General features: G+C 39.2%; 4 protein-coding genes across 8 annotated transcripts; 1 reads left to right on the forward strand and 3 right to left on the reverse strand.

The window, feature by feature from the left end:
- Positions 1–40555: 40555 nt before the first annotated feature.
- LOC133791549 (protein LIFEGUARD 2) lies at positions 40556–42423 on the forward strand. The gene is made up of 4 exons (XM_062229472.1): positions 40556–40977; positions 41089–41202; positions 41804–41961; positions 42059–42423. Exons 1-4 carry the CDS (start codon positions 40728–40730, stop codon positions 42263–42265), a joined length of 729 nt encoding a protein of 242 aa, XP_062085456.1. The 5' UTR covers positions 40556–40727; the 3' UTR covers positions 42266–42423.
- Positions 42424–42692: 269 nt separating this feature from the next.
- On the reverse strand, positions 42693–45696 carry LOC133791545 (VAN3-binding protein). Its single transcript, XM_062229469.1, has 7 exons — positions 45248–45696; positions 44859–44981; positions 43894–44329; positions 43576–43806; positions 43437–43486; positions 43304–43361; positions 42693–43218 (listed from the first exon to the last, which is right to left on the reverse strand). Exons 1-7 carry the CDS (start codon positions 45593–45595, stop codon positions 43010–43012), a joined length of 1455 nt encoding a protein of 484 aa, XP_062085453.1. The 5' UTR covers positions 45596–45696; the 3' UTR covers positions 42693–43009.
- Positions 45697–48297: 2601 nt separating this feature from the next.
- LOC133791575 (uncharacterized) lies at positions 48298–49856 on the reverse strand. Its single transcript, XM_062229500.1, has 2 exons — positions 49444–49856; positions 48298–49365 (listed from the first exon to the last, which is right to left on the reverse strand). Exons 1-2 carry the CDS (start codon positions 49714–49716, stop codon positions 48367–48369), a joined length of 1272 nt encoding a protein of 423 aa, XP_062085484.1. The 5' UTR covers positions 49717–49856; the 3' UTR covers positions 48298–48366.
- A 100-nt stretch (positions 49857–49956) lies between these two features.
- Positions 49957–56632, reverse strand: LOC133791554 (serine/threonine-protein kinase Nek2). 5 transcript variants are annotated; one of them, XM_062229479.1, is made up of 16 exons: positions 56315–56632; positions 55810–55852; positions 55261–55373; positions 55096–55162; positions 54539–54604; positions 53290–53336; positions 53138–53183; positions 52956–53036; positions 52829–52871; positions 52615–52664; positions 52452–52533; positions 52289–52338; positions 51990–52063; positions 51709–51760; positions 51123–51593; positions 49957–50863 (listed from the first exon to the last, which is right to left on the reverse strand). In XM_062229479.1, exons 3-16 carry the CDS (start codon positions 55344–55346, stop codon positions 50228–50230), a joined length of 1851 nt encoding a protein of 616 aa, XP_062085463.1. In that variant the 5' UTR covers positions 55347–55373; positions 55810–55852; positions 56315–56632; the 3' UTR covers positions 49957–50227. The 5 variants fall into 5 exon arrangements, with proteins under 5 accessions (XP_062085463.1, XP_062085473.1, XP_062085470.1 ...); XM_062229489.1 differs by lacking the exon at positions 56315–56632 and adding an exon at positions 56190–56306; XM_062229486.1 differs by lacking the exon at positions 55810–55852.
- Between the last annotated feature and the right edge of the window lie 15457 nt (positions 56633–72089).

The following is a 72089-nucleotide window of genomic DNA, read 5'->3' on the forward strand; positions in this document are numbered from 1 at the left end:
TCTTCTCAGCCTCGAAGAAAGCATCGGTCGCCACCTCGAGCTCCCGCTCCACGGTTGGCTCGAAAATGGGGACTGGGGAGTCTGTCATCACCTTATTTCCTCTAGATTGTTGGGAGGATGAGCTGCCTGCGGTCTTCTTAGGGGCGTTCTTCTTGGGTCCCATCTGGTCGCCTAGCAAACAAAAGAAGAAATTTTAGAAGGGGCGACCTAAGCATAAGAAAGAATATGAGGAGAAGTGTTTCCTTTGCACGGGCTGAGGTAATCTCAGCCCGTGGAGAGTAAGACCACGCGGTTCTAAGAACACACGCCTGTGCTCCCAACGAATCCTCGATTACTCGGAATTCATGTGTCAGGAGGGTCAGGATAAAAGTTTTCCTTGGAAGGAAAGTTTCAGTAGGCAAGAAGTGCAAAACCGCCTGTGAAGCGTGTCCCCTAAGCTACCTGGTTTTGCACCCAAAAGGCTGGATATTTTAAACAAGCATACCAAAAATCCTACCCAGGAGATTTCCCTAGAAAACGTACCCTATGAGCCATGCTCTTAAATGGTTTTCTTCTACAATCGATGCCCTAAAATAAAAACCTACACCCTTCATACCCACAAAAAACCAACAGAATGTTGCATGCAATTACAGGAACTATTTACCTAGGCTACAGTGAAAAGAAAATTTAAAGCATGCACAGTCAGAAAACTTATGGAGTGTTTTGCTGTGGAGGGCATGAAGGGGCCGTCTGGGTGGGAACCTCGTCGGAGTATCTGGTACCCAAGCTTTAAAAGAGCCCTTGCACCTGAACTTCTGGAATGCTGGGAACGGTAACCGGGAGAAAAAGAGGGTTTGTTGAGGATGAGAAGAGAGAAGAATATGGGAAATATAGAAAATTTTCAAATAAACAGGTGGCCCATGCGTAAGGTGGCCACCCCTTTTATATATGTGAAAGGCCATATGAGGATGGCCGTTGGATTGCCCTGATGTGGGATCCGAGGCTCTCTACTCGAAAGGCGAAACGACGGCCGAGTATAGGCTAGGCCATTTAATGTGATTCTCGGAAGACGTACCATCACCAACCACGATGCTCTATGTATTTGGCGCCTGTGTAATGGGTGGAATATGGAGAGTCCATGGAGAAGCCTAAAAGCCCCCACTGTGGCCCCAGATGACGTCATGTGCCACGAGCAGAGGCTTGGGGGGCAAATGTACACCCTAATTTTCCACGGGCTATTAGCGAGCTGAGATATGGCATAGTTATATCAGCCACGTGGATACCACGTGGCCGGAGCTGCTGTTGTTAGGTCCTACCTCTTTAGCTCGAGGTAGCCAAAGGTTTATCAAGATTATTCAAGGGCCGAATCAGAAATATGAAGACCGCGGGTCAAGAAGGCATCCAGCTCGAGGCACGAGCTGGAGTTGGAAGCTATGACCCTTTATAAAGTCAACCACGCAATGTAAACATGCATATATCAGACATCACGTGTCTGATATATCCCTGAATTCTCGGACACGCAGCATGAACGTGCGTGTTCAGGCACCCACGACTGGATTGGGTCATGCGGCCCATTATCCCCCTTACCTATTGATTAGACCACACTTCATTTGTCAGGTTTTAGGAATTAATCATGAATGTCACAGAAGTGACATGATGGGTAAGGAGGTCACGGGATGACCCCCCCCCCCCCTTACCAACTCCCAGGTGCCCTCTCCTATAAATATGGAGACCCTGGGAGTTGCAAGGGGTTGGATTCTATTGTGTAACGAAATACCCTGTAAAGAATACCAGAAATATACCAATAATATTGGCTGGTGGAGTAGAAGGATTTTAACCTTTGAACCACCTAAAAACGTATTCGCGTCATCAGTTCATTTTAAGATCATTCATCTGTTTCGGTTCATTACTCAGCATTAATCCCTTTCTCTTATTTTCTTAATTACCTGTTGGCGAAGAACCGCGTCAACACTTACCTTAAAGAAGAATCATGACCTTTATGTTGTTCCACCTCAACCCTAGCTTCAATTCTCTAATCTTTGTTCCTCAAGGATCACAAAATCTTCAAGTCCCCACGAAGAGTGAGAGAGAGCTGCAGGAGAGAGAAAGAGAGAGAGCTTTTCCCTTGTGCTTTCTAAGTGTTCCTCTGCTTTCCACAACCTTCCAAACGAGCTGAGTCAAGCCAAGGTTTATCCAAAAGACTTAAATACCCTTAACCCAAATTTTCCTCTCCAATGCTCACAAGAGCAAATCCGTTATTTGCCACTTTTCCCTGTTAATCATAATTAAGGTCTCCTAAATTCCTGTTATCTCCAATATCCTCAAATGATCATTAAATAATTTCCCCATTACCCGATAAATCTCGATAATGTGCTAAATTACTAAAATACCCCTAGGCTCACCCCGATCCAGGTATTTTCCCCCGTTATGACTAAACCGCTAACTTGTTCCCTAGGATTGCCTCGTGCCAGATAACCCAAATATATCCACATAATAATGTGGTATCAATCATAAAACATGCATATATTCAAATATGCCATCAACATGTCAAAATTACAAAAATGCCCTTCTAATAAGAAATTGGCCCACATGCATGCTTAGTACACCTAAACATGCCAATGTAGTCATATTATAATATAACTCACATAATTCATATAATAACATGCTCACAACACATAAGCACTCAATTAATTCAATTATTGTCTTCCAGCCCCCTAATCCAAGCACTAAGCCATATTAGGTAATTTGGGGCGTCACACTCCTCAGCACTCTCTGAGGAAATTAATTCCTCGACTGTCCTCTCTGTGGCATGGAGGAGTAAGCTCAAGTCTAAGCTCACATTAGTGTTATACTCATCAAGTCCTTGAGCACGTATTGACATGACTTGATCGACCGCTGTGGTGCCTGCAACGTCCCCAGGCTGGTGGTAATGAACTATTTCATTGACCCGATTGAGATAGTTAGAATATTGCTCCCCAACCAATGGCGGTCGGTGTACCCCTAACATTGTAAAATATGAAAAAATGAAGTATGCCCCGGACTGTGACCCTCATCAACAATCTGGGGAACCAAGATAGAAATCTCCTCACCTTGGTTTTTCGCCTCGTGTTTCCTCAGGATACACAGACAGCGAGTAACATGTTAGGCACGAACGACCTCGAACGTCTCATCAATCTCATCCTCCAACTCAATCTGGATCTCAGGTGCATTCCCCTCAGGCTCCCGAGAGTCGAGAACCACCATTCCAATATTGAAAGCCTCCTCATTGGCAGTCATCAAGGGAAACTGCCGAAAAGTCTTGGCGGCCTCATTGTTCTCCTCCTCCAAAGCCCCCAGGCCTGGTTCCTCCATCACTAGAGGCTCATCTACCATGATCACAGGAAAGACTCACCTCTCCCTCCAGTGTGAGTTATGATCTGCGTCATGTCAAGGAAGTCTACCCTTTACCCGGCTTCCTACAGCCGAGCAGTGGTGGTCAACGGTAAGATGTCCATGTCTTCGTGAGAAATGGCGTGGATAGTCTAGGCCCTACCCAAGTACTCATCCTTCTGGTTGGGCCTCAAATAATTCCGTGATAATTAGAGGACATGAAGCACTAAATGAATAAAGGTCAACTAAGCAAAATAGCAAATGGAGACATGAGGAGATAGACGCTTACTGACTCTGTTAAAGGCCAGGCAGAGTCGGTGAATGTTGCGCCTATCGAAGCCCGTGGTGAAGAATAAATTGTTTTTGGATTCGCGAGGCTTGTTCTTGTTGTGATGGATGGTTCGGTAGGGCGAGGCCCACTTGGTTAGTTGATAGAACCCGTCCTCCTCCCGACCCCCTTTCTTGGGAGTTGCCTTTAGTTGAAAATGGTAGTGGAGCTCTTCGGGGCTCGGGAAGACCCAGTTCCTCTCCTTCCAGAAGAAAAAGAAAGTTACCGGTAGTCGGTAGCCATTCGGCATCAGTTTGAAGGGTGAAATTCTCATCCACACCAGAAATTCGATGAAATATTGGTGGAGTGGAAAGGTCGCTCCTGCCTCGAGATGGGCCAGGATCCATGCCGAGAACCCATTGAAAGAATAGCAAGCTTCTCCATTGTAGTGTCCCTCGATTCCCTCAAGCACATTTAGTGATTCTAGGTTGGAGATGATGCCCTCATATTCGAAGTGAGTGGCCCGTGGGGGAGACTTGCGAGGGTCTAGCACGGATCCCACAGGCAGTGAGGTGCCCGAGGGACCTGCTCAGGGTGCTAGTACCTGATTCATTGGGCCTGGTATCGCTAGAGTTACTCCTACTGATGATGAAGGAGGTACTCGAGTACCATCTGACGGTTCCTTGGAGAAAGTACAATCTCGAGACGCCCGTCTAGTTGACAGCCTATTACTCAGGACAGACTAGCAAGGGAAGTCGTAGAGTCCCGACCAGTCAGAAGACAACATGTGTCTTCAGCATTTAATTCGCTCGTAGAGGTCCGACTATTAAGTGAGCGCCACATGTCCAAGCATTAAATGTAGTCACAACTTTTGAGGTGACCCCCATGGCCGACATGTGTCCCATCGAGCCCAAAGGATTGTCAATCGTGGGAATAGATAATCTCTGCCATATGTCGGGTACTGTGAAGTCTCCACCATACACACTAAACCAGAGACTTGGGGGGCAAATGTTTCGGGCTATTCTCGACTTATGGGCCACGTCAGCATATGACGACAGGTGGCAGGAAGTAGGACAGGTTTCCCAAAGAGTCCTCAAAGTGATGATCTATCGACGTCATACTTATGAGCCCCGTCTCCTCAGTTCCCAAGGAGAGGTCTCACGAACTCCCACAAACCCTCGATGAATGGCTTCTCAGGAGGGTCCGAAGTTAGGCATCTTTATAGTGATTCCTCGGGGCGTCGAGAACGCCCCATAATGGTTTTGCGAGATTCTTGGAGATTTGGGGAACTACCTTCTTCGTAGGCGGTCCCCAGTGCCTTTTCCGTTGGAGATTTTAGGACCACCTACTTTTTAGGCTAGATTATCGCCCCTATGGGCCTGTGATAGAGTATCACGTGTAATGTATCTTTTTACATTATGAATATTCCCCAAAGAATAAGGGAGGATTTGCATTGTAAATAAGGCTAACAGTCTATCACTCACCCCTGAGTCCAACTATAAATAGGACATGAGGGGGTCATTTGTGAGGATCTGAAATCTTATTTTCTGGACTCCTATTTACCTCGGAGCAAGACTATCATCTGCCGAAGTTGTAGCCCTAAAGAAGCTTGTTATTCTGGCAAGATTCTACAATACAACTGACTCGTGGACTAGGCCTCGTTAACGGCTGAACCACGTAAAAATCTCATAGCTCATTATTTCTTTTCTATCATTTTTCGTTATTGTTTATTAAGTTGACGGGAATTCTGGTCAACAATTATTATTTACAAAATGAAATGATTTATTTGTAATTGTTTGAAATTGATGGTCTAAACTAGTATAAAAATAAAATAAAAAGGTAAAAATGATATAAACCCTACATATTATTATAGGTTGCTTTTATATATACCTTTTTTTTTCTTTCTATATTCATTTCTAAATAAATTATCATAAATTCTTAAAATTTCTCCACACACCATCTAAAACTTTTTGTAGAACAAATTACCCATTAGTTAATAATTTCTTTTTTCAATCTTTATAATTTATTATTTTGAAAAAATTAATGCATCTTGGGCACTTTCAATTAAAAATAATGATTTTTTAATAATAAAAAACTTAAATCACAATTTTTATTTTTAGCTCACAATAACAACCACATAAACATAAAAGTTAGAAATTAGAAAGAAAAAAATGATGAACTAGTTAATATAAAAGATATATTATTTGTTTGGAGTATTGATAAAAAAAAACGAACTAATATTATTTTTTTAATATTTAAAAAGGATATTTATGTTAATGTAGTAAAATTATATATTTTGGTAATAATTAATTAGGTTAAAGTTGTGTATAAAGAAAAATATGGGGTGTTCATAAAATTATAAAATTTTCACCTAAGATGTGTTTATATTTTTTAAAGTCTATGCATGCTCATTAAAAAAGAAATCTAGATTAGTTAAAGCTAATGGTACTACTTCAGTCGACAAAAAATCCTCCCGCTTCAGTCGTCTACCAAAACCTGCAAAAAAATAAAGCATAGCAACAAACAAACAATAAGGTAATTTTATTCATTATCATTTCAAATCCAAAATACGATCAATGTTTTAGTTTATTCTTGTTAATCACAAACTAGATGAACAAAAATACTAGACTAATTCAATTTTAAGGTTTACTCTGATAAACAAAAAATAGTACTATTTTGTTGCCTATAATTAAAAAAATAGGGGACGATTAAATTTTTTTTCCAAATTGGAAAATTTAGAAACTTTTTCATAAAAAAAGGTACTATTTGGTTACATATCACAAAGAAAACGGAAAAAATGTAGCAACTTTTGCAAATAAAGATTACTGTTTGGTTTCCTACCATAAAATTGGACAATTTAGTAACTTTTTCATAAAAATAGTACTATTTGGTTGCCTATCACAAAGAAAACGTGAAAAATGTAGCAAATTTTGAAAATAAAGATTACTGTTTGGTTTCCTACCATCAAATTGGACAATTTAGTAACTTTTTCATAAAAATAGTACTATTTGGTTGCTTGTCACAAAAACAAAAGGAAAATGTAGCAACTATTGCAAATAAATAGAGTACTTTTTTGTTTCCTACATCAAAATTGACACTTTAGTGACTTTTTCATAAAAATAATACCTTTTGGTTGCCTATCATAAAGAAAATGAGACAATGTATCAACTTTTGCAAATACAATGGTATTGTTTGCTTGCCTTCCATCAAAATGGACTATTCAGTAACTCTTTCATAAAAATAGTATTATTTGGTTGCCTTTCATAAAATATGGGGAAAATGTAGCAACTTTTGTAAATAAGTGGTACTTTTGGTTTTTTATCATCGAAATGTACAATTTAGTAACTTTTTAATAAAAATAATACTATTTGGTTGCCTATCATAAAGAAAATGGGACAATGTATCAAATTTTGCAAATAAAATGGTAATGTTTGGTTGCCTACCATCAAATTGGACTATTCAGTAACTTTTTCATAAAAATAGTATAGTTTGGTTGTCTTTCATAAAAAAAATAGGGGCAAATGTAGCAACATTTGTAAGTAAATAGTATTGTTGGGTTGCCTATCATTGAAATGTACAATTTAGTAACTTTTGCATAAATAATAGTACTATTTGGCTACTGTTATACCCATTTTTGGAGTGTCACTACCCCTCGGCCCAGATCATGCCTAAGGCCCAGTCACTTGTTACTTTGTCTAATTATCGGACCAAGCCCAATGACTTAAGCTCACTCAAATGTAACCCTAACTCCTCTATATAAATAAGAGGAGTAGGGACCAAGATGGGGGGGGGGGGGGGGGGGAAGGGTGGCAGCTTTTTACACAGAGAGCTATCCATCTTCAATGGAGCCAAATAGCTAAAAGCTAAATACAAATGTAATCCAAGGCTTGCAAGATCAATGACAGTGACTAAGTGGATGTAGGCCATCTTTTTGGGGCTGAACCACTATAAAACTCTCTCTCTCTCTCCATAATTTCTGGGCACTAAAAACATCTCATATTCTTAATTTAGCTCTCACAAATCTTCTCAATATTATTCTTTGGGTGTTGGACAAGTTAACGAAAAAACGAGACAACATTTTGGTGCTTTTGTTGAGAGCTTAACACAAGTAAAGAGACATTGGAGTCACTGAAATTCCCCCAGCGACTAGCTTTCCTAAGCCATCTTTGTTGGGCGATATCTCAGACATATCACTACAATAGCTAGCATATCGGCTCATCAGCTTCCCCACATTGGCGAATAACCTCAATCACGCACATCTGAGGCTAGTCGGATATGGGGACCCATCTCCGAAGACGTGCTTAGATACTGGAACCGGACAAATGCAAAAGATCACTCCCATAAGATATCGCATGTCTAGGGTCGCTTGGTATTGGTTAAAGGGCCCTTGAGCAATCGTCTTTGCTCAGTTCCTAGAGGTCCTCAGAACCTTGAGCAATCATTCTTGCTCGGTTCCTATAGAACCTCGAAACTTGGAGCATTCATCTTTCTCGGTTCCTCGAGAACCTCAAAACCTTGAGCATTCATCTTGCTTGGTTCCTAGAGGTCTTTGAAACCTTGAGAATTTTCCTTGCTCGGTTCTTGGAGAACCTCAGAACTTGGGGCATTCATCTTGCTTGGTTCCTAGAGGTCCTCAGATCCTTCAGCATTCCTCTTGCTAGGTTCCTGGAGAACCTCGAAACCTTGAGCACTCATCTTGCTTGGTTCCAGAGGTCCCCGTAAACCTTGAGCATTCCTCTTGCTCGGTACCTGAAGATCCTCAGATCCTTGAGCATTTTCCTTGCTCGATTCCTGGAGAACCTCGAAACCTAAAGAATTCATCTTGATTGGTTCCTAGAGGTCCTCGGAACCTGGAGCATTCATTTTTCTTGGTTCCTTGAGGTCTTCGAAACCTTTGAGCATTTGTCTTGCGCAGTTCCTAGAGGTCCTCAGAACTTTGAGCATTCATTTTACTCGGTTCCTATTGGTCCTTGAAACTTTGTCCATTCATTTTGCTCGATTCCTTGAGGTCCTCAAAAATTGGAACATTCATTTTGCTTTGTTCCTTGAGGTCCTCGAAACTTGGAGCATTCATTTTTCTTGGTTCCTCGAGGTCCTTGTAACCTAGAGCATTCATCATGCTTGGTTCCTAAAGGTCCTCAGAACCTAGATCATTCATGTTTTTGGTTCCTAGCAATCCTCAGAACCTTTGAGCATTCATCTTGCTCGGATCCTATAGAACCTTGGAACTTGGAGCATTCATCTTGTCAGTTTCTAGAGAACCTTGAAACCTTGAGAATTCATCTTGCTTGGTTCCTAGAGGTCCTCGGAACCTTGAGCATTTTCCTTGCTCAATCCCTGGAGAACCTCGGAACCTGGAGCATTCATCTTGCTTGGTTCCTAGAGGTGCTCAGAACCTTGAGGATTCCTCTTGGTCAGTTTTTGGAGAACCTTGGAACCTTGAGCATTCATCTTGCTTGGTTCCTAGAGGTCACTGGAACCTTGAGCATTTGCCTTGCTTCCTAGAGATCCTCGAAACCTTGAGCATTTGCCTTGCTCGGTACCTAGAGGTGCTCAGAACTTGGAGCATTCATTTTTCTTGGTTCCCAGAGTTCCTCGGTACCTAGAGCATTCATCTTGCTTGGTTCCTAGAGGTCCTCGGAACCTTGAGCATTCATCTTGCTTGTAGAGGTCTCTAAACCTTGAGCATTCCTCTTGCTCGGTTCTTGGAGATCCTCAAAACCTTGAGCATTAGCTTTGCTTGATTCCTAGAGAACCTTGGAACCTAAAGCATTCATCTTGCTTGGGTCCTAGAGGTCGTCGGAACCTTTGAGCATTCGTCTTGCTCGGTTCCTTGAGGTCCTCAAAACTTGGAGCATTCATTTTGCTTAGTTCCTAGAGGTCCTCGAAACCTAGATCATTCATCTTGTTTGGTTCCTATAGGTCCTTGGAACCTGGAGCATTCATTTTTTTTGCTCCTAGAGGTCCGAGGTACCTTCGAGAATTCATCTTGCTCAGTTCGTATAGAATCTCAGAACCTGGAGCATTCGTCTTGCTCGGTTCCTAGAGAACCTCGAAACCTTGAGCATTCATCTTGCTTGGTTCCTAGAGGTCCTCGGAACCTTGAGCATTTTCCTTGCTCAGTTCCAAGAGAACCTCGGAACCTGGAGTTTCATCTTGCTTGGTTCCTAGAGGTGCTCAGAACCCTGAGCATTCCTCTTGGTCGGTTTCTGGAGAACCTCGGAACCTTGAGCATTCATCTTGCTTGGTTCCTAGAGGCCACTGGAACCTTGAGCATTTTCCTTACTTGGTTCCTGAAAATCCTCGGAACCTTGAGCATTCGCCTTGCTCGGTACCTAGAGGTGCTCGGAACCTAGAGCATTCATTTTTCTTGGTTCCTAGATGTAACGCCCTGGATAGCCAAGACCGTTACACTGTGTGTTTATAAAAGTGCTAGACTTTCTAATCAAGTCATTTAATTAAAAACGTGTTACTGAAACTAAAATGAAGCTAGGGTTAAAAGATTTTGGTTGCAAAAACTCTATTTCTTACAAATAAACATTTTCTGTTTACACGGGACCCCAAAAATAATAAAATTAAACCATTTACAAAGATTCAATATTTAAATGCAGTAATTAGCTATTCTAAGGCAAAACAGACTGTTAGGCATTCCTTGTCCTGATCCACTCCTCGGCCATGGCAACCGAACAGTTGACTATGTACATTCAGCCTCGCAGCTCTCCATCTCAGGATTGGTCCAACTTTCCTTTGCCTTTACCTGCACCACGTAGCACCCGTGAGCCAAGGCCCAGCAAGAAAACACAATAACAGAGCATAAACAATCAACAGACAATCCAATATTTCATATCACATAAACATGTTCTCAACAGTTAAGCATCCATGATAACCAAGTATTCGGCATACCAAACATATCATCTCATATCAACAATTAGTTCACAAATGATAACTAGGGTTAGCGCCCTTAGGCCGCACCCTCTGTTTATCCCACTGACTCCAACCCGCTTAAACCAAGCTCAGTGAATATTAAGCTGTCCTCGGCTACCAGTGGCCAAGCCGCGCCCTGTGCGAAAATATTGTATACGGCACCCTTAGGCCATTTATCACATGTCCCATGGCATAATACCATCTTTGACATTATACAGATATCGGGAGCTCTTATTCCCATCACAAACACAAAACCGGGTGCAGTTTTCTTACCTTTAAATTTGCTAGCTTCGTTCACTTTGATCCTTGAGCACGATCCCTCTTGAGCCCTAGCGCACACCTAGTCACAACCTTAGGTCAGAATCATCACCAAACCTCAAGTCCAAAACCTAGCCTCGGGACCAATCCCGAGCCCTCGAGAAGCCCCAATTCCACCAAACGGGGTGGTAGAATCGAACCCCGAAATCCCAGGCAAAAACCTTTGAAAATAACTCAAAAACCCCTTTTTGGAAACAGGGTAGCGTTACAACGCTCTAAGGAAGGCGCTACAGCGCTACAAACAGAGCCCAAAATCGCCCAGAACACTTGGCCTAGCGCTACAGCACCCAAAGGCTAGCGCTGTAGCGCTAGTCACAGAACAGCAAAACTTACCATTTTCTCCTTCGATTTTCCCCGAGCCAAACTTGACCAAAACTCTTCCAAAATTTACCCAAACTTAAAAACAAGCTTGCTAACATGTCTAACTCATCCCAAGCATCCCAACCATACACAACTCAACCACATGCACCCATAATCAAAGATTTCACCATGGCTGAACCTAGAATTCAAAAACTCAGCAAAACAGCCACTGAAACCACAAAGTTCAAAGTAGAATCCCTTACATTTGCTGGATGAGTTTAGCCTAGGTTGTCCTCCTCACAAGCTTGACCTTCTCCTCCTCAAATCCTCAGCCCAAACTCCCTAGGATTCCCACAAAACTTTGCTTAGAAAATCAACTCAAAACCAATACTAAAACTGATAACTACCTTGAGTCTTACCTCAAATGGATGGTTTATTCTTGCTGAATCCCTGCTAATTCTTCCAGCCAAATCAAAGACCTTAAGCTCAAGCTTCTGCTCTGATTCTCCCTAAGTTTCTGCCCCAAAATACCTCAAGAACTGATGGAGATATGCCTAAACCGACCTTGGAAATGGCTTGCTCTTCTTTCCCTTTTCTTTCCCTTCTTTTCCTTTCTTTCCTTTTCTTTTCTATTCCTTCAGACTCTAGACTTTTCCCACTAAGGCATAAAACCTGATAACACTTATCCTATAGAAGCCAAATGACCAATCTGCCCTCCCTTTAATTCTAAGCCTTTAAATGCACCTAGGGGCATTTTGATCCTTTCACCCAATTCCCGCTAATTCCTCGAATCTCTCTAATATTTACTGATTACTTCCCGAAACCTAACCAATCACCAATTATATTCTTAAATGTCAAAATGAACTCCAATATATTCTCTAAATTCCATTTATACCCCCAGGCTCACCCCGAGCCGGGTATAAATCCCCGCCGTGACTTTTTCGCTAACCCGCTCACTAGAGTCATCTCGAATCACAGATCACAAATATATCCACATAATAATGTGGTCTCAACAATTATCACACATATATACAGTTATGCCCTCAACGGGCCAAAATTACAATCATGCCCTTTCTAAGCTAATCAGGGCCTACATGCATACTAATACACATAGTCATGCATCACAAATATTCAAATAGCCATATAACATGCTTTTAATCATTAAATCATATATATTCCAATTATGCCCTCCCGGCACACTAATCAAGGCCCTTAAGCCTTATTAGTAAATTTGGGTCATTACACTAGAGGTCCTCAGAACCTAGATCATTCATCTTGCTTGGTTGCTAGAAGTCCTCGGAACCTTGAGCATTCATCTTGCTTGGTTCCTAGAGGTCTCGAAACCTTGAGCATTCCTCTTGCTCAGTTCTTGGAGATCCTCAAAACCTTGAGCATTCGCCTTGCTCGATTCCGGGAGAACCTTGGAACCTAAAGCATTCATCTTGCTTGGTTCCAAGAGGTCCTCGGAACTTGGAGCATTCATTTTTCTTGGTTCCTTGAGGTCCTCAGAACCTTTGATCATTCATATTTCTTGATGCCTAGAGGTCCTCGAAACTTTGAGCATTCATTTTGCTCAGTTCCTATAGGTCCTCAAAACTTTGAGCATTCATTTTGCTCGATTCCTTGAGGTCCTCGGAAATTGGAGCATTCATTTTTCTTGGTTCCTTGAGGTCCTCATAACCTGGAGCATTCATTTTGCTTGGTTCATGAGGTCCTCGAAACCTAGAGCATTCATCTTGCTTGGTTCCTAAAGGTCCTCGGAACCTGGAGCATTCATGTTTTTTGGTCCTAGAGGTCCTCGGAACCTTTGAGCATTCATCTCGCTCGGTTCCTTGAGGTCCTTGAAACTTGGAGCATTCATTTTTCTTGGTTCTTAGAGGTCCTCGAAACCTAGATCATTCATCTTGCTTGGTTCCTAGAGGTCCTCGTAACCTAGAGCATTCATGTTTTTTGTTCATAGAGGTCCTCGAAACCTTTGAGAATTCATCTTGCTCGGTTCCTAGAGAACCTCGAAACCTTGAGCATTAATCTTGCTCGGTTCCTAGAGGTCCTCGAAACCTTGAGCATTAATCTTGCTTGGTTCCTAGAGGTCCTCGAAACCTTGAGCATTCACCTTGCTCAGTTCCTGAAGAACCTCGGAACCTGGAGCATTCATCTTACTTGGTTCCTAGAGGTCCTCAAAACCTTGAGCATTCCTCTTGCTTAGTTCCTGGAGAACCTTGGAACCTTGAGCATTCATCTTGCTTGGTTCCTAGAGGTCCATGGAACCTTGAACATTCTTCTTGCTCGGTTCCTGAAGATCCTTGAAACCTTGAGCATTCTCCTTGCTCGATTCCTAGAGGTCCTCGGAAGCTAGAGCATTCATTTTGCTTGGTTCCTAGAGGTCCTCGAAACCTAGAGAATTCATCTTGCTTGGTTCCTAGAGGTCTTCAGAACCTGGAGCATTCATGTTTTTGGTTCCTAGTAGTCCTCTAAACCTTTGAGCATTCATCATGCTCAGTTCGTATAGAACCTCAGAACCTGGAGAATTCAAATTGCTCGGTTCTTGGAGTACCTCGAAACCTTGAGCATTCATCTTGCTTGGTTCCTAGAGGTCCTTGAAACCTTGAGCATTCGCCTTGCTTGGTTCCTAGAGAACCTCGAAACCTAGAACATTCATCTCTCTTGGTTCATAGAGGTCCTCGGAACCTTGAGCATTCCTCTTGCTCAGTTCCTGGAAAACCTCCAAACCTGAAGCATTCATCTTTCTTGGTTCCTATAGGTCCTTGTAACCTTGAGCATTCCTCTTGCTCAGTTCCTGGAGAACCTCAAAACCTAGAGCATTCATTTTGTTTGGTTCCTAGAGATCCTCGAAACATTTGGGCATTCATCTTGCTCAGTTCCTAGAGGTCCTCGGAACTTAGAGCATTCATTTTGCTTGGTTCCTAGAGGTCCTCAGAACCTTTGAGTATTTATCTTGCTTGGTTCCTTGAGGTCCTCGAAACCTTGAGCATTCATCTTGTTTATCTCAGATCTCGGAGCTGCTCTCCTAGCTCGGAAATGGAGTGTATCAGGCAAGCTCGCCCAATTAGCCTATGAGCAACTCAGATCTTCTTACTGTTGCTATTAAAGGATCGACGAAGTTAATTAGTGATACGTCCAAGACCTAAAGATCTAGTCCTCGTGATAGAGAGAGTTCACACAATAAGTCAGCCTTATGCAAACATGAAGACTAACTTGGGGTCTAATGTTATACCAATTTTTGGAGTGTCACCACCCCTCAGCCCAGATCATGCCTAAGGCCCAGTCACTTGTTACTTTGTCTAATTATCCAGCCAAGCCTAATGACTTAAGCCCACTCAAATGTAACCCTAACTCCTCAATATAAATAAGAGGAGTAGGGACCAAGAGGGGGGGGGGGGGAGGGCGGCAGAGTTTTACAAAGAGAACTCTCCATCTTCAATGGAGCCAAATAGCTAAAAGCTAAATACAAATGTAATCCAAGGCTTGCAAGATCAATGACAGTGACTAAATGGATGTAGGCCATCTTTTTGGGGCTGAACCTCTATAAAACTCTCTCTCTCTCTCTCCATTATTTATGGGCACTAAAATCATCTCATATTCTTCATTTAGCTATGGAAACAGGTTGCTTCTAAAAACATGCTACTTCTAAAATTTTATATTTTGACACTAACAAATGTGTTACTTCTAAAACATGTTATGGATCCAATAACAACCATCATTTTTTACAATGGAACTTGGATAAATAGAAGCTACTACACAGATTATGAAGTAGCAGGAATATTAATACCAAAGAATTGCTCTTATGAAAATCTTGCACACTCAATTTGTGCAGCTTTGGAATTGGATATAAAAAAAATATGATATTGATGTCCAATTTCAAATTAAAGAAGGAATTTCACCTATGAAGATTAAAGATGATAATGGATGCAAATTCTATGAGCAAATAAGAAATAAAAATGTCGATGAGAAAATCTACCCTTAATGGTTAATGTAATGCCCTGAATTCTCCGATGTGGTTTAATGGCGGGATTAGTAGGCCGGGAGGGCCATACTTGTTTAAATATGCCATTAAATGATATTATGCATGTATATGTGAATTATATTATAAGATGATGTTAAATGTATGCATGTCGGTGATATATGTTGAGACCACATTATAATGTGGGTTTGATCGAGCTATTCGGCATGAGACGATCTTGGAATATTGATTAGCGGTCTAGTCACAACAAGTTTAAGTGCGGGGCTCAGGTTGAGTCTCGGTGTGATTTAAATGATTAGAGTGTTACCCAGAGTTAAAGGGTAATAGGATATGAATTATTGGTGTTTCGGATTATCGAGAATAGCAGGAATTGGAGAGCGTTAATTATGATTAACGAGATAGGTGGAAAGTACCAATTTTTCCCTTGGGAGCCCTTAGAAACCTAAAATTGACCTAGGGGTATTATGGTCATTTAACCCCTAGGATAGATATAACCATTGTTGGCTGAGAAAGAGGTAGAAAAACAGAGCAAGTTTCTAAGCTTCTTCCGTACCTTCTTTTCTTCATCCTACTTTGTGATTTTTGAACCATTCTTGAGGATTCAAGCTTGGGAAGCAAGCCTTGGGAGTTTGGGAGTGTGTTCCCCCATTGAAGAGCATCATAAGCTGAGATTTGGGTAAGTTTCTAACCATAGAATTCTCTGGTTTGCCCTGTTTTGGTTCTGTTTTGCAACTGAGATTTCTAGGGTGAGGTCTTGGTTTTGTTGGGAGTTTTGGCTAGGGTTCCTATGGTTGGGATGTTTGGGGTATGTTGATATGGTTTTTGGGTTCATTTTGCATCAAAAATAGGTTTTGGAAGCTTTGTAATCAGGTTGGAATCGAAGGAGATGAAGAAGGTCAGTTCAGGGGAGTTCTGGTTTGGAGGTAACGTTATAGCGCCCACCTTAGGGCGCTACAGCGCTACTCAAGAGGCTTGTGGGCGTGTTGGAGGTTCTGAGAATAGCTCTGGGGTGCTAGGGGTCAGTGCTGTAGTGCTACCCTGTTCCTTCAAAGTCCCGTTTTGAGTGTTTTTAAGGGTTTTTGACTTGGGGTTTCAATCCTTAAGGCCCGAGATCGAATCTACTCACCGTGTGGGCATGTTTCGGGGTCCCGAGAGTGGTGCTTAGGTTAAGACCTTATCCATGTTGATTCTCATTAATGTAAGTTATAATTGGTTGTGATTAGGTAACCGCTAAGGAACCAAAAGATCGATCGTTCTCAGGAGTCATCCTTATAATATTCCTCGCTCGAACCTGAGGTAAGAAAACTGCACCTTGTGTATATATGACATGCGTGATGGTTATTGAGGCATGTTGATTGGTAAATGTGGACATGGATTGCATATTAAATGCTAGTGAATGTTTATTATTTGTATATGGAACTGACTAGTCAAGGACACTGACCTAAGAGTCAGAAGCAGCATAAGCGTCCTGAACGCGGGGCCGAAGGAAGATTAGATCTAATCGATATTAGTGTTGAATGGCTCTAAGGCATTAACACTGGACCGACCCTAAGGTCGATGAACTTAGAAGTGCTTGGCTAGTCTAAGACTAGTTACTAAGAGCCAGGGCATAAGGCCCAGGTGATTGCTTGTCACATGGCTAGGGTACGATGTTCCAGGGTTATGACTCTATGGTCATGAGAAAGGTTATGTTGGTGACCAGTCACCATGCACCTATCCTGGTTAAGCTAATGAAAGGTTCACTTACTTGTTAAGCCCCAGTGACCCTATCGTCACAAGGCTAAAGGGAACTGTCCCCATCTTAGTGACTTTTGCGATTGTCACCTATATGTTTTGGACTGATAGTCTTTAATGATTATTATGATCATTGTTTACATTATATCATGTTATATTGTACTTTCTTGCTGGGCCTTGGCTCATGGGTGCTATGTGGTGCAGGTAAAAGGAAAGAAAAGCTCACCCAGCCTTGAGTGGAGAGCTTAGGTGGTGATGTGTACATATGTGGCCGCTTGACCACCACGGCCAAGGAGTTCTCAGAGGAGCTAGGGGGCTTACCCTATTTTTGCCGCTTAGGCCGGTGGGTTGTGAATTTTGAAACAGTAAGTGGCCATTTTGTATAATGAACAACTTGTAAATGTTTTGAATAGCTCATGAACAGTTTATATACTTAATAAAATATATCCTTTCATCTTTATTACTTTTTCACCTTAACATGTTAATAACACTTAGAACACGTTTTTTAACCAAAGGACTCGGGTAGCGGGTCAAATTTCTAGTTCACCGATCACCGTAACTGTTCTGGGGTAACCAGGGCGTTACAGTTAATTATGTAGAAAAAGAAGCAGCCACAATTTATTTGGGGACACTTCCAGTATCTTTCATAGGTAGCAGCTCTCACTACAATGAATGTTTTGAATCAAAAATACAAATCAATGAAAAGTTGCCTACCAGAATAGAACACGCATAGGCAATAGCAGATTTCACTGTTGAAAAAGCTCAAAACGAAGTAGCCACAAGCTGGGAAAAAAACACTCAAGTCATTTCAAATCCTCAAGATAATATGATTGCTATTGGACAAGTTTTTAGAAACAAAGAAGATCTAAAAAAAGTTGTCAAACTTTACTCTACAAAAAAAAAAAAAAAAAAAAATCAACCTTTCAAGGTAAAAAGATCATCTTCTCTTGATTACAAACTAGCATGTATTGATGAAAATTGCAAGTGGAGCTTCTTGGCATCAAAACATGGAAAGACAGAAACGTTCCAAATTAGACAAATTAAAAATGCACACACATGCTCATTAGACATAACTTCTGGAGACCATCCTCAGGCTACAAGTAGCTTAGTTGGGAATGTTAAAAAAAAAATTGACAAACCCAAAAAGAAACTACACTCCAAATAAAATTGCAGATGATATGGTGGACCACTATAGTGTCTCAATCTCCTATCAAAAAGCTTGGAGAGCTAGAGAGAAAACTATGGAACATGTTAGACGCTGCCCACAAGAACCATATAGTGAAATACCATCAATTTTATACATGATGCAAAAATGCAACCCAGATGTTACTGAAAAGTATCTAAATCTAAATATTAGTTACTGAAAAGTATCTTTTTTCTTCAATGTAATTATATACTAGTTGGTTACTTTTGTAACATGAACAATTACAGATTTCGTCAGGTGTTTCAAGTATCTATTCTTTATTGTAAGGGCTTCAATGAAAGGTTGGAATCATTGTACTCCAATAATTGTTATAGATGGAACATTCTTAAAGAACCCACATGGAGGCACATTACTAATTTCTAATGTACAAAATGCCCATAGACATATATTCCCACTTGCATTTGCGGTTGTAGACTCTGAAAATGACAAATCATGGGAGTGTTTCTTCCACAAAATAAAAGAATCATATTGTGAAAGAGAAGGCCAATGCATTATTTCAGATAGACGTGATAGTATTGCCAAGGCAGCACAAGCAACCTTCCCAAACCTAATGCATGGTGTATGTTGTTACCACTTGCTAAAAAACATAAAATCAATGTTCAAGAAACAAGAAGAAGAGCTGAAAAATGCATTTAATGGCGCTTCAAGGGCTTACAATACTGCTGAATTTGAAAAGTGCATGGCAGACTTAGACAACATTGATCAAAATATATGATCTTACTTGTAGAATGAAGTTGGTATAGAAAAATGGACAAGGTTGTACAACAAAAACACATGATACTTAACAATGATATCAAATATCGCAGAATCTGTCAATGCAGAAATCAAAGAGATTAGAGAATTACCAATTGCAACTTTAATAGAATGTCTCCACTCTTTGATACAAAGATAGTATTGGTACAACAAGAATAGAGAATTAGCCACATTCACAAATTTAGCAACCATACCAGAAGAAAAGTTGTGGAGACAAAGAGAAATGAGCATGAAGTATAAGGTAATTTAAATGTTTTTTTCTAAAATAACTAAAAAATTACAGTCAGCTGTCCTAGTATACTTTTTAGTCACAAACATAAGAAACTATATAGTCTATTTTCATACAAAGTCGACTAAATTAATATTTATACATCAACTAATGCAGGTTGAAACATCAAATCTACTTATATACACAATTCATGATGTCACAAGATCTTACATTGTGGACTTTGAGAAAAAAACATGCACTTGTCAAAGATTCCAATATGATGAAATGCCTTGCTCCCATGCACCGACTTTATTAACAAAATGACATGTGTCTTTCTATGACTACTACTCCTACTACTACAAAAAAGAAGATTTCATGGCAACATATGAAGACAGCATACTATCATTAGGTGATCCAATATCTTGGGAATTACCTAATGAGATCAAAGGATTAATTATGCTACCACCAAAAAATAAGAGACTGGCAGGAAGGCCAAAGAAACAATGATATAAAAGCGCACTAGAATCAAAAACACAAATCAGATGTGGAAGGTGCAAACAAAAAGGACACAACCGAAGATCTTGCAAAAATGAACCAGTTTTAAATTGAACCAAAAAGAAAATGAAAGCATAACATAAACATTACATTAGAATACTTGAACATTTACAGCAGAACTACTAAAAACGCTATTATAATGTTTAGCTGACAAAGATACTTATTAGTAGCTTTTGCAAAAGTTACTTTTTTAGATACAATTCATGAGTAGTATCTTTTTCACTAATTTGACCATTTTACAAACTCTTAAGTGACCTTATTAGTGTCTTCATTTGTTGACTTTCAACATAAATAGCAACTAAAATGAAATTATAACACTAAATTATTCAATCTTTTTATTTTGTATAACTCTTGGTGTGCCAAATATAAGTTTAGTCGAAAAAGATACATATTAGTAACTTTTGTAAAAAGCTACTTTCTTAGATACAATTCATGAGTAGTGTCTTTTTCATTAATTTGACCATTTTACAAACTCTTTACTGCCTTATTCATGTCTTGAGCATAAAAAATTCATTTGTTGTCTATCTTCACAAATAGTAACTAAAACGGAATTATAACACTGAATTATTCATTCTTTTTTATTTTGTATAACTCTTGTGTTGACGGTGAGAACTCGTCAACCAAGTTAAGTCAGAAAAATAGAAATGTAGAGATTATCAAAAGAAAAACTTTAAAGATCTAATTGGAAACTCAAAGAACACTTGCAGAAGAAAAATGGTGAACTGAATTTGTATTTTTTATGGTGTAGTGCTACAGTGTTTTTTCCAACCCCCTTCCAAGTGGAAGTGGAGTTCCTTTTATAGTGGGCTCTAATGGCCCCTGATACAATGTGGTCCAGGGGACCAGATAGTACGCAAGTACACTGTCAGGTGAGTGGTCTCAGGGGTAGTGGTGTTGGTTCCCGTACATGGTCAGATTCTGTGGGGATGCCTCCACTACTCATTTAGTACGAGTGTCAGAGGTAAGGCACCTGGCGTAGTGGTGCTGGTGCTGGTGTCGGCTCTGACATCTGGTGAGAAGCATATAGGTCGTTTCCCCTCTCCTAGTACTCCCACTACTTGTCTGGCATGAGTATTTGGATCGGGCATACAAGGTCCTGAAGGTTGTACCCCGTACAATATCGTACTAGTACGATCCTTTCGACTCATGCTGGGGCTTCTAAGCATTGGGGTCTCCATAGGTCTTCATAAGAGTTACTGCATCGAGGTATAGGGAATGAGACACTTGATGCATGTAAGGGTCGTGGCGCAAGGTGGGGCTCTCGGATCCTTGGCGCGAGACGCCCGAAGCACCTCAAGGCCACCCACAGACATAGGTGATAGGTGTGCGAGATGGTCCTGGGGGCTTGAGACGACATGGCCTTGCCAGATGCCTGGGTGTGCGAGGTGAGATGCCCCCTCGCGAGGCCCTTGGAGGTGCGGCTCCCTTGGCGTGAGGCCTCCCTCGCGAGGCCCTTGGTGGCGCAGCTCCCCTGGCGCGAGGCCTCCCTCACGAGGCCCTTAGTGGTGCAGCTCCCGTGGCGCAGGGCCTCCTTCGCGAGGCCCTTGGTGGCACAGCTCCCGTGGCGCGGGGCCTCCCTCGCGAGGCCCTTGGTGGTGCACCCCTGGTGTGTGAGACACCCCCTCGCGGGGCCTTGGTGGTGTGGCTAGCAGACACGCCTTGACATGAGGCCTCCCTCGTGAGGCCCTTGGTGGCGCAGCTCCCGTGGCACGAGGGCTCCCTCGCGAAGCCCTTGGTGGTGTACCCCTGGTGTGCGATACACCCCCTCGCGAGACCTTGGTGGCGCGGCTAGCAAGCATTCCTTGGTGACCTCGCGAGACGGGGCAAGATGCGCGCGCAGCTGGTGGGCATGCCTGTGAGGCCTCGCGAGACAATGGTGCGTGGCCCCATAGGACCTTCAGCGAGGTAAGCAAGGCGAAGTGAGCTTGACCCTTGCGTGGGGTGAGATAGGTCAATCTCGCGAAGGCCTTGCGTGAGTCCTGGGTCTTTCAGGATCTTGTCAAATTAGCGGTGCTCACATCTTGGTATGTCAAATATAAGTTTAGTCAAAAAAGATACCGATTAGTAACTTCTCAAAAATTTCATGATAATAAGTGACAGAAATGCAACTTTAAATTATAAAAAACATAAATTAATATGCTTTTTAGTTACCCTATTCATCTTTTAGTATCTTTTTCATGAATTTGAGTGTATTACTAAGTAAATATTATTTAGTATATAGCTATAACCACTTTAGTCTCTTTCACAAAAACAAAATTCATTTTATATTCAGGTAAAGTATCATAACGAAAGTAAAAGATGCATAATACCATAAATCTTAATATAAGAAAAGGTCATATAGATCCTTAATTACATCATTCAAAAAGAAATACAAATATCCTATAGAAGATTCCAAAATAAAATTTTTCCATATAAAAACTAGCAACTACATAAAAGTTTGCTAGATAAAATCTAGCAGGTCCAAAATCCTTCAAACTGCATAAAAACAACTAAGGTTCCCAACAACCATCCCCTACATTTTTTGCATCCTTCACCTATTTTGGCATTTTTCAAGAAGCCTCAAAAGAAGAAATGTATCCATTTAATTCTTTTCTCATTGCATGTACAAACAGCTCCAGGCACAACTTGTTTCGAAAAAAGTCTACATCCAATGGTTTTGGAATATTGTCAAGTATTCCATGGATGAAGTATTCAGCATACTTTATAGTGACAATACCACAATCACTGCACACACAAAAGTACATAGAAAAAAAATCAGTTACCCTAAAAAAACTAAAAATTATTGCAAACATTGAAACATAAAAAAAAAACTATAAACTTACCATAAAGTTTGTTGCCACAAGCCATCATCTATTAGAACCTCTAGTGGACCAGTAGGACTCTTTCCTTTAAAACCCTCAATGGTCTTGTCAATATCTTGCCTTTGATCATAAAAGTCGACATGCGACAACAAGATAGGCAATATAACCGCAAATGATTTTATAAAGTTGTGTAAGTTCCTAAATTTACCAAATGACAAAGAATTACACACTTTCAAAGATCTAGTCCTAATATCAAATATAATCAAAACCCAGTGAGCCAAAGAACATACATTAACTGGAATCAAAACATAGTCAAGACCTTTCCAATCTACACCAACACACATACGATACCCAGCTATGTATGCAGTAGCCTTACTATTCCTAGGCACAGATTTAATATCCTCACCGTTACTAGTAAAATCCCCATACAACTCAAAAATCTGAGTTGCAGAAAAGCAATCAATAGTATTTACTACAATATTGATACTCTTGTCATACTTTATCTTCTTCCTCAAATAGTAAAAGCAAACATCAATATGCTACAAAAACAAAACAAGAATTAAAATGATAAATGAATAGCTTTTTATACTTGTTTTATATCAAATAGAAACCATAAATTTTTTTTATAAAAAGTGACTAATAAGTATCCTAAGATATACTAACCGAGCATTGTAGATTCATCCCAACTGTTTTCACATCATAGAACCACATTTTCTTATCAATCTTGGCAAGAAAAAAATCCTTTGGTTATTCCTACAAAACAAATCTTTTTAGTATCTTAAAAAAAACATTATATTACAAAATAAAACAATGAAATGTATAAAATTACCTATTAACAGGCCTAAAACCAATTGTTGACCACGATTTTGGCCAACGACGAGTAGATGTCAAAACTACAATGAACCTTCAAGAGAAAAATACGACACAAATAATTTTATAGTGGTTCAGCCCCAATTTATTGGTAATAGCCTAATCCACTTGGAGTTGTGATATATATTCTACACTTACGATCAGATGAACTTGAGCCAACTGAGTTTCTTAAGTGTAAGTAGAAAAATACATGGTTTCTCTCTCTAAACTCTCTTATAAAATGCCCCAAGAATACCCCAAGTAACAGTCCCAAAGTCTCCAAACTAGAGAGTTTTTCTTAGTCTAAAAAGATCAGATCCCCCCAAATGATGCCATGAGCCATTTATTTATAGGCTCATGGATCGTACATTAAATATCTCCCTTTGACCGAGTCCTTAGTTCTTCCAAAAGACTTTAATAAAATATAAATGAACTTAAATTACAATAATATAGCTATTATTCTGGGATATCTAAGAGATTCCCGCGGCAGTTGAGAATGATTCGGGTTGAAGCTGTTACTGAGGACATAGGCAATCACCTCTCATCGGCAAAGCATTCCTCTAGCACACCTCTGGTCTATCAAAACACTTTACTGGTCAGGCAAAACAAATGACTGGTCGGCCAAAACAGCTGACTGGTCGGCCATGCACTCCACCGGTCAGCCAAATACTTCACTGGTCGGCCAAACATCTCACTAGTCAGCCAAACACTCCACTGTTCGGCCAAGACAACTGACTGGTCTAGCAAAACACCTCTCTGGTCTAACATGACACTTCTCTGGTCTAATATGACACATCTCTGGTCTAACAAAACATTTGACTGGTCGGCCAAACTCCTAACTGGTCAGTCAAAAATCTTTACCGGTCAGACATAAATTCTATCAGGTCGGTCAGATCACTTTATCACAACTCCAAAGATCCAATACATTTATTGACTATTAATGTGCCATTTACTAACCATGTATTGCCACTTGTCACTTCTGATTGTCACGTCATTGAACTGAAAATTTGGGGATAACATTTGCCCCCCAAGTTTATTATATGATTTACTCGTATGATAAACTTTTTTCTCTAGAAAAATGTTTTTGAGGTCATCCAAAAGCTTCCATCCGGTCAGTAACCTTCATTTTTGTAGTAAACCCACGACTTAACTATTCTGTCCATAAAAACGGTAGTTATCAGTTTCCCATTTCCATTGCTCCTTCGGGCTCATGGGTATAGGATAATCATTGATGTTTTCTTGAAGTTTGTTGAACCCTTGAAATTCAACTTTTTGATCTTGTTTGTATAGTCTAAGATCAAAAATATGTTTATGCATCATGCTCCTTACCCATTAGCCCATCAAACCCATGGCCTTAGCCATTCCTAGCCGATCGGACTACTCGGCTGCATGCCCTTGCTCCTTGGACATCACTTCTCGGGCATGCCAGCCTCTCAGACGCGCTGCTCCTCGAACACCCCATCTCCTCAGACGCCCTGCCCAACATCTTATTTGGACACCCAGCCCTTCGGGTGCGCATCTCCTCGGATGGCCAACTCTTCGGAAACGCATCCCCTCGGCAGACCCCTCGAATCACTCGGACACGCGGCTCCTCCAGTGGCTCGGCCATGCACCCCAACCGCTCGAGAGTGCATCTCCTCGGATGCACATCCCCTCGGCATGCTCCTCGATCTGCTCGGACACACGGCTCCTCCAGCCGTTCGGCCATGCACCCCAACCGCTCAGGCGTGCATCTCATCTGATGCGCATCCCCTCGTCATGCTCCTCGAGCTGCTCGGACACGAGACTCGTTCATCCGCTCGGGCAAGCGGCACAGCCACTTGACACAGCTCACACCCGATTGGATGCAGCCCCAGCTGCTCGGACACCAACCTTCGGACGTGCGCGTGGGCCTGCTCGGACACGCTCGGCATCCGCTCGGTCATCACCCAACCGATCGGGCATATGGCATAACTATTTAAGCACATGCTTAAAACTTATCCCTCCAAACACCATCAAAACACCTTGTTCGAATCTCTCAAAAGTATTTTGAGAGAATGATTTCTCTTAATCAATCTTGGGGAAAATTGACTTCTCTTCTCAAAAACATTTTCCCACTATGTAGTATATACTTTGCATTCATTTGTTTGTGTTTGTTTGATTCACTCCAGGGACTCATCGTTGTTAGTCATGCTCAACAACAGAGTTTCCTACTCGACCTGTGATACATGCTCAGTCGACCAGGGAAGTTGTATTTGCTCTCCCGACTAGGAAAACTTTGCACCTAATCAGCTAAACTTTGTACCTACCCAGTAGTTTACTCTTTTTTCTTGTGAAGACAATTGTTGCTTAGCAGCTTTGATCTTTTTCTCGTACAGCCGAGCTGTTGGCATTTATACTTTACTTTTCTTTGCTAACTTGAAACATTCTAAGTCTTTTTAGACTTAAAAAGTTATAAGTTTTTTGTGAATAGTAAAGTCACTCTGATGTATGCCTTATATTTTCGCATGAGTACTTAGTTTTCTAACTTAGAAATTCTAGACATTTCATAAGTCCATACTAAGTATACTTTCTCACACTCTTATTGCTCTAACATTTTATGAGCATAATGTTTATTATCGCACAAATATCTGCTTCTAACTTGAAAAATTTTTAAAAATTCCAAGTTACTTAAGCTTTGTCAAACAAGTTAGCTTAATGGCCTTTTAGACTTTGAAAATTTACAAGTCAGCCTAAAAACAGATATCTTAACTCGTGCTCTTATTGCCTATGTTAAATTATATAACAGTATACTCCATGTGCCCCCCAAGTGATCAAGGGTTGAAAGATCCTTAGTCACTTGCTACTTGACCGAATCTGTTCGAGCAGTTAATTACTCGTGAAACACATAGAATATATGGAAAGTATTTGAGCAGTTGAACACTGCTTGAATGCCTCGACTAGTTGAACACTGTCCAATTTTACCGACCAGTTGAACACTGTTCGGATAATTAACACACATGCATATTTGTAGCAAGAATCGACCACGCTGTGTGTGGTCTCTTTTATTACTCGTAAATTAAAAAAGAACAAAACGTGTCTAATAACGAGTCTAAAACAACCAAAATTATTCAAAAATAAAATGAGTGGTTAACAAATAACCAACTCATAAACCAAACTTAAATAACAAGTCAAACAACTTGAAATCAAGCTACCACTCTGAAAGCAGTATTTAGAAATAATATATCCACAGACGCTCACCGCTCCAGTGGTTTCAAATCCTAGCACTCCTGCTCATGTTAATGTGTCTCAGCATACCTCTCCCTTGCTTTGCTGCTATCCTCAGCCAAATGTGGACCTCCACATATAGTATCTAAGGTAAAGTCCACAGGCCCGGGTTACAGGGGTGGAGATCTCTGTCGTTTGAACCCGGGATTGTTGCTGCCTCCTTCTCCTTGGGGTGGCTCTGCCCAGTACTTCCTCAACTTGCCCGACCGGAGAAGAAATTCTATCTCATCCTTGAGTTGATTGCATTCATTCGTGTCGTGACCATAATCTCCATGGAAACGACAAAACTTATTCATGTCCCTCTTCCTCATCTCTTTCCTGATGGTGGAAGTTTCTTGTAGGGAACCTCTTCATGACTAGCAAGATATATTTCCTCTCGGCTGGCCGAGAGAGTGGTGTAATTAGTGAATTGAGGCTTATGCTTAGTTGGCTTTTCGCTTGAACTCAACTTTGCTTTCTTTTCCTCATGGTGGTTAGACCCGTTATTTCCACGTTTCTTTCCACCATTCTTAGGAGAGTCATTTGATCTGCCCGGATTGTTTATGCCATTCTCCTCTTTCTCGATTGCATCATCCAATTTCATATACTTGTCTGCTCGGTCAAGAAATTGCTGAAGTGTTGAAATTGGATTTCTATGTATACTGTCCCACAAAGGGCTCTGATAAGTTATCCCAGCAGATATGGCAACCATCTTCCCCTCGTCTCCTACAGCAGTTGCTCTATTGGCTTCTCTCATGAATCTCTGTATATAATTCTTTAAAGACTCATCTTTTCCTTGTTTGATATCTGCCAAGTGGTATGCATAAACTGGTGGAGTTCGGGCGGTGTTGAATTATCTACAAAACTCCTTCCTGAATGCTTCCCAAGAGGTAATGGAGTCCAGTTTAAACTTCCAATACCATTCCTGGGCGGTATCTGACAAAGGAGTCGGGAAAAATATACACCGATAATCGTCACTTACTCCGAGCAATTCCATCTGGTCCTCGAATTTCCCAACATGTCTAATGGGATCTGCCTTTTCAGTATATACTGGCAGAACCGGTGCTTTATATTTTGTCGGCGACTGAGCTGCTCTAATCCGGGCACAAAATGGGCTGCCACTCCGGTGGTCTATTGCATCCATCCCGGAAGGTCATTTTTACAAACCTTGCATTGCAACTATTAGCACGTCAAGCAAGGCTTGGATGGCTGGTGCAACTGATGAAGTTCCAAGGGCTTGACCGCCTGGTCGGGCATTACCATCTGGTGCACTGTCGTCAAGTATTTCTACTTGACTGGCAGGGCGGTTCAAATTTTGCCCTTCGACCGGGACGGTCCTCCTCTTGTTGGTGATAACATCCCTTAGATCCTTCCAGGAAGCATGCTCTCCTGCCCGATTGAACACCGTACTTCCAGAGGACTTACTACGCGGGACTTGCTCTCTCCTACTATGCTGCTGGCCGAGGTGCAGTGGAGGCTTTTCGGTATGTCCCGGGCAGTCTTTTCCTCCTTGTTGGTCGTTGCCCTCCTTTACCTTTGACTGGTCGGTGTGATGACTACCAGCCTCATCACGACCATGCCCATCTTTGAATTGTGAAGTCCTCTTATCTCGAGGAGTTCTGGCCTGATCCTGCCTGGGTGGAGTCTTTTTACTGCCCGATCGGTGACTCCCTGATCTAGAAGTTTCTGATCGGTGGCTCCTGGAGGGGGTTCTAGGGTGCTCCCTTTGCATCGAGGCAGTTCTAGATTGGTCCCCATCATCTTCCCGACCAGGGGGGTTACTCCTGCTTTTGTCCGGTCCCCGAGAATTGGCTTTGTCAGTGGTCCTCTGATCAGCATTATTATTTCTTGCTCCCTGGGTGGCTGCTTGTGCTGCGGCTTGAGCATTGGCTTAGGCCAACTAGGTAGCCGCTTCCAGAGAAAGTGCTGCTTCACGATGTCTCCGGTCGACTTCCTTCTGTCGCTGTCTGAGCTCTTCACTTCTGGCCTCCATATCGCGCCTTTGCTGCTCTAACGCAGCTCTCTGCCTGGCCATCTCTTCAGCGAAAGACTCCTGTCGAGCATTGAATTGCATCATCTCCTCTTGGAAAGTGCCTACTGCTTCCTGGATTTGTTCAACTTCTGGAGTGGTCTCCTCAAGAAAGACCCTGGGCTCAGTCTCTGGGTTCTACGGTCCAGGACCTTCTGATCTGGCAGGCTCTTTTGACGTGCCTGGCTTTTTGGATGCCACACTGGTATTCTTCAGGCTCTCAATGAAAGCACCAAAATGTTGACCACGATTTTGGCCAACGACGAGTAGACGTCAAAACTACAATGAACCTTCAAGAGAAAAATATGACACAGATAATTTTATAGTCGCTCAGCCCCAATTTATTGGTAATAGCCTAATCCACTTGGAGTTGTGATATATATCCTACACTTAAGATCAGATGAACTTGAGCCAACTGAGTTTCTTAAGTGTAAGTAGAAAAATACATAGTTTCTCTCTCTAAACTCTCTTAGAAAATGCCCTAAGAATACCCCAAGTAACAGTCCCAAAGTCTCCAAACTAGAGAGTTTTTCTTAGTCTAAAAAGATCAAATCCCCCCAAATGATGCCATGAGCCATTTATTTATAGGCTCATGGATCGTACATTAAATATCTCCCTTTGACCGAGTCCTTAGTTCTTCCAACAGACTTTAATAAAATATAAATGAACTTAAATTACAATAATATAGCTATTATTCCGGGATATCTGAGAGATTCCCGCGGCAGTTGAGAATGATTCAGGTTGAAGTTGATACTGAGGACATAGGCAAGCACCTCTCGTCGGCAAAGCACTCCTCTAGTACACCTCTGGTCTATCAAAACACTTTACTGGTCGGGCAAAACAAATGACTGGTCGGCCAAAACAGCTGACTGGTCGGCCATGCACTCCACCGGTCAGCCAAATACTTCACTAGTCGGCCAAACACTTAACTTGTCGGCCAAATACCTCATTGGTTGGCCAAACACTCCACTGTTCGGCCAAGACAGCTGACTGGTCTAGCAAAACACTTCTCTGGTCTAACATGACACTTCTCTGGTCTAATATGACACATCTCTGGTCTAGCAAAACATTTGACTGGTTGGCCAAACTCCTAACTGGTCAGTCAAAAATCTTTACCGATCGGACAGAAATTATATCAAGTCGGTCAGATCACTTTATCACAACTCCGAAGAGCCAATACATTTATTGACTATTAATGTGCCATTTACTGACCATGTATTGCCACTTGTCACTTCTGATTGCCACGTCATTGAACTAAAATTTTGGGGATAACACCAATGTTAAACCACTGATCAAATGATTCATGCTGAAGAGTGTGAGGAACATCCATCAAACCCGACGAGAATGCAAAAAGACCTTTAATTTCATCTTTTGGTCCATCTATACTACCAGAACCAAACTCAGTAGTATAGGGATTTTGCATGCAAGCATCTGGCTTAACAGGTATAACACTTCCAAATTGCATTGGTTTCTCTCCTGAAAAACATACCAATAAACTAATAAGTTATAAATAATAACTAAATAAGCATTAACTCAAATAAAATAAACAACAAAGAGAACCTTGGAAATATCATCCATTTTTTTCATTAATGATCTCCATAGCCGAAGCAGTAATGCTATCATCCATGCCTTGACCATCACCTAGCTTTCCAACAGCACCCACACCATCATCTCCTTTCATATCTCTACCATTTTCTTCGATGCAACATCTTCACCTCCCCCCCCCCCCCCCCCCCCCCCAAGGAGCATCCTTGAATAATTCAGGCTGAAACTCATGATATCAAAACTTGGACAATCATCATTAACATCCTAAAAAAACATTTGAAGTCTAAGTAATTAATATGCAATTTATATAACAAACCAAATAATATACTTTAATTTTATAAACTGAAAGGTACCTTATTGACTAAATTTGTGGTAACAATGACATCATTTCCACTACTCTTAATTGTTTCAACAATTGTTTCCTGTTTTGTATCCTAAAGAAACATTACAAAAGGATACTAATTACAGGGTACATATAAACAAATAATATACATATTCAATTATTTTCTAAAAAGAAACCTAACAGTCACATTTTCAACAACTATTGAATCTTCTTCTTTGGTATCCTAAATAAACATTACAAAAAGATACCATTTAGTTGCCAGGCATAAACATAATAAAACAGTTAATCATATTTTTTATTAAAAAAAAAAAGAAACCTAAAAATAACATTTTCAACACTAATGTTTACTTTCTCTAACAAACTTAAAATCTCCATAAATTTCTTTCTGCACCATATTATAATACTCAATCTAATGAACATAAAACCATAAATAAAGGAATATAAGTTTGAAAAGATACCAAAAAGTACATTTGAAGCTCCATTAGTTACCACATCCGCAACACCTAAAGAAGTTTCACTTTCCTTACCAACTCCAACACCACCTTTTAGCAGTATACAATTCTACAAAAAAAAAAATTAACAGTTAACAAAATCAAAACATAAAAAAACAATAACACAACTAATAAAAAAAACTTGAAAAACTCATATCATCACTCTCCTCATTGATATCCTGAATATCATTATTTGCATTCCCATAAACATTCTTCAAACCCTCAAATTTTATATCAAGATAGAACTTAGACCCTCATCAATATTCAAATCAATGTAAGATTTTTTTTTTTTTCAAAATATACAAACCTAGAATCAATATTCTTGTCCAAACTTTTCAAACTAGACTCCAACTTCCCTGCTTTCCTGAAATTCCCTTCACATAATCCTTAATCTCTTCTAAAACAGCATACCCACCAGTTATTTTCTTTTTTCCAATAGAAGGCTCTCCTTCATTATAAGCCTTCTTAACACCAACTGCTTCCTCAAAAACATCATCAGATGTAGGCAAAGTAGGAAACTCAAACTCAGACAGATCCATAGTTTCCTTCTCATCAACAGAAGGAATAACAGGAAATATTTTCAGCTGAAAAACATTGAAACAAAAAAACCAATTAGTCTCTAAAAAAATGAACAAAAAAATTAAATCAACCACAAAAAAATACCTTAGTTGATGAAAAAACTTTCTTCTCTAGATCATGGGAAGTTGGATTCCCAACACTAAACCATCTACAAATTCTGTAAACTGATTCAGAATCATACCTATAGTAAAGTACCTTCCTTAAAACTGAAAGTATTCATACAACCAATGCTGAAACGCAAAGGGAAAACCAGGAAATTTATAAGCTCTAGTACCATGTCCCTTCTCTTTTTCGTTATCTTTACCCTTTCCCTTACCACCAGAATCATTAGATTTCCTTTTCTTATTTTTCCCTCTCAAAGCAGTCCTCAAATTACGGATAGTAAGATCATAAACTAACTTAACCCAAGGAAAACACTCAAACTCACCAAGATCAACCATGTTAATTAACCCATCACTCACTTTTTTGCTAGGAAGCCTACTAAGCAAACACTCAGTAGCAAAGTACAAAACATACATTTTAACAGCAAAATTATCGCTTTTAAAATTACTGTGAAAAAATCTCTCTTCCACAGCACTATGAGTAATTGTTTGGTCACTAAAATATTTTTTCCACAAATGCATTCTCCTTCTTTGCAAACTTATTCACATTGTTATCCCCTTTACATCTTAAACCAGTAATAACAACAAATTCTCTCATACTAAATCTTACCTTATAACAACCAAATTTAAACCACATCTCATGCTCATTTTTTTGATAAATTTCCCTATATAAAGCACCATTAATCAACTGAGCCTGCATTGCAACTGGCTTCATTTCTAAAAAGTGACCAAAACAGGTACCACTAAAAAGCCTACGTTGTTCACTACTCAACTTAGACTTTATATAGGAAATGCACCCCAACTCTGAAGGGAAAAATGTAAGCTTACCCAATAGCCTATCTTTAGGTTTGAAATAAAATTATCATTCCTGAAATCAAAATACTATTTGGAAAACTTATACAAAATCTTATTTATTTTCATGTAGATCTTATATTAAACAAATTAATATAAGAAAACCTAGAACATGGTTCTAAAATTGAATTCAAACATAAATAATGTTAAGAACACTTACTTTATACGCAGTGGAATGAAGAGTCATTCCTTCAGTTTCTCTAACCCTTGTATCCTTTCTGTCGCAGGGTATCACCAAGAAATTGAACCGATCTTCAATTTTCTTCACAACTTTCCAAAGTATCCTTAGAATCACCTAGACTAGAGTGGGCAATTCTCAACACATGAGATAGATACAGAGAGAAGAATAGAAAAGAATATTGAGGCTTAGAAAATGACTTATGCTGTATAGAAAATCTAAAACCTAGAGCATCAAGAATAGATCTTCTGATTTTCTATCAGATAGTCTTTCTGTCATCTGTTTTCACCTCTCACTTAGCATTCCTTTTATAGGTTTAATTAGGTTACTTATTTAATTAAAAAATCAATAAAATAATAGCCAATTATCAGCCCTATGTCGAAATTCCCATGGCCCATAGGCCCGTGAAATTTCTCTTTTAATTATAAGCCAGTTGGACTTAAAATCAAGACCTGTATTATTTTCTATTGATTAATTATTTAAATCATTTATCAAATTAATTGTTTATAATTTGAACCTTGATTTAAACTTATTTATTAATTTAGACACCAATTTATCTTAATTAATAAAGCTGCCCTAATTTCTCCTTTCTTCTCTAAATTACATAACTCTGTGAAACTATCCAAAATTGACATGGTCAACTTTGATAATTCTAATTTATAATTAAATCAATTTATTGAGACTATCTAGATGATTTTATCCAAGATACAGTGGGGACCATGGGCCTATGAAATCAAGCTCCAATAATTATCATAAATTTAACAAATAAATTTACTAACTTATTAATTCCTCGTGACTCCACTAAAGACTCATAATTGCACCCTTGAATTCATAGAAAAATCTAAAATAAATATAGATACATTATTAATTATCCATTGTTACAACCATAATTGTCACTCGATCCTCTATAGACGGTCTACAATGAGATGGGACTAAAATATCATTTTACCCCTCATTGTATTTTATCGTTAAAACATTTAGTTCCTTGTATATGATATTTCAGTAAACTAATATTAATTACTGAAATGAGATCTCTATCATTTAGTACCTTGAACCAAACTAAAAGGAAACCATCATTTCACTTCTTCATCAGAAGCTATAGATGCTCATATCTATGATTAACACTCCCACTCAATTATACTACCGAGTTCTCAAGATGTAAGTATGGGTTAGTCTGTAGGGTAAGCTGGTAATGAACAAGTCAAAGAACTCAAATAATACAATCAGTTAGAATACTAACCACTCAGAATTGAGATTGAATTGACATATGATCAACTGTATGATATAACTAGAATAAATAATAACAGTATGTTTACTTATCTTATCTACTGTCAATATCGGTCCAGTCCGATGTAACAAATACATCTGATCTTATCTACTTTGCTAATGTTCTGGAAAAAACATAACACTACAATGTGTAAGTAGATCATATCGTAGATTGCCAAGTCAGTGTAAATCATGTGCACTGACTAATCTTAGGACTAACTTATTTTGAACATATAATCATATTTATATTCCACTGTGATTACGTCACTATAAATATGATTATCTATATGCTCGGGATTTAATAGAAGTTTATATCAAACAAATAATCATGAAAATAAAATATGGGAGCAAAGTGATTGACCAAGTCAAAAATTGATTTCTATTCTTTTATTGATAATAAAAATGAGATTACAAAGAAATTGGGTTTTAATTAGGGCATAAAACCCCAACAAATACACCAATAAAATCATAGAAGCTAAAAAAGCACATAAAAAGCAAAAACATAAAAAGGGACCCTACAAATAGAAACATACACATATATACCATAAAAGTATCCCAAAACAACTAAAAAACAGGAGACAAAACTGAAACAACACCCATAACAGCCATACACAGAAAAAACCGTAAACAACTATCACATAAACACTAAAAAAGGAGACTAAAATCGAAGCAAAAACCCAAAATACACACTAAAAAAAACACAACCTACATTGAAAACCAAAATCACACCGATTATAACTCATAAATCATAACAATATAAACACTACCTAAACCGTAAACATCAAACCATAAAAACATATAACGTTAAAAATTTGGGATCCAAACCCACAAAATCACTAAAAAGAATATACCAAAACTGAAACAAAAATCACTCTCCCAAAGCCAAACCCACAACATCACTAAAAAAATACCAGACCCAAAAAAAAACCCTCTCCGAACCAAACCCACAACATCACCAAATAAAAATACCAAAACCGAAACAAAAACCCCTCTCTGAGCCAAACCCACAACATCACCAAAAAAATATATACAAAAACCAAAACAAAAACCCCTCTTCGAGCAAAACCCGCAACATCACCAAAAAAAAATACCAAAACCGAAACAAAAAGCTCTCTCAAACCAACAACATTACTCAAAAAAGATACTAAAACAGAAACAAAAACCCCCTTATGAAAAAAAAAACAAAAATACATAACTCAAAAATGAATTACCTTTATTTTCTTAGGAGCTTCATCCTCTAGTTCTTCACTGTCATAATCGACCTCATCTACACATTGCTTCAACTTCTTCGCTTCACAACCTTGATCGGACAACTTATCCTTCAATTTCCTCTTCACAAACTTCCTTTTACTAGAACCCTCTGTTAAGAAAATGAATACTATATTTAGATATTCCTATATTAAGAGTTATTAATATAGCTTTACTGAAATAAGGAAAGGCTTATATTAATTAGTATATATAGGACGACTAAAAAAAAATGTGTGGTTTATATGGTTTAGAAAAACCTATAAATTAGTTTTATGTATTCATTCTCAACATCCCAAAACAAAAAGAAGAAAAGCTTAGAGAGAGAAAAGCTTTTGAGAGAATTTTTGTGAGAAAAAATTCTTGGGTATAATTGGGGTGTGGGTTGTGAGAAGTGTTGTAAACACTTTGTGTATTTTTGTTTCTCAATTTTAGTAAAAGAATTGCAGCAGATTTAGACATTTTTTTGCGTGTGTGTTATTTCCGCTATTATTTTTATTCTCACTAATCTGATTCATAAGAAAATTCGTGTAATTTTTCCCAACAACTGGTATCAGAGCTTTGGTTAGAAATTCTATCAGAAAGTCAGATTTGAGTGGGAGCAATGGCTGCAGATGAAGGAAAGGTGAAACTCGAGAAGTTCGATGGTGCAGATTTTGGATTTTGGAAGATGCAAATCGAAGACTACCTATACCAGAAAAAGCTTTATCAACCTCTCTCTGAAAATAAGCCAGACGGTATGAAAGATGAAGATTGGAATCTTCTTGATAGACAAGCCCTCGGAGTTATTCGATTGACGTTGTCTCACAATGTTGCTTTCAATATAGCAAAGGAAAAGACCACGGCGGGTCTTATGGCAGCACTCTCTAATATGTATGAGAAGCCATTAGCCTAAAAAAAAGTTCATTTGATGAGGCGATTATTCAATTTGCGGATGACGGAAGGCTCATTGGTAGCTCATCATCTAAATGAACTCAACACCGTCAACCTCTTCAATATTACATATAGAGTCAAGAGGGAGAAATTCAACTAGAGGGAATGGCCATGGAATATCGAACTATCGAGGCAAATCCAGAGAAAGGAGGTCCAAATCTAGGAATCCCAATAATTCCCAGAGCTTGAAGACCATCAAGTGTTGGAATTGGGGTAAGATTGGACACTACAAAAATCAGTGCAAGAGTGCACCGAAAAGCCAAGATGGGAAGGCAGAAGAAAATGTTACTTTTACCTCAGAGGGTGATGATGCGTTGATATGCTCTCTAGAGAGCAAGGAAGAATCTTGGGTGTTAGACTCTGGAGCATCATTCCACGCTACTTCAGAGAAAGAATTCTTTGAGAGGTATGTCTCTGGAAACCTTGGAAAGGTATACCTTGGTGATGACCAACCTTGTGATATTGTTGGTAAAGGTGTAGTGAAGATTAAGTTAAATGGGTCTATTTGGGAGCTGAAGGATGTCAGACATATTCCCGACCTTAGAAAAATTTTTATCGCAGTAGGGCAGTTGGCTAGTGAAGGCTACACTACAAACTTCCAAGGTGATAATTGGAAGATTTCAAAGGGTGCAATGACGGTTGCTCATGGCAAGAAGAGCGGCACACTTTACATGACAGCAGGTGGGTGCTATTCAATTTCAGTTGCAATAGGGAATGAAAATTCCCACCAGAGACTTGGCCACATGAGTGAGAAAGGGATGAAACTCATGCATTCGAAGGGAAAACTCCCAGGTCTACGATCAGTTGAGATAGACATGTGCGAAGAATGCATACTTGGAAAGCAGAAGAGGGTAAGCTTTCAGACAAGTAGTAGAACCCCAAAGAAGGAAAGATTAGAGCTTGTTCACTCTGATGTTTGGGGACCAACGACTACATCATCCATTGGTGGGAAACACTACTTTGTGACTTTTATCGATGATCATTCTCAAAAGGTATGGGTTTACTTTCTAAAGCATAAGTCCGAAGTGTTTAAGGCTTTCAAGAGATGGAAAGCTATGGTTGAAAATGAGACAGGTCTGAAGATTAAAAAGTTCAGAGCTGACAATGGTGGTGAATATGAAGACAACATATTCAAGAAGTTTTGTTATGAGCACGGAATCAGAATGGAGAGAACCGTGCCAGGCACACCTCAACATAATGGTGTAGCTGAGCGTATGAACCGAACATTGACAGAAAGAGCGAGAAGCATGCGTATACAGTCAGGTTTACCAAAGCAGTTCTGGGCAGAAGCAGTCAACACAGCAACTTACTTGATTAATCGAGGCCCATCAAGCCCACTAGAGCACAGAATACCAGAGGAGGTATGGAGTGGAAAAGAGATAAACCTATCACATCTAAAAGTTTTCGATTGTGTAGCTTATGTGCATATTAGTGATCAAGGTAGGAATAAGCTTGATCCTAAATCTAAGAAATGCACTTTCATTGGCTATGGCGGGGATGAGTTTGGCTACTGTATTTGGGATGATGAAAACAAAAAGTTCATTCGTAGTAGAGATGTGATTTTCAACGAAAGAGTGATGTACAAGGACAGACACAAAATTGACGCTATTGACTCAGAGCATAGTGGGCCAATATTTGTAGATGGAGATTATGACCCAGAGAGTTCTGTGACAGAGTCGATTGAGACAAGTCCTCAGGGAGAGAAACTTGCTGGACAAAGCGGTACACAACAGTCTGGCACAACGCTACCTTCTACTCTAGGTCCTGTATTGAGAAGGTCTTCTCGGCCTCATGTGCCTAACAGAAGATATATGAACTATTTGTTATTGACTGATGAAGGAGAGCCTGAATGCTATGATGAAGCATGTCAGACTTGTGATGCAAGCAAGTGGGAGCTTGCCATGAAAGACGAGATGCAGTCTTTGATTTCCAACTAGACATGGGAACTAGCTGAGTTACCCATGGGTAAGAAGGCACTTCACAACAAATGGGTTTACCGGGTGAAGAAAGAACATGATGGCTCTAAGAGATATAAAGCCCGATTAGTAGTCAAAGGATTTCAGCAGAAGGAAGGAGTTGACTATACTGAGATTTTTGCTCCTGTTGTGAAGCTCAATACTATTAGATCAGTGTTGAGTATTGTTGCCATTAAAAATCTTCATCCTGAACAGTTAGACGTGAAGACTGCATTTCTTCACGGAGACTTGGATGAGGAGATATACATGCATCAACCAGAAGGTTTTTCAGAGAATGGGAAGAAGAATATGGTATGCAAACTTAAGAAGAGTTTGTATGACCTAAAACAAGCCCCAAGGCAGTGGTACAAAAAGTTTGACAGTTTTATGCACAAGGAAGGCTTCCAGAAGTGCAACGCTGACCACTGCTGCTATTTCAAAAGATATAGAACTAGCTATATCATTTTGCTACTTTATGTTGATGACATGTTAGTAGCAGGTTCAGATATGGATGATATCAAAAAGTTGAAGCAACAATTGTCAAAGGAGTTTGACATGAAGGACTTGGGTCCAGCAAAGAAGATTCTTGGAATGCAAATCACAAGAGATAAGCATAGAGGTATTTTGCAGTTATCTCAGTCAGAGTACATCAAACGTATTTTGCAGAGATTCAACATGGGCGATGCCAAGCCAGTTAGTACACCCTTGGCAAGTCATTTTCGCCTATTCAAGGGTCAGTCCCCTAAGACGGAGGAAGGTCGAGATTTCATGGCTAAGATTCCTTATGCCTTAGCTATTGGGAGTTTGATGTATGCGATGGTTTGTACAAGACCAGATATTGGACATGCAGTGGGAGTTGTTAGTAGGTTTATGTCAAATCCAGGAAAAGCTCACTGGGAAGCAGTGAAGTGGATTTTGAGGTATCTACAAGGCACCACAGATAAGTGTTTGTACTTTGGAAAAGGTGAATTAAAAGTACCAGGCTATGTAGATGCAGACTTCGAAGGTGAAGTCGATCACCGGAAAAGCACCACGGGTTATATATTCACTGTTGGAAATACAGCTGTTAGTTGGATGTCTCAAATGCTAAAGATTGTAGCTTTATCCACTACAGAGGCTGAGTATGTAGCAGTGACTGAAGTCAGTAAAGAGATTATATGGCTTCAAGTTTTGTTAACTGAGCTAGGATTCAAGCAAGAGAATAATGTTTTGCATAGTGATAGTCAGAGTGCGATCCACCTGGCAAAGAATTCAGCATTTCATTCTAGAACCAAGCATATTGGACTTCGTTATCATTTCATCAGATCTTTATTGGAAGATGAAGTGTTAATACTGGAGAAGATCCAAGGAAGTAAGAATCCAGCAGATATGTTGACAAAGACAGTGACGATTGAGAAACTGAAGTTGTGTTCAACTTTAGCTGGCCTGCAAGAGTAATAAGAACGAAAAGTTCTACTGCATAGAGTAAAGTGTGAAGACAGAATCTGTCTTCAAGTGGGAGATTGTTAAGAAAATGAATACTATATTTAGATATTCCTATATTAAGAGTTATTAATATAGCTTTATTAAAATAAGGAAAGACTTATATTAATTAGTATATATAGGACGACTAAAAAAAAATGTGTGGTTTATATGGTTTAGAAAAACCTATAAATTAGTTTTATGTATGCATTCTCAAACATCCCAAAACAAAAAGAAGAAAAGCTTAGAGAGAGAAGCTTTTGAGAGAAAAAATTCTTGGGTATAATTGGGGTGTGGGTTGTGAGAAGTGTTGTAAACACTTTGTGTATTTTTGTTTCTCAATTTCAGTAAAAGAATTGCAGCAGATTTAGACATTTTTTTGCGTGTGTGTTATTTCCGCTATTATTTTTATTCTCACTAATCTAATTCATAAGAAAATTCGCGTAATTTTTCCCAACACCCTCAACCTTAATATCATCTTCCTCCGATACACTTTGAGAAGACTCAGACATATCTTTCTTTTTATTTCTTTTCATAAGGAGAAGGAGTTAATGATGATTAGGTTATGGCCATTTCATATTTTAAAGAATGGAACCTAAAGAATATACAATAGCCACTCCCTATTTTTAAGCTGCGAAGACGATAACACTACTCGAAATCAAAAATGTATATGGTTTAATGGTGATGTTGTAAGCAAAATGATGAAGACTCATATAATGGACGTGACCCCTGTTAGAAGAAATATGAGGCAATGTGATCATAGAACACGCGCTAGGACGTGGTCATGTGGGTGACTTAGGCTTAAACGTGATCACGTTATATTATATATAGAATCTGGTAAAAACCTAAATTAAAAAACCAACAGCATTTTTGTAAATATTTTGTAAAAAACGTTGCCAATTGTAAAAATTTTCTTTATTAAATGCCATTGGACAAGAGCATAACTCATTAGAATTATTTAAGGAAAAAAAATAAAATAAAATAACGTAAGACACGTCTAGAAGTTTGTCGATTTGTGAGAGTCCAACTCAGACTCAACCGCCTCAATTTCCCCACGTGTGGCGATTCATCCCGAAGTCTCTCCTATCATCCAAAAAAACAGCCCCAACTCCACTTCATATTAATCCCCTTCTCGACTCCTCAACTCGTAACGAACTCCTTGAAAAAAGACTTATTCTCCTCTTTTCCCTTACTTTCCCGCAAAGAATCCCGACAACCAAACGCTACTCAACTCCCTTGGTCATTGTAGTATTCTCATTCTTGCTTCTCTAACAACAACTATGTGGGCTCAGCCGTACGGGAAGACTGATGTAGAGGCCGGGAGTAGGCCTCTTTACCCGATGATGCTGGAGAGCCCTGAACTCCGGTGGTCCTTTATTCGCAAGATTTATTCCATTATTGCCATCCAATTGCTTGCCACCATCGCCGTCGCCGCCACCGTTGTCTCCGTTCATCCGATTGCCCACTTCTTTGTCAGTAGCGGGGCTGGCTTAGCTCTTTATATCGTCCTTTTAATCACTCCCTTCATCGGTATCAATGCAATTAATTAACTTTAGTAATTCTTTTAAAATATATATATATATCTATAGATTTTTGTTATGCGTTGATTGAATTTTGATTTGGATGTTTCTGTGTTTACAGTTTTGTGCCCTTTGTATTATTACTACCAGAAGCATCCGGTGAATTATCTTCTACTTGGGATTTTCACTATTTCTCTTGCATTCTCGGTTGGTTTGACTTGCGCTTTTACCAGTGGTAAGATATTTTCTTTTTGCCCTTTTTTCTTCAATAAAATTAACTAATCTTTGTTTTTCAAATATTGGTACTTTCTTATTTCTACTCAAAGATAGCCATGTTGAAGATAAAATATAGGAGATATGAGTTGATACTTACAATATATCGAAGGGGGCCTACATTTAAATTCACTTAATTTTTTGTAACTTTGCGTTGACACTTTTGTAAATCATTACATTGGTATTGGTGGTTGTTTTGATTGTTGGTCAGGCTTTAGTTCTTGAATAAGACCCCCTTTTGATGTTGAATGTAACTAGGTTAGCTAAGGCTAATTACAATGCTCTATTGGAATCTTACGGTTTGTGTGAAGAACCAAAATTTGATTATTCACCTTCTTATAGATCATGACTGAATAAGTTGGCTGTTTTTTTTTCCCTTTCTGAGACATTACGGGTGAAGGAAATATGGAAAGTATATTTGTTCCTTCTCCACTTAAATATGATATCTAAACACACGCAAGGGAACGAATCCTTTGAGAATTTCTCAATTTGTCTTTTGTCTATTCTTTTTCTAGTTTTTATCATCTGACCCAATGAATTGTGGCATTTTCAATTTGAGACAGGCAAGGTAATTTTGGAGTCTGTGATTCTAACCGCTGTTGTAGTAGTTAGTCTCACTCTCTACACATTTTGGGCTGCAAAGAGAGGTCATGACTTCAACTTCCTTGGACCCTTTTTGTTTGGAGCCGTGATGGTTCTTATGGTGTTTGCTTTTATTCAGGTATGTTAAGCTCCAAACTCATTTTCTTGTTTAAGCTCAAATTTTTGGCATATGGGTTTCTAACTATAGGGTTTTGTTGGTCTTAAACTCTTTATAGATTCTCTTTCCGCTGGGTAAGATCTCAGTGATGATATATGGGTGCCTGGCATCAATCATATTCTGTGGATACATCATATACGACACAGACAACTTGATCAAGCGCTATACATATGATGAATACATTTGGGCTGCGGTTTCCTTGTACTTGGATATTATTAACCTCTTCCTCGCACTGTTGACTGTTTTCAGAGCTGCAGATAGCTGAGCAGACAAATCCTTTTGCTCTTTTTTCCTGTTATCCCTTGGTTGGGTACAAACGAATTCTTCTCGACATTGTTTTTATTTTCCATTAAGAATATTATATTGAAGCAAACTGTACTTGTTTCGTAGATTCGTAATGGTATATACCCGAATTAAGTTTTCTTTCTCTTGTAAGTAAATGCATAGAAACAAGATTTAATTTTGTTGAATTATCCATAGGTCACAGTCACTTGATGAAAAGTTCCTTATTTGCGGGTTTGGGTTTCTTTTGGGATCAATGCTTGCCTAAAGTCATAGTTGATTGCAAACGAAGAAAGGTAATCTTTTTGGGCGAGTACCGAAGTACCCTCTGAGAATATTATTCGTGTATCAAACGTGTTCCTAGCTTCGGACATTTTAGTGCTCATATCAGTCTGAGCAAAGTTTCAAAGTAAAATGAATATGGCATTCCTTATATAAATTAAGAAATTCAAGTGAAATGATGAGCAAACAGTACAATTTATATTCAACTAAACGAAGCTTAATCCTCAATCTAACCCTGACTCACTTTTCAACCAATTCCCGTAGTATATAGCTCTAGTAAGCCCTGCATTATCTTCTTACATCATTTGACCATTTGACGTCCTATTTACATAGAGGCAGTAATGGAATTGAACGAAGTCAACAATTAGAACATGGAACTAGTCCCGACTCTTATCTATCTAGAGATCAAATCCTGGTTGTTGTAATGCAAATAGGGACTGTTGGTTCAACGATTATTCTTTCTCTCGGCAACAATGGAAAGCAGCTTCGAGACCCCTTGAGTCCAGAGTTCATAGTCGCTCTGAGTCTTGCACTCAAACTCCACAAGCCCACGTGCCTCGGTTTTCAATCCAAAGTAACGACGCTGTTCCGCGCCATCGAATAAGTGTCGTCCTGGCCAAGCCGGCATGTCCTTACAAACTTCCAACACAACATCTACAAAGATTTCCAAGACAATAAAGTCATAAAAATTGTTCACAACCTTAGACGAGCTTCAATAACTACCCGTTTAACAACTTACTCTTTTTCTTCTTGGTGAATGTCCCACCTACGTGTTTGCTTTTCATTTTCAGCATCACCTACAAAAAGGGATTTAATAACAGAACAATATGGTTTTTTGCTCTATTAGATAAGTAAAAATGAAAGTCACTTACTTGCCCAGTTCGATGAATGTAAACAGAGACTATTTTCCAGTGAAGATCACCTGCAATAAATACCAGTTTGCATTAGAGATATCATTCGTGTTTGGTTTGAATGATTTCAAGAGACTTTAAACACAAATCATTAGGTTACCTTTACGTGTTCGTTTGAGTAGCTCAGTCCCCCTAGCCAGAAGATCCTGGTTACAAACGATGGGCAAATTGTCTGGAGGGCATATCTCTCCGCTGATGTTAGCATTAAGTTGATCCATATTGGTTTTACCACAAACACCGAGTGCCATTCCCTTCTCTACTGGTATCACTGCCGCAATATTCCACACTTCTTTCATGGCCCTCGCCTTCAGTGTCGCGGCACCACGTAAAGCTAGCACATAAAAACTCGAAAAATTTATGGCTTGAACCGTAAAAGAAAACAAATAATAGAATGCGAAAGAGTGTTGAAATCTGGTACCTGTGGCTGCTGCAGCTGTGAGAGTTAGGATATCATCATAAGAGCGGACATTAACAGCAGAGCTGACCACCGAAGCGAGGTGCTCATGGTCAGCTCCAAGAGACTCTGCAGCCTCAGCACATTGTGCGGCTATTAACGTGGCTGCGGACGCCATGGCTGTGTCTGTTTTGGCTGCTTGCTCATTCTTTCTTGAGGAAGATGAAGCTGCAGTAGCAGCCGCAATGGCGGCCACGGCAGCAGCCACCCCGGCGACCGAGATTGCGGCGTGGATCTGCGCGTTTTGGGCTCTGCTTTCCTCTTTCTTCTTTTCTTTCCTGTCCTTGAGCCACCTCCCCACAGTCTTGGCTCCGCCTGTGGTGGGGGCATTATTGACATTGCCGGCGCTGGCTCGTCCACCATTGAACAGGTGTTGTATGCTGTTGTTGGAACGGAAAAACTGCATAGCACAGTAAATCATCAGAACTAGTACTATCAAATAATGGGAGTAAGCTCTATAAAGTAGTAAACTAGTGATGTTTCAGTGGCCTAGAACCTGGCCTAATTCAATCCACAATTTCTGCTCTTCTTATTTTTTTTAAAATGAATTAACGTAGTCAACATTAGTGGATGAATGACATCTTTCTTAGGCAAGCATTCATTGTATCAAATGAAATGAAATGACAAGACTGGCCTGACTACGGGGCTAATAAAGTCAAAATTAACTGGAATCCATATTTTAATGTTGCAGTGGATTTTGTATTGGAAGGAAAGAAGAGCCATATTTTGTTTTTTGTGCCAAAGAATACTATGCAGTACAAATAAAAACTATTGAGTAAGAAAAATAGGGGAGCAGAGAGAGACAAACTAGACCTGAGACGCTGGCTTACTTTGTTTCCTTTGGATGATAAAGTGCGGTGCTTATTATATTTCTTTATATTAAAATGAGAATTTGAAAAAAATAATAAAGAAAAAGAATAGAAGAAGACCTTAACGACGTCGTCATATTCTTCTGATGGAGATACTGGGGGGCTGTCTGTCTCTGTCAGAGAACCTCCATTCAAGGGTCCACTGCTGTGGGAGAGTCTACCCGATGTTAATGGTGATACTTCCTGTTAAAAAAAAACACACAAAATGCATTTCAGGCCAAAATCAAACGTGCCCACAAAACCAAGATAACAAACTTAGAATTATCTCAAACTTTTCTGTATGGTTTTGAGGAAAGAACAAGAAAAAGAAAATAGGGAGTAAAAGAATTCTAATCCAAAGCTTGAACTTTTCTTTCTCATAACACATACAAGGACTGGATTTTATCAAACATGAAACCTATTTGAATGAAGGTATATTCATATATATATTATACAAAAAAGAAAGAAACCTCTCTCATAGACTGGGACATTATACGGTCGAGGACGAGTTGGGAAGTAGCAGAGGTTGCAAAAGAAAACTGGTGTCCGGCCAACATGGGGAGCTCCTCGGACTCTTCTATGACATCTTCAGATATAGAAGTATTAGTACAAGAAGAGGAGCTATTGGCAGACTTGGACGCCATACAAGAAGGGTTACTGTTATTATTGTTGTTAGGTGTCAGCAAAGCTTTCGAGACTTGGAGAGCTGAGGCACTCCATGACCTCGAAAGAAACTCCATTGGAACTCTTGGACTCTCCGGCAGGTGGGTATTGTACTCCGGCCGGCGAAGGCATTTTAGAGGTAAATTCTCTTCCATGGAAGTAGTGCTGCAGTGAGAGTGAGACTGTGAAAAGGTGGTGGAATGGAATTGGTTTGTTGATATTTATATATGTGAAGAGAGATGAAGATATTGGCTCTTTTAACTATACATAATATGGTAAGGACTAAGGACTGGTCAACTGTTAATAAAGGGGTCTCTCTCTCTCTCTCTTTGGAGTAGTGGCATGTGGGGGTATGTACTACTTTTGCTATGGCAAGAAGAAAAGCCACTTGTGAGTTGTGACCACAAAGAGCTTTTATATTAGCTTTCATTAAAAACTCTTAGAGTTGTGACTAATTAGCTCTCTTTTGGCTGTCTTATGACAGATTTTTATGTCTTAATGTTAGTGATTTGTACAAAAGAAGACTCAAAGATGCTTTTGTTATTTCCCCCGCCGAAGGTGGGGCTATATGGGTATGGCCTATCTAATCTAGTATTCGGATCATGTGAATTTGTGACTAATCTCTCTGTTCAAAAAGAGCTTTAAGCTAAGATTATATGAAGTAATTAACAACTTTTTTTTGTCATTTTTTTTTAATTGGATTTTGCACAACACTCTTATCGATTTCTCTTTTGCTGTCTTTTCTTTTTCACTTTTCAGCAAACTATTGTATCAACTGAGGTCAACAAGGACTGCCTCAATTGCAACGCAACAATGTTGGTGTCACGTTTCAAATCAGCCTGAAAATCTCAGGCCATGGGCAATGTGCTTTCACATTGTCAATCGTCACAAGCTAGAGGTATGTTTCGTGCAACTCTCAATTCAGATGGAAATCTTATCATAGGGCTAAAGCTTGGAAAGGCTATATATGCATTTTACCTCAACATACTCCCCTTGGAGGACCAATAAAACTTGCTTTAACGAAGTTGTAAATTACTATTTTTGGGTACATAATAATGAGAGATTATGATTATCCATATTATTAAAGTTACTCTACTCTTATGTCTTAAAGCTTATGAATCCAAATTTTTTGGATTTTTGAAGTTTTCCTTCTAATTCAGCAAGAATCTCTGGCTCAGTTTTCAAGAGGGGTCCCCAAATACAGAGAAAAGCACATTAAGAAGTCCTTGGTGGTGGCCTAAGTGATTGTGTTCCTAATGGGCCTGAGGTCTTGGCAAGGTCCAGAGCCGACAAGTTTAGAAATCCAGACAAATTCAGCTGAAAGCATTTTTTAATTTTTTTTCTTTACTGTTTTGGGACAACAAAGCTGCGCTCCAGAGAGAGACTTGTGCTAAAATGCGCGTGCCTGCACACGTCATCATCTAATCCCTCAGGTCTTTCGTCCTATGAACAAATGTTTTTTTCAAAAATTCAGAGCAAAGGGATCAAAGCTGATACAATAAGAGAGACAGTCTTGTTCTTTTTCGATTTTAAGGCATTTGTTTTATAGCTCATGATTATGGACCACAGAGACAACCTTTATTCCTTTTGCCACATTTTCCCAATGATCATTACCACCTTTCATTTTCCATAACAGTTCTAATTATGTACTTTCTTACTTCGTGGTTATTCAAACCCTTGCTATTTTCTTTTTTTAAGTGTGAATATGTGATTATATGAAGCATACATTAGCAAGAAGGATATTCATTTGTAATTGAACATCAAAAGGTTATCAATATGGCAGTAGAGGCAAGTTGTACGCTTTGCATGAAGAATGCATAAATGTGATTTATGAGCACATAATAATAGTTTATGCATAATGGCATAAAACAGTAAAAGTCAGAACCATGCCCTCAGCCCTGTGGGGTAATGCATAGTATGTAATGCATAGAATGACAATTTCCTTTCTTTTGTTCCTTCCATTAAGATAAAAAGATTCTTCCTGCCTTTGTCTTTCCAAAATTTCAAAACTAAAGGGAAAGTGTTTGCTTACATCAACATCAAATGATACAAAGCAGGATTCTCCAACTTAATGATGATGATTACTTTGCACAACAATCCACTAACTTGATTGGATTATCTTTTCGAAAAAGGACTTTGCTCATTAATCTTTTTTGGGGGTTTCTAGTATCACATTCACAACAGTATTGATCCTCGTTCCCACTGTATATTGTGAATTTTTGCGGCAATCTAAACCTGTAAGCTTAAGGTAAAGTTAATGATGACCTCTAATAGTTCTGATGCTTATATCACAGATCTGAAAAGCATTAGATAAAACTAGAAAAAGAGAGAGAGAAATATCTTAGTTGCATTAGTAAAATATATCAGAACTCGGTAAACAGCTTTTGACTACAACTAAACGTTTTTTCCAGACAGAAATTTAAAATACAAAATAGATGATTTCCAACACAAATCAAGATCAATGTGATTTATTACCCAATATTGTGAATCCCATGAGGCAGGCAGAAATTGATTTATGTCCTCTTATATATAACATGATTAATATTCCAAGGACCAGATGAATGACTAGATTAGCAGTATAGCATCTGCACATGACACTGAACCAGATAGTACAGCTACTAAAGTTTCTACTTTATTTATTTACTAGACTAGGCTACTAAACCTTCCTAACCAATCAGCCAAAATTGAATAAAGATTACTTACTCCACACTTGGAATCCAAGAAATTAAAAAACTCTTTCCAAAAATTTTGGTGGGTCCTTTCCTGTTGTAAAATAGTAGTTTTTTCTCTGTATGAAGATGCACCCAGACAAATAGGAAGCAACTAAACATACAAATAATAATTAAAGAGAAGGCCAATCAATCTAATGAAGATTTTTCCATTATTTTCCCTTGTAATAGCAATTTTCATAGCACAAAAGTCTGTTTTATCTATTAGATTGCAAACCACTGCCACCATAATACTGCCTGGTGGTTTCACGGGAAAACTCAGCAAAAGTCATACCGTTCTTTAACCGAGACGATAATGGTGGTACTACCTTCTCGATTTCTTCAATTCTCTCACCGATGCCTTCTTCTTCCTCGGAAGACAACGGGTTCAGACATTGGTCCTCTAAACCCAAGCACTTCATAGGGTCACCCGAAATGCACAGAACTTTTTCCCATGCTGGCTGCAGGAACACCACAAAGGTTTCTCTGCTCAAATTTTCCAACTTCCCAGGTCTTGAAACAGAATGAAGAGCCGCCCGAAGCTTGCCTTTTGAAAGTACCTCAGCTGATTCCCCAACCTGAATGATAAAACTTTCAGGAGAGGAATTCGCCATGAAAATGCCTTTCTTGTTGGGATCATGTATTTGCAAGCATGTATGGCCGTTGGGGTAACCACATTCTTTATAACGATACTCCATGAATTGATCTTCTTCTTCAATTGCTTGCAAGAGAAAAAGTGGTGCCGTCAGAATAGTAAATATCCCATAATCATAGTGCCATTGCTGCCATAAATCTGAACCAGAGCATGCCTTTGAAGCTTCCTGCTCGACATGGGCTTGCTCTATCTTCTTCTGTTCTCGTTTCGAATTCTCACCCTTTTTCTTTGCATTTAGTTTCAGAAGAAGCCGCGCATCTAGCTTCGAATGATAGTGGATAAGACGTCCTTTGGACGCACGCGACTCCAATAAACTCTGCTCCAATTCTCGGCCTCCAATGGCGGAATCGCAGACTCGAGCGAGTCGGAGCCCGAGCTCCATCATGCAAAACCCTAGCTCCTTCAAATTACCTCCCAGGTTCTCAAACTCCTTTGCCCTATCACTAAACACTAAATCTCCTCTCGAACTCGAATTCTGCTCGCCGTACCTCAATTGCATCGCAAAAGATGACACATTTCTCCCCGGATTCTTCAACGGGACGTCACTCCCCAATTGGTTCTCCTAAACCCAATAAATAAATAAATACGATCATAATCGAAAATCGATTGTAGCGTCTAGAACCCAATTACCTTTACTCACCTTGAGAATGCGAATGCGACGGTCTGAATCGAGAAGAGCGAGATTACGAGCGAGTGGAAGGTCCCGGCGGAGAACCGAGGAATTGGGAACGCCGGAAACTGATAACAGGCCTGGGCCCATGGGCCCTAGGGTTTCCATTATGTGTCGTTTCACTAAATCTAGTCTCTGAAGCTCCGCCGGAGACGAAGACGATGATTGAACACAATCTGAGGATAGGAGTAGGAGATCCGAGTAAGGGAGTTCGAAAAGCTCTAAGATTTCAGCTTTGTCCATGTTCGCCGACTGTTGTTAGGCCGGGAAGTGTTTAAAATCAGTATAATTTTTTTTCAAAGAAAACAAATGGCGCCATTTTGTTATATTTAATAATAATATATGGGTTATCAGTACGAGGCCTATAAGAATTTCAAATTGGTTTTGCTTTTAAATTATAAAATATGCAAATTATTGCTAAGGCTCATGATATTGACTATTATCTAATAATAGATCATTAGAAAGAAAAATGCAGCAATAAAATTTGAAAATATAGGTCCAAACTGACCCAATTACCTAAAATTAGAAACTCAAGCGCTAAAAAACACAGCCGTTAGTAGGGGAAGAAAATTACAAACAAACAAAACAAACAGGATCACCCGTGAAGCCTAATCTATCAATCAAATTCTAACAGTCCCAGTTAAGTAATGTCTTCTGAGTTTGAAGACAACTCTGAACTTCTTTGAGCCCTTTCATGTACAATTTACAAATTGGAAACGGAATCAAATGACCAACATTAGGATTTCCATCTATGTTAGGTAGCAGTCTCCTTGAAGCTTTTAGCCAACCAAATGGCAGTCTCCCTCGGAGAAACCTTCTCTAGTCCAAAAGGTTTCAACAGCACACCCAGCTCGTCGAACCGTTCCTGCTGCAAGAGACGCGCACTGAACTCCAACAGTCCTTCCAAAGCCTCAGCACGTTGCTGGTAGGATGATGTGTCAAACCGACGCTGTTGTGACTCAGCAGATGACTTGCTGCATGCTCCTGTAGTAGGATTATGTTCAGATGGCTCACTTCCCTTCCGTATTTCCCCATGACTCCAGTCTGAGATGCTACGTCTGGAAAAGGCTTTTTCTACAACCTGCACTGTGCACTTGTCCTTCATGATCGAGCGGTCTGCTGCAATATCTGCTGAAGAAGAACACTGTGCTGATATTGATGAGGTTTTTCGGATGGGAAAAACAGGGTCTTCTGAAGAGGCTAAGGGGAACTCAGCAATCCTGTCAATCCGTGGGGCGTTGACAGAAACATCTGGAGAATCCACACTGCCAAGGAGACCAATATTGTTTCTGTAAGGGGATTCCAAAGTTGTGCCTCTAGTTGCCAATGGAAGGGATACTCTCCTTGTTGCCTGGGATGAGTTTTTTGCTGGAATGCGCGACATTGGAAGCTGCAAAGATAAGGCTATGGTCAGAAGAAGCAAATACTATATGCAGAGCTCTAAAATTTATATAATAGACTATTAGAGTGAAGTGCAAAATCCAAATAGAAATTAGAAAACATAGGCAAAACTTCTAGGAAATAAGGGATTACATATATCATAGGTAGTGTTTCAAAGCAGATCTAATCTTACCAGTTACAATCCATATTGCATTGGCTTTGTACAGTAATAGATTATTAGTAGAAAATGGTTGTTTATAAAAACTTACTGAATCACGTTTCGAAGCAATATGAGGAATCTTGGTCGTTGTTATCTGTCTCCTTGGAGTAATAGAATGTTTTACTGGTGTCAATCTTGGAGTTTGAGCAACACTTGAGAATTTTGTTGTTACTGACTTTTCAATATCATAGTCTTCGTGTGAACTGCGGCTGCTGATGGACAATTCAGTGAACTTATAGTCCAAACAACGTGGGAATCTTTGTGTCATCTTGGAAGAACATGGTGAGTCTTGTTCAGTTCCAGATATACTGGGATTTAAAGCCCTGTCATTGCTGAGTGACCGTCTTTTCTCTCTGATTATATGAACTGGAACAACTGCAGGCTCCATAAACCTTGTCTTCTTTATGTAGTTAGAATCGGACCATGCAACAGGAAAAGTACTCCGTCGAGGGCTATTTAATTTCATATGAACCTTTAGGACATGAGGTTGAAGATGTGGATGACCAAGCAACTCTGCAGCCTGGCAAAATAGGGATAAACTTCAACAATTATAAGCTAAACTTCCGTGTTCATATTTAATGGGAAAAGGCAAATGCCATTTGACAATATTTTATTGAAAGAAAAAAGAGACTCACACTTGGTCTAAATTCTGGATTTTTCCGCAGCATGCTTTTAACAAGGCTTCTACTGCAAAAGGGGAAACAGAAAACATCTCAGTGATCTTACTAATCAAGGAAAATATGATTACACAGAATAATCCAAGTTATTTCAAATCACTGCTGAAATGATAAGAGATTGCTTTAACACAATTTATGATTGAAAAAATGTAAAGAATCAACTCATTACAGAATGTGAAACATATGAAATAGTTTCATCTACAAGATTATGAAGCAAACAAGGAGGAAAACTGACTCACAATGCAACAGAGTACATAGTCGGAAGTGGAGCCACAATGGACTTATTTATTTTGTTTATCAGACCTTGCATATCCTGAGCAATCAAAACACCAGAAACATACAAATCACTAAAATATAAAAGTACAAGTAAGCTAGCTTGGCAAACAGTGAGGGATTGAATTCACCGTGAATAATAACTTTTATATAAGACTGATAAGAAAACAAATTTACTATTTCATCTTTTTCTTGATAATGTAATCCAAAGAAAACAAACGAGATAAAGATAAAGAAGGTTCCTAATTTATTAACAGCAACTTACAAATGCTTTAAAAGCAGGTTTGTGAGCAGCCATTTCATATATGCAGCATCCTGTGAAGAAAAAAATTGCATTATGCTTATAAGCTATAGAGACAGAAACTAATATAATGACAGCCTACAGTCATGTTCTAGCTTCTGGAGAATAGAAGAGGAAAACAACTAACCTAAAGACCAAATATCTGACTTGGAACCATATGGTATATCAGCGAGAAGTTCAGGGCACATATAACTTGGAGTTCCCACAACCTGCATGCAGAAGATCGACATTAAGAAGCATAGAGAGGGAATGGAACAAGAAAGTAATGTTTGTTAGTCTTGGCCACTCACAGAGGAAGCAAGATCATCAGAAGTTAGCTTTTTTGCAAGACCAAAATCACCTGATTCCATCATTGATCTCAACACATTAGCACATACAATTTCAAATAGAATATTGTAACAATGATAATAATATAAATCAAAGTATATGCGAATGACAGGAGTGGTACTTGTAATGTCAAATTGTAAATTACCAATGATAGAGACAAGGTAAATGAAATTTTACCTAAGCGTATGTCTTGATCCCTCGTCAAAAATATATTTGAACACTGAAGCAATTGAAAAACATTCAAAGTAAATTTTGGATTCCATGCATGTACTCTAAACAAATCTGCATGTGTTTTTCCACTGACCTTTACATCACGATGAAGGATATGATTTGCATGCAAATAATCAAGTGCCATCAAGAGTTGAACAAGCCATTTACAAAGTTTCTGCAGAATTCAGTATCAAGTACAAAACAAATTATTTTTAAGTAACGGAATCACTGCAGTTAAGACATGATAGTGAAACATTAAGGTTGCTAGACAACAACCTCTTCAGTAAATTGAACACCGTTGGTTCTTTTAATAGCATCTGCCCTGTAAAAGATCGATTACCAGAATGCAAGGATCAAAATATAGCCGGTATCAAAATTTGCTCAGTTAAAAAACACACGCACTGATTCAAGCTAAGAAAATAACATACATGTCTCCGCCTTCACAATATCCTATAATAATGCATACAAAGCAACCCTGAAAGTAGTACCAAAAGTCCATTACAAGATGTCAAAATAAACAAATACATACAAATTTCTAGCAAGATATCAACTCATTTTAACTTATCTATAAAGCTTACTAGGAAGGAAAACAGAATAGGGATAATTGCGGTGAAAATCTCTATGTTATTATGTTTGTAGCATTTAAGTCCCTAAGTAATTTTTTTGGTGGTAAAGTCTCTACTTTTCGTATTTTGGTGAACAACTAGTCCCTCACCGTTAATAATTAACGGTGACACGTGTGCATTTCAGATTGGATAAAAAAAAATACAACATAAGGACTTAAGTGCTACAAATATAATTACTTAATGATTTTTGCCGCACATATCCATGTTTCATATCATTATTTTCAACCACCTTTTCGTTTTATAAATAATTTTACTTCTAATTATATAAATATTTTTTTTGTCATTTTATAGTATAATTTCTTTATTTTAAATAAATTAATATTAATCAATAATACATGTATATTAATTTATAATATAATAATAATACTTTATAACTGATTGATTATGTAGACCATAAAATGGTCAAAAAATAAACTATAAAATTAATTAAGTATATATACTTTTATTAAAGAAAAATATACTATAATAATTATATATAGAATATTTTAGATAAATTAAATACATGCATATTGATCTATACTATAATAATATATTATAATTAATTTATCAAAATTATTCAATTAAATTATAGAAATTATATTATAAAATGATGAAAAAAAATTATAAAAAATATATTTATATAATAAGAAGTGAAATTATTTATAAACACAAATGTAGTTAAAATATAATAATATGAAATATGGATATGTGCGGCAAAAATCCTTATATAATCATGTGTAGCACTTAAGTCCCTATATATTATTTTTTTTAATCCAATCCGGAATGGACACATGGCACAGTTAATACAGTTAACAGCCACTGACGGACCAATTGCACACCAAAATACTAACAACAGGGAGTTTTGCCACCAAAAAATTACTTAGGGACTTCAATGTTACAAACAAGATTACCTAAGGATTTTCGCCGAAATTATCCCAACACAATATATATATATATATATATATCACAAACAGAGTAGAAAAAGTGTGAATTGTACACGCAAAATTAAACAGTAGAAATGTGTTATTTATTTATAATAAAGAACGAAAAATGTTTCTCATTAGACGATCACCTTTTCTACCCATGAATCTTTGTACTCCACAATAAATGGATTCCGCGCTTTAGATATCAGCTCCATCTGCCAATTTAATGAAAGAAATCAACATAAATCTCACACGGTAAATATGCTACATCAAATTCATCTACCATGGCAGAAAATTTTACTAGAAATACCAAAAGTACCAACCATCATAAATTATGACAGCATACCAATTTAAAAGCTCAAATTCAAACAAACTTGAAATAAGAAAAAGAGACATCATGGCCATCAGATGACGTTCAAGAAATCTGAGAAGATAACCAAGGATTATAAAACAAACAGTATTCAACATGTGATGGAAACATAGCAACCAAAAGAGGAAGTAACATAGTTACTAATGTTTTTACTCATATGCCATCAAACACTAAGATAAAACCACATTTTATTTCCAAAATAGCATGAGAATAATAAGCACTGCGTTCAACCATAAGACCACCAGACAAAAACCTCAAAGATAGTTATATTTATTGATTTCTTAAGAAAGTAGCATAACTTCAAACAAGAAGTGATGGGCATATTAACATAATAACCTCTTGGTGGGCAGAACGGCGAGTTCTATCAGTTTGTCGGGCAAGACGGATCTTCTTCAGGACATACCTATGGACAACAAAAATAAAAAGGAAAAAAAAACAATATGTTTATAACTCTTCAAACAATCATATTAATCCTTAGACATGAACGGGAAGGTTACTCACTTCTTGTTTTCATGCTTATGCCTTACGAGAAGAGCTGAACCGAAAGAACCTTTCCCAATCTGCTCTAGAATTTCATACTGCTCCATCTCTGAAATAAGGCCAACCTAGTGTACCTGGCTTGTAACCAATATTGGATGAGAAATTGAATAATATGGTTATATGATGTTTCAACGCACCAAAACAAGCAATGAGCTTTCTATCAAAGCAGTGAATGGTTACAGAAAAGCCATCCTCGGGTTTTATCCAACTCTGAAGCCTAAATCTATTTGAAAATATCAAAATGAGATGCTCGTGGATTTACTAGGCAAAAGAACAGTATAAAAGGGCACCAAAATCAGGGAAAGATTTTCCCACTTTGAACTTCTCAAGTGTACGTACTATACATACTACCATCTTGCCCCTCCCAGTACCCAACATAGATATATATTGGTGACTCTTGAGTCTTGTCCACCATATATCTACAGGGATTATTCACAAGTAGTAGCACAATAAATGAAAAATCAACAGGGATCAATTTAGTTTGTACGAAACCAAACGCAAATGACCCACCTTATTTAATGTAGGACCCAAATTATTTAAACGTATATCCCACCTACAAGAATACCAAAAATAAATAACTTCAATGAAAATTATCTAAAATGTGAAGGCTTGTTAAAACCCAAGGCGTACAAAACCTCCAAGAACAATGTCAAAAAAGATAAATTGTTCCCTCAAAATCTAAAATGAAACATAAAACTGGAAAATGTATATATATATATATATTATACAAAACTAGACGTGTGCGTATGAATGTTGGTAAGAAAATAAATAAAAATAAAGAAGAGCTTCAAAACCTAACCATGAAGCCCCAAAAGTCCAGAAAGCTCAGGAAAAAAGCATTAAGTAAGTAACAGCAAACAAACAGAAGATAAAAGAGAAAGAAGAAGCACCGAAATGGCGAAACTTCAATAAATTATGAGGAGGGGTGAATCTTCAGCTTCTTGAACACTTCGCAACCATTTTCCATGAAACCAATAAAATAAAAAGCCAGAAGACGAAGATTAAAGCCTCTTACCAATTTTGACCAATTTAGACAGAGAGAGGGGCACGAGAACCCAAATCAAAGCAAGCGAAGAAGGAGAAGAGTTCAAGTTCAAAATTTCAGAGAGAGAGAGAGAGAGAGGAGTCGTTTAAAAAGATTCCTGAAAGCGACGGAAAGAGAGTGCAGTACACGGTGAAGGAGGAAGCTACGTTCGTCTACACCAAGCTCTACTGTATATCCTGTGTTCTTTTTTACTTCTCTTTCGTGTAACACGACGTCGTTTTAAGCTGCTCAAGAGACTCGGATGTCTGTTTTCTGTACTTTTGTCTTTTGTCTTGTTTTGATTTCCCTCTTTTTTTTCTTTGTTTTCCTTTTCTTTGTTTTTTTGTTTTTGTCTTTATAGTATTTTTTTCCTTACTTCTTTTTTCAGTCAGAAGGAAAATTCTAAGATGTGTCAGTTGAAGAGGCAATTTTTGTCGTGGGGATTTTCCATTTAGGATAGGATAGCCTTTTCAAGAATTGGAAATAAAGTATATATAATTCAAAAAAATAGCTTTCTTTTCTTTTAAAATAATTTTTTTTATTTCAAATTCAAGAGAAATACGTTTGTGTGCAAAAGTCTCAAATGGTATCCCAAATCATAAATATTGTTCATGTCAATATTCAATATTGTAAATATAATGGTGTGCGCTTTTTATATCATTATGGTGAATTTTATATTCTTATACACGTATATAAGCTACAGTTCTAAATTTTTTGTAAATTTTTAAGGAAATGTGAATAATTTTGAATAACGAAACAAAATTCAAACATTTAGTATTGTTAAAACAAATTGTGTAAAACATAAAGTCCATTGGTTTTGTCGTTTATTTCTACTCTTACCCTTTGTTTAAAGAAATCTTTCATGAAATTGTAAATGTCACTTTTCTTTTATCACGACTTTTACAAACCTTCATTCCTACTATTTTGTATTTCTAAATCAAAGTCTTACTTTTTGTTTTCTAATTACTTTGTTAACGTATTATTGATATTGATAGGATATTATTGTATTGAATCAAAAATAAAATATAGTGTAATTTTATAACACAGTGATCATATACATATAAAAAAATAATGAGATCAAAATATATCATTCTAAAGTGAATTAATCTGGTGGTTAAATTAATCTTTCCAAATAATTTAAATTTCATACATATCTAAAATCCATTAAAATAAAAAAATAAAACAATTCAATTTACCATTCTCTCCAAACATAACATGGGTGTATCGTACTAACTGTTTTGACTTTGAGGGATTATCCTTTTTAGACTACACGGGAGTGGAGTAGTTTTTTGTTTGTATTGGGTTGTTAAGTTTTTTATTATTATCATGGTTTTACTTTGCTAAAAGTGAGGGTTATTTATATATGTGATGAGAGGAGGTGAGTCTAAGATAAAGGTCTCTATCTCTTTTTTCAAAATAAAAAAATATCTCACTTGTACAAAAAATGTATGGGAGGTTGGTTAAAACGACCTATAAACGTTCATAGGTCGATTGGCGGCTAACTGACCTATGTTGTAACACACGGTAGGTCGGTTCGATAACCAACCTACCGTGTAAACTGACCTATGGTGTAACACACGGTAGGTCGGTTATCGAACAAACCTATGGTGTAACACACAGTAGGTCGGTGTAACACACTGTTGACGCGATTTTTCGCCAACGAGATATTAAGAAATAAAAATGGTAGATTAGCGCTTAATATTAAACCGTAAGGAAATAACCAAAACTCACTCAAAAATATAGAACTTTTACGTGGTTCAATGGTTAGTATCTACCTAGTCCACGAGCCAATATTATTACTATCTCTCTCTCTATTTTCGCAGAGTTTCGGTAATACAGAATAATGGTCTCATTTCCTGTCCAATATTCCCAGTATTTATAGGGGAATTCCATGGACAGTTGTTAGTAACCGTGTCAATACACCGCGTAATTATACATATGGTATATAATTAATACAAATTATTCTCATTTACATTGGGAGATGATTTGATAACATAATAAATAAGTTCTTCCTATCTCGGGTAATAAATGACATAAATACGATACAACCTGGTCACTAATGAGCGTATAAAGAATCCCCGACTCTTGAGATCCTTCAGTATGCGTTGTCTAATCCATCACGAGTTGCATATCTCACCCGAGCTCATGCTTTGACAGTTATCTGACTCTGAGCTCGTGTTTAATTCTGGATGCCTAACATTAGGTCTGCCCATTATGAATCTCGAGCTACTCACATGATTAATAATCAGATATTCTACTTCGTTATCTTTCCATGTATTTACCTACCAGATGTACCCTAACTGAGTGAGTGAACTCGTGCTAAAATCAGGGTGCAACATTTGCCCCCAAGCTCCTGCTCGTGTTTGATGTCGTCATTTTCTGACATACACAGTAGGGGCTTTTAGACTTCTGTCACATAAAATCGTGCCTGCCTATTACTCAAGTGCTAGACACGTGGCTTTCTGCGATTGGCGTCCATTCGGGTTTCGAGGACTGAAATAACTGTCCTGTCAACTTTTTGCCGCCATCTGGTCTGCTTAATCTTGGCCCTTGGATCTCGAGCTAACTCAATTGGATGGCCCAGATTAATTTCCGTAGTTTACGTTGAAATAGGGTGATCAGTCCTCAGACTTCACCACATTTGTATTCAAAAAAATCTCCCTTTTCAAACTCTCAACCTTCCTTTCGTCTTCTCCAGAATCCCCAGAACTTTTCATCGTATCCCAGACCTTCAGAAGCTTCCCGTGGACGTATCTACACCCTCTCTGAATCGAACATGTTTCCTATAAGTATTTCATCCCCTGGTTTAATTTTTTTTTTATTTCTACTTTGAATATGTTCAATTTTCGGCATCTTTAGGCTATTTCTAAGTGCTAATAGGAAATAGTTTTCGGTTTAGGTTCCATGAATGAATCCAAATGTATTTTAAAAATAAGACATTCATAAAAATGGACAAATTTCTAGGTTAATCTGGGGTAGCTCTAATGGAAAATCGGTTTAAAGAATACCTGTTTGGGGTATAGAATCCAAAGGATTTTTAGGTTTAATACCAGGTAGCTTAGGGGTTACGATTCTTTAGGTGGTTTTGCACTAAACCATTTTCCAAAGGAAAGTAGTGGGTCTGACATTTCTAACACACGGATCCCGAAGTATATGGGGATTTTAAGAAATACAGGCGCATAGCCTAGGGTATCGCGATGAGGCTAGGACAAACTTTAGCTTGTATAAACTTTCAAATGTTGAAAGTAGTCCTCTTCGTCCTCCGTACCTCCACGATCATAGTTATAGACCATCTTAGGTCGCCTACTAACTAGGTCGCTTTGTCGTCAGGCGATCTGAATTATGGCACCTCCAAAGAAGACCGCCACGAGCTCATCTACCCAGCATAAGTACAAAGGCAAACAGGTCGCCTCCAAATCTCCTATCCCAAATTTTAGTCCTGTGGTGGAGAGGGAGGTCGTCGTCGACCCCAATGCTTTCTTCGAGGCTGAACATATAGTCTCAAAGATTACGACACAGGGGAGAGTAAATAAAATTCTGCCAAGTCATAACATCGAACTAGGGGCTGACGGTCTCCTTGCCCGACCTGCCTTTGAAGGAGAGCGGAGTTGTGCCTATTCCAAGACGATTATGGGGCTTGGAGTGACGAGCACCTAAATGTTGGTGCTTTCCTTTCATTAGACCAATACTTCGTAGATTTTTTAAACTACGTCAAGTTGGCTCCCTTCCAGCTCCCCCCAAATTCTTATAGACTTCTGGCAGGACTGAAATATCTGTTCTTGAGGCATGAGTGGGAGGTCCCCACTCCCGCAAACATTTTATATTTCTTCTGCCTAAAAGCGAGCCCTAACCAGAAGGGACGAGGTGATGGATTCTACTACCTTACTTGGTTTCCGAACTCCGCTTCCGTCATCGAGCTCCCCAGCCATCCAAATGACTATAAAGATTCATTCTTTATGTCGAATGGATTCAGAAATTGCGAACATCGCTACTTCAACTAACCTCGTAAGTCTTCTATCTTTGTACACTCAACACGTGAATTTTTATCCCTTTGTAAATAAATTTATATATATATTCTGATTAAGTTTGTTCCTTGTGCAGCTATATTCGCGAGGACGGAACAATCTGAGACCCTCGAGGGTCAGTACGAGACTTTGTCCCGTCTCCCTCCCACGGAAAAAGATTATCGCCAGGTCGTGAATGATGCCACCATGTTGGCATGCAAGTTGATCGGCGAGGGTCAGACACTAGCTCTGAGGACCCAAGCTCCACTCCTGGTTATCCTCGAACTCCCCTCCTCTCAAGAGGCCTTGCCAACTGCTGAGGACACTTTCAAGGAAGAGACTGTAGTGCCCCTCATGCAAAAAAGATGGGCTCCCAAAGTTAACCAGGGGCCCGATTCTAATTGAGCTGCGTCGGGGGCAGCAGCTGGCCCCTCCGGCCAAGGTAACTCATACCCCTTTAGAGAGTTAGATCGAGCTGCTGCCAGTTTTAGGTTAATACGCTTTAATCCTAACCAGCTCGTTAGCCGCCATCCCACCAATCTGGATCTAAACGTAACCCTCCTCCAATGTGTGGATCATTTTGTAGTTCGCAATGACCACAACTATCCCAGAGGCACCGTTGTAGTCGATAACACGCTAAACCGTAGGACTTGGCCTTCTATACTCCAAGGTGCATTTGCTCTTGGGTTCAAGCAGTACGTAGATGAATCCAGCCCCGAGGAGGGACCTGAACCCCCTAGGATCCAAGAGGTTGTATCCTTAGACTCCCCCTCCCCTCCGTTAATCCAAGATTTGGAGGTCGTGCCTAGCCCGTTCCATACACCTGAGCTGATCATAATAGATTCCTCCCATAGCTCGGAGGGTAGGATCCTTATTCTTATATATATATATACCTTTGAAACATTATTCTTGTGAATTAACTTGTCTTTGTTCTTTTCAGGTGAAGAGATGGAATCGATAGGAGCTCCTGATTTAAGGAGTGCCTTTCAGGCTAAAAGGTCCAGAACTGGTCCCGTCGTGAAAAGGCTCAGGGTGGCGAAGAAGGCTACCCATAAAATGGGGGATACTACAAAATCCCCCTCTAAGGGTAAAGATGCGAGCTCTGCTTGAGAGCCAGCTCTGGTGACAACTGTCACCGTTCGGCAAGTTCCTCCTTTCCTTCCTAAACATATGCCTCATTCACACCCCCAGGTAATTCAAACCGAGGCCCCTGTCGTCCGGATACCAGTTGAGCCACACGATCTGGACAAGATCCCCGAGGCCTTTCGAGGTATCGTATATGAGACAGCAAGTCACATGGTGGGCCATGCATATAAAGCTAGTGCTAGGGATCTGAGGGCCATAGAGGAGCGCAGCCCGGAGGATGTCCTCGAGTCTGCTATGGGGATGGACATCACCATGAGTCTTTTTCCCACTTCTGATTCTTTTTATTTACTATGTGTCCTTCCTCCCCTTTTTTTTTATTAACTTGCTTTGTTATTCTGCAATCCATCCTAGCTCAATACCGAAGCATAGCTCGTGCTAAAGCCAGAAACGAAGAGCTCCGATTCGAGCTAGCCACTGCCATAGTCACCTTGAATGCTACTCAGGAGAGTGAGCATGCCGCCAAAGCCACCCTGACAGTTGCTCAGGAGAGTGAGAATGCTGCTAAGGCTGCCCTTATCTCTTCCTAAGAGAGCGAGCAATCCGCAAAAAATGCATTGTCCGCCTCTCAGGCTCAGGTCGCAGAGGCGAGCCGTCGTGTTGAACAACTTCAGGGCTAAAATGATGAACTCAAAGCGAAGCTAATCGAGGCCAAAGTTAAAGCCAAGGAGGAAGCGACATTGTCATCGTCAACAATGGAGGAGATGCTTTACCATTGCTGGGCTTTCAACCAGGACGGGAACTTCTCCTTCATGGAGCCCCAGCTGTGGGATATGTATCTTGCTAAATTCAAGATTTGGCTTTCGCAAGAACCCTCGGAAATTGGTGAGGCTTTCGAAGCAGCTGAGGGAGACGGTGAGGAGGTTTCTTCAGTGGGGCGAGCTGACGGAACCCAATGACCTTATTTAAGATTTTCTTTTGTAATCATTATCATTTTCTAACAACCCCCTAGGATTAAAACAATTGCCTTCGGGCTTAGCTTGAGGTTTTTTCTCTTCGATGTGGCAATATTTTTTTCTTATTTGAATATACATCTAACTTGTGATCTATTTGTCTTTCCTTTATTATTTTCTCATGTTTATGAATCCTTAGACTCTTGCACATTCAAAATCTTAAGGATCGAGAAAGATTATATCAATCTTGGTTGTATCCAAGATTTTGCTCTCTTATTTGCGTCATTCCTGTTAAAAATCAGGCCTTGAACCTGGTTATATCCAGGGCTTTTAATAAGCTTAATAGCATTATACCTGTTGAGAACCAGGCCTCGGACCTGGTTATATCCAGGTTTTTTTTTTTAAAATTTATGTTTAGTTCATGCTAGGTTTATTGAAAATCGGGCTTTAAAGATCCGTTGAATAATCAATTTCTCCAAGCCTCTAAGCTTCGGACCTGGTTATATCCAAGGTTTTATATGATTTAAACTTAGTTCGTGCTAGGTTTATTGAAAACTCGAGCTTTAAAAAGCCATTGAATAATCAATTTTTCACAGCTTCTAAGTTTTTAATCTTATCCGGGCAGGCTTAACTTTTTCAAAAAATTCATTGTCCTCGGTTATGTGCCCCCTAAGTAACCAGAATGTATAAACTTTCCTAGTTGCTTTTACAATTATGAGAACACGAGTTCGCAATAAAACTAAGAAATGGTTATTTAATAATCCATCTGTTATTTAATTGAAAAGACTTTTATAAATAAGCCTTACATTGATGGTAGTACTATTGATAATAGTTTTAAGATGGTAGTACTTAGAAAATGACTTGTGTTTAGAGAGAATCTAAAACTATCAGAAAATCTGACTTGTAACTTATAAAACTTATGTTTTGACTTTTCTCTAAGTACTCATTTTATAGACTCAATTAGGCCATTTAAATTAATTAAAAAATCAATAAAATAATAGTTATTTTAAAGCCCTAGGTCGAAATTATCATGGGCTTTAGGCCCGTGAAATTTCCTATTTGATTATAAGCCCATTGGACTTAAAATCAAGGCTTGTATTATTTTCTATTGATTTAATTAATTAAATAATTATTTAAATCCTTTATCAAATTAATTATTTATAATTTGAACCTTGATTTAAACTTATTTATTAATTTAGATACCAATTTATCTTAATTAATAAATCTGCCATAATTTCTCTTTTCTTTTCAAAATTACATAACTCTGTGAAACTATCCAAAATTGACCGGGTCAACTTTGATAATTCTAATTGATAATTAAATCAATTAATTGAGACTATCTAGATGATTTTATCCAAAGTACATTGGGGACCATGGGCTTGTGAAATCAAGCTCCAATAAGTTATCATAAATCTAACAAATAAATTTACAAACTTATTAATTCCTCGTGACTCCACTATAGACTCGGAATCGCACTCTTGAATTCATAAAATGCTCTATAACAAATATAGATACGCTATTAATTATTCATTGTTACAACCATAATTGACACACAATCCTCTATAGACGGTCTACAATGAGATAAGACTAAAATATCGTTTTACCCGTCATTGTATTTTATCCTTAAAACACTTAGTTCCTTGTAAATGATATTTCAGTAAACTAATTTAATTACTGAAATGAGATCTCTATCATTTAGCACCTTGAACCAAACTAAAAGGAAACCATTGTTTCACTTCTAGATCAGAAGTTATATATGTTCATATCTATGATTAACACTCACACTCTATTATACTACCGAGTTCCCAAGATGTAAGTATGGGCTAGTCCGTAGGGTAAGCTAGTAACGAACAAGTCAAAGAACTCAAATAATACAATCAGTTAGATTACTAACCACTCAGAATTGAGATTGAATTGACCTTATGGTCAACTATCTGATATGACTAGAATAGATAATAACGGTACGTTTACTTATCTTATCAACTGTCAATATCGGTCCTGTCCGATGTAACAAATACACCTGATCTTATCTACTTTGCTAATGTTCTGGAAAGAACATAACACTGTAATGTGTAAGTAGATCATATCGTAGATTGGCAAGTCAGTGTAAATCCTGTGCACTGACTAATCTTAGGACTAACTTATTTTGAACATATAATCATATTTATATTCCACTGTGATTACGTCACTATAGATAAGATTAGTTATATGCTCGGGATTTAATAGAAGTTTATATTAAACAAATAATCATGAAAATAAAACATGTGAGCAAAGTGATTGACCAAGTCAAAAAATGATTTATATTCTTCTATTGATAATAAAATGAGATTACAAAGAATTTGAGTTTTAATTAGGGCATAAAACCCCAACAAATTCCCACTTGCACTGATTGAAACTAATGCCTTAATTCTACTAATCTCATTTCCTTGATATGCTTATCAAATGTAGCTTCTGGTAGTGTCTTTGTAAACGGATCCGCAAGATTGTCTTCAGTTGCAATCTTCATAACCTTTACATCTCCCCTGGCCACATATTCTCGAATAATGTGATACTTCATTTCTATATGCTTACTTCTCTTATGACTTCGAGGTTCTTTCGAGTTGGCTATCGCTCTTGTATTGTCACAAAACAACACAAGCGGTTTATCCATTTCTGGAATAACACCAAGATCTGAATAGAACTTCTTTAGCCAGACTATTTCCTTAGCTGCTTCTGACGCAACTATGTACTTAGCCTCCACGGTAGAATCTGAGATTGCAGACTGCTTTACGCTTCTCCAAATCACAGCTCCACCCCAAAGAGTAAACACCATTCCAGAAGTAGACTTCTTGTCATCGATATCAGTCTGAAAATCTGAATCGGTGTAGCCTACAGGGTTCAAAACACCACCCTTGTAGACTAACCTATAATCCCTAGTCTGTCTCAAATACTTCAGGATATGCTTAACTGCTATCGAATGTTCTGGTCCTGGGTTTGACTGATACCTGCTCACTACTCCCACTGCATAGCAGATATCTGGTCTAGTACACAGCATGGCATACATCAGACTTCCCATTACAGATGCATAAGGAACTTTTCTCATTGCATCTTCCTCTTCATGAGTCTGGGGAGACTGCTTCTTTGAAAGATGAATTCCACGGCGGGACGGTAGACGCCCTTTCTTGGAATTTTTCATTGAGAAAAGTTCAAGCACTTTATTTATGTAAGCTGCTTGAGATAGGGCTAAGAGTCTGTTCTTTCTATCCCTGATGATCTCGATACCTAGAACATAACTCGCTTCACCCAAATCCTTCATCTGGAATTGAGTGCTCAGCCAATTCTTCACATCTGATAATTTCTTAACATTGTTTCCGATGAGTAAGATATCATATACATAAAGAACTAGGAATACTAGTATTTGATTTGCCTTCAGTTGGTAAACATAGGGCTCATCAATATTTTGTTCAAAGCCATAGGTTTTGATTATTTTATCAAACCTAAGATTCCCGGAACGAGAAGCTTGCTTAAGTCCATAGATGGACCTATTCAACTTGCAAACTTTTCCTTCTTGTCCAACTACTTTAAATCCTTCTGGTTGATCCATATAAATGACTTCATCAAGCTTTCCATTAAGAAAAGTTGTCTTGACGTCCATTTGCAAGATCTCATAGTCGAGAGCGGCTGCTATGGATAGGAGGATGCGAATGGGTTTGAGCATGGCTACTAGACTAAAAGTTTCCTCATAGTCCACGCCTTCTCTTTGGGTATAACCCTTTGCCACTAATCAAGCTTTATAAGTCTCAATATTTCCATCAACACCTTGTTTCTTCTTGTAGATCCACTTGCACCCAATGACCCTAAAGTCACTAGGTGCTTCCACAAGATCCCAGACGGAATTTGAGTACATGGATGGCTTTGAGCCATAGTTCCTTTTCAGGACTATCCATTGCCTGTTTGAAAGACAATGGATCATCATCACTAGTGTCACCAACAACCATATTGGTTTCACCATCCAAACCATAGCGAACTGAGTTCCTAGAAACCCTCTCACTACGACGAGGCTCCGTGACTGTTTGCTCAGGAACAGTGGTATTTTCTTCATTTGAATCGACTTGCGTCGGTTGGACATGAAGAGTGGGAATTTCTTTATCAAATCATGTTGATGACGATGTAACATTGGTTGGAGTCAATTCTTTAACCATCTCCTCTAAAACTACTTTGCTGCGAGGTTTGAAATTTTGGACATAGTCATTTTCCATAAAAGTAGCATTCGTAGAAGTAATCACTTTCTTTTCTGAATGACTATAGAAAAGTCCACCCCAAGTACCTTTAGGATAGACAACAAACATGCAAACTTCAGTTCGCAGCTCTAGCTTTCCCTCCTTTTTCCTTAGGACGTGGGCGAGACACCCCTAGATTCTACAATGGCATAAACTAGGTTCACGACCATTCCAATGTTCTAAAGGTGATTTGGGGATTGATTTAGACGACACGACATTGAGAATTTCATTCGCAGTTTCAATTACATGTCCCCAGAACGAAGTTGGTAGAGTTGAGTAACTAAGCATGCATCTAACCATTTCCAATAAAGTTCTGTTCCGGCGTTTCGCTACACCATTTTGTTGCGGAGTACCTGGGGGCAGTAAGTTGTGATAAAATCCCAAGTTCAGTTAAATGATCTTGGAACTGCATATCCAAATATTCTCCACTCTTATCAGATCGCAAGATCTTTAACGTTTTACCTAATTGGTTCTGAGCCATTGCTAGGAATTCCTGAAACTTTGAAAATGTTTCTGATTTCCTATGCATTAGGTAAAGACATGAGTATCTAGAGTAATCACAAATGAAAGTGATGAAATACTCAAAATCACCCCTGGCTTGTACATTCAAAGGTCCACAAACATCGGAATGCACAAGACCAAGTGGTTCTTTGGCCCTATCACCCTTTGTAGAGAATAGACGCTTGGTCAGTTTGCCTTCTAGACAAGATTCACAGATAGGTAATTCACCTAACGTGAGTTCCCTTAAAGGTCCATCCTTTGTAAGTCTCTGAATCCTATCATAGCCAATGTGACATAGTCTCAAGTGCCATAAATATGTCATATTATCGTTATTGGTCTTTTGACGTTTATTGGTCCTAGGTTTAGGTACATTGAATAAATCATTATTAAGAGCGAGGGGTTCGTTAGAATTTCTGCTCGCGGGGTATCTATTCAACAAAGCTAGACTCAAATTTAGACAGTTCCCCCTTTACCTTAGCTAGGTAGGCCACCATCTTGATGCCTCGAGCTTGATACTCCCCCAATACCTGATTTACCACGAGTTGGGAATCACTATAGCATTGAATGGCTTTCGCCTTCAGCTCTCTTGCCACCCTTAGCCCTGCCAGTAAGGCCTCATATTCTGCTTCATTGTTGGATGCCTCAATTCCAAATCTTAGAGTTGTATGGAATCAATGTCCCTCTGGCGAGATTAAGATTATTCCAGCTTTCGATCCATTCTCGTTCGATGATCCATCAACGAAGATTTTCCATAATTCATGCACCGACTCTCTCATGAGCTCGTCTTGAAAACCGGTGCATTCATCCATAAAATCAGCAAGGGCCCGAATTTTGATTGAAGTCTGTGGCATGTACAATATCTTGAATTGGCTAAGTTCGATTGCCCATTTTAGAAGACGTCCCGACGTTTCGGGTTTTCGCAAAACCTGCCTTAAAGGTTGGTCGGTTAGAACGTTGATAAAATGGGACTGGAAGTATGACCTAAGCTTTCTGGAAGCCAATATCAGACAGAATGCCAGTTTCTCTATCAGTAAGTATCGTGACTCAGCTCCGAGAAGCCTCTTGCTTACATAATACACTGGTTTCTGAGCACGATCTTCTTCTCAAGCTAACATGGCACTAATTGCATTCTCTGTCACAGCCAGATAAAGGAACAGAGACTCTCCAGGTATTAGTTTAGATAATACCAGGGGCTCGGCCAGATGCATTTTTAGGTTGTGGAATGCCTGTTTGCACTCCTCGACCCACTCAAATTTCTTGTTTCCTTTGAGAAAATTGTAGAATGGCAGACACTTGTCAATGGATTTTGAAATGAAGCGATTCAAAGCCGCCACCCTTCCAGTTAGGCCTTGGACTTCTTTTCGCGACTTGGGTGAAGACATTTCTAACAACGATCTAATTTTTTCAGGATTCGCCTCTTTTCCCCTCGTGTTGACTATGAACCCCATAAACTTTCTAGATGCTACCCCGAAAGTGCATTTTTGGGGATTCAGCTTCATGTTATATCCCCTTAATATCCTGAAACATTCTTCCAGATCGGATACATGGTTATTGGTAGTCTTCGACTTGACAAGCATGTCATCGACATACACCTCCATATTTCTCCTGATTTGGTTAGCGAACATTTTGTTGACCAAGCGTTGGTATGTAGCCTCGGCATTTTTCAATCTGAATGGCATAACTTTGTAACAATGTACGTTATGCTCGGTCATGAAACTAGTATGCTCTTGGTCTGCAGGGTTCATTGCGATCTGGTTATATCCAAAGTACACATCCATGAAAGACATGAGCTCGTGACCTTCCATGGCATCTACCAACTGGTCAATCCTGGGCAGTGGGAAACAGTCCTTGGGACAAGCTTTCTTTAGGTCGGAGAAGTCGATATAGGTTCTCCACTTCCCGTTCAGCTTCAGGACCAGCACAGGATTAGCCACCCAGATCAGGTATTTTGCCTCCTAGATAAACATGCATTTTAGTAACCGATTTACTTCTTCCTCAAGGGCTTCAGCTCGGACCGTTCCCAAAAGTCTTCGTTTTTGGGATTTTGCAGGCACATTCTTGTCCAAATTTAAAGTGTGCATTATTGTATTCGGACTGATTCCCACCATATCCTCATGCGACCAAGTGAAGACGTCCAGGTTTTTATGTAAAAAATGGACCAGCTCTGTCTTTCTTTTGTCGTCAAGATTATTTCCAATCTTTACGACTCTTGAAGCTTCTTTGGGATCAATGTTTACTTCCTCGAGCTCTTCTATGGCTTTGAGCTCTAATCTGTCTTCGCCTACCCGCAGGTCAATGTTGTCGCGTTGGGCGACATCACTATCCTCTTCTTGCTGAGGTTCTTCCGTCCCACGAGTAACTTCTACTTCCTGGGACTCCTCACCTCCGTCATTTTTTACCATCGCTTGCTGCCCGGGTTATGATTTTCATTTCATAGAAATGTTATAGCATTCCCTGGCAGCGAGCTGATCACCTCTAACTGTGCATATCCTCATAGCTGAGGGGAATTTCATTGCCAGGTGGCAGATAAAGGTTATGGCTTCAAATGCCAGGTCGGCCCAAAATCACATTGTATGCGGCCGGACAATCGATTACCACGAACTCGAGTACTTTGGAAACAGTTCATGACTCTTCTCTTAATGTCACCACCAGTCTGATTGTCCCGATGGCTGCTGACCCTTCACCTGAAAACCCGTACAAGGTCATCGAGGTCGCCTCAAAATCGGTTACGGATAACCCCATTTTTTCCAGGGTGGACTTGAAAAGTAGATTTACAGAGCTTCCATTATCTACTAGTGTTCTTTGAACCCTTCAGTTGGTGAGCTGAACGGTTACTACCAGCGGATCATTATGTGGGAATTGAACGTGGCTAGCATCCTCTTCCATGAAACTGATTGGTTGCTTTTCCAATCATTGCTCCGAGACGAACCCCACCCCGTTATGAGCCTTCAGCTCGTTGATGTACCTATTTTAGGCCCCATTGCTCGTGCCCACCAAATGAGGTCCTCCCACAATAGTGGTTATATCTCCTCCCACTATCAAATGAGGTTCAACCTGATTATCTTGAGCTCCAGATTGGCCTATCGAAGCTTCAGGGATTGATTGAGGGTTCTGCCCGGCGGGCTGATTAGGAACCACCCGATTTTGGGCGTATTGGGACAGCGGTCCGGCTTTGATGAGAGTTTGAATTTCATCATTCAGGTGCCGACAGTCATTAGTGTTATGACTGATGTCATTATGGAATTGGCAGAATTGTGAGGGGTCTCTCTTCGCCCTATGGTTCCTTAATGGTTCTGGCTTCTTCCATGGAAGGCGATTAGAATTTTCCAAAAAAATGTGCTCCCGGGTGTCTGTTAGGTTGATATAAGTAGCGTAGACAGGTTTGAACTTCTCCACGGACTTGTTTTTCTTTGACCCGCTCTGATCACCCTCACCACTCCCCTTCCTTTTGTTATTCCCCCCTTGGTTATTATGGACAACGGTTTGAGTCGTAGCTGCAACATCCGTTGCCGCTCCAACGGGTTGGACAGGGGTCTAGCTGGTTCTTGCGACATAAGCCCGCGCCTCCTCCAGGTTTATTCATTCTTGAGCTCGGGCGAAGAATTCGTCTACACTCTTGACTCATTTTCTTTGGAGCTCCTGCCACAGGTCACCCCCGATGAGGATTCCCGTCCTCATCGCCATGAGCTTAGAACTGTCATCAGCATCCCTAGCTCATGCATTAACATTGGAAAATCTTCTTAGATATGCCTTCAGCGTCTCGCGAGGTTGCTACTTCACATTGGCCAAAGAATCAGCCTCAGCCTGAGTTGCCTGTGAAGCTCGAAATGATTTTTTGAAATTGGAAGAAAATTTCTTCCACGAGCTTATGGAGTGCCTCTTGTATTGTTTAAACCACTACCTGACAGGCCTAACCAGAGTTGCAGGGAACAAGATACACCTTAGATCGAGCCCGACATTGTGGGTCATCTTCATGGTGTTAAACATTCCGAGGTGATTGGATGGATCTCCATCTCCATCAAACTTTGACATGTGTGGCATCCTAAAACCTATAGGATATGTTGCCACCGCAATGTTTGGAGCAAAAGGCTCGAGCTCCTCGTCTGAGTCGTAACCATCCTTTTCCTTCCCGAACAAGAGTCTTTTCATTTGTTCTTCCATTAGAGCTAGTCTCTCAAGGGTTTGGTCCCTAATCCCTAGGTTAGTTATGGGTTATTCAACAGCTCCTATCCTATCATACGCGTTTAACGGGTTATTGTCCCTCCAAGCTCAAGCTTGGTTAGGTGAGGCATTCCCGTTGTCACGTACTATGGATGGACCTCCCTCGTGTAGAGTATAGCTAATATCTTCATCCCGGGCTGGATACCTTCTCTGTGACTTCAGATGATCGTGCAAGTCGGACTGTGGATTATATCAAGGACTCTACGCTGAACTCAAATGATGTCTTAGGTCACTCTCGGACATGCCACCACGATGGCTTCCTATCCAATAACTTCCGTTTGGAAGCTTACAGGTCGCGGTTGAGATCGAGGGCCTGGATTCTCAACACGCATTTGTAGGGCGGAATTATTCGCGGATGGGGGAGGATTTCTCCCGCTATCCCCATAAGCTGGAATATCTCGTTGAGTACGAGGTGGTGTTAGATGTCTTACAGGGACGGAGGATGCCTTATTGGTGAGGCTATCCTTGTTCCATCAGGACGAACTAAATTAGCCTGACTCTGTTCTACTCCAACGTCCCTAGATCTCTATGCCTAGCACTCTGATCGTGGCATAGAGGGATTTGTTGGAGCGTTGTGCTTTTGTGAGCCTGTCCCAGCCCCTCCTCATGGATTGTCATGGGCGTTTCTGGGGATCTGTGAAGAAGGCACCGAACTTGGGGTCGCAATCCTGACCGATTGACTAACATGCTGATGACCCCTGTGATGGTCAGTGGGCTGAGCATTTTGGTAGTGTCATCCTGAAGG

Source organism: Humulus lupulus, chromosome 1 (genome assembly GCF_963169125.1).
Source record: "Humulus lupulus chromosome 1, drHumLupu1.1, whole genome shotgun sequence".
NCBI classification, from domain to species: Eukaryota; Viridiplantae; Streptophyta; class Magnoliopsida; order Rosales; family Cannabaceae; genus Humulus; species Humulus lupulus.

Coding starts and splice junctions, on each gene's coding strand:
- LOC133791549 (XM_062229472.1), top strand. CDS start 40,728: ATGTGGGCTCAGCCGTACGGGAAGACTGATGTAGAGGCCGGGAGTAGG. Junction 40,978..41,088: donor TTTAATCACTCCCTTCATCG/GTATCAATGCAA, acceptor CTGTGTTTACAG/TTTTGTGCCCTTTGTATTAT. Junction 41,962..42,058: donor TGGTGTTTGCTTTTATTCAG/GTATGTTAAGCT, acceptor AACTCTTTATAG/ATTCTCTTTCCGCTGGGTAA.
- LOC133791545 (XM_062229469.1), bottom strand. CDS start 45,595: ATGGAAGAGAATTTACCTCTAAAATGCCTTCGCCGGCCGGAGTACAAT. Junction 44,982..45,247: donor TGTCCCAGTCTATGAGAGAG/GTTTCTTTCTTT, acceptor TTTTTTTAACAG/GAAGTATCACCATTAACATC. Junction 43,487..43,575: donor ACTCAAACGAACACGTAAAG/GTAACCTAATGA, acceptor TATTTATTGCAG/GTGATCTTCACTGGAAAATA.
- LOC133791575 (XM_062229500.1), bottom strand. CDS start 49,716: ATGGACAAAGCTGAAATCTTAGAGCTTTTCGAACTCCCTTACTCGGAT. Junction 49,366..49,443: donor GTCGCATTCGCATTCTCAAG/GTGAGTAAAGGT, acceptor TATTGGGTTTAG/GAGAACCAATTGGGGAGTGA.
- LOC133791554 (XM_062229486.1), bottom strand. CDS start 55,346: ATGGAGCAGTATGAAATTCTAGAGCAGATTGGGAAAGGTTCTTTCGGT. Junction 52,534..52,614: donor CTGATGATCTTGCTTCCTCT/GTGAGTGGCCAA, acceptor TTCTGCATGCAG/GTTGTGGGAACTCCAAGTTA. Junction 52,064..52,288: donor AACCTGCTTTTAAAGCATTT/GTAAGTTGCTGT, acceptor TTGATTGCTCAG/GATATGCAAGGTCTGATAAA.